At 41.6% G+C, this 72,089-nt stretch overlaps 1 protein-coding gene across 2 annotated transcripts; it reads right to left on the reverse strand.

The window, feature by feature from the left end:
• Window positions 1-12,154: 12,154 nt before the first annotated feature.
• Window positions 12,155-40,182, reverse strand: nfkbiz (nuclear factor of kappa light polypeptide gene enhancer in B-cells inhibitor, zeta). 2 transcript variants are annotated; one of them, XM_072585392.1, is made up of 13 exons: window positions 40,091-40,182; window positions 39,025-39,139; window positions 18,988-19,112; window positions 18,707-18,740; window positions 18,495-18,598; window positions 17,519-18,207; window positions 16,678-16,783; window positions 16,166-16,312; window positions 15,473-15,536; window positions 14,661-14,833; window positions 14,379-14,489; window positions 13,868-14,035; window positions 12,155-13,682 (listed from the first exon to the last, which is right to left on the reverse strand). In XM_072585392.1, the coding sequence occupies exons 2-13, from the start codon at window positions 39,068-39,070 to the stop codon at window positions 13,629-13,631; spliced, it is 1,821 nt and encodes a 606-aa protein (XP_072441493.1). In that variant the 5' UTR covers window positions 39,071-39,139; window positions 40,091-40,182; the 3' UTR covers window positions 12,155-13,628. The 2 variants fall into 2 exon arrangements, with proteins under 2 accessions (XP_072441493.1, XP_072441492.1); XM_072585391.1 differs by lacking the exons at window positions 39,025-39,139; window positions 40,091-40,182 and adding an exon at window positions 19,740-20,154.
• Between the last annotated feature and the right edge of the window lie 31,907 nt (window positions 40,183-72,089).

Consider the following 72,089-nt stretch of genomic DNA (forward strand, 5'->3'; position numbering starts at 1 on the left):
ACAAACCTGACTCACCTACTCATCCATTCCCTATTCTATCCGACCCCTCCCAAGGGACCAGAATCTCCCCCTAGACTTGATAGCTACCTCCCTAACAAACCTCATTTCTCCTGCCCTGGAATATCCTAAATACTGCAACATTTACCTGACTGCTTATCATCTTGCACACTTGGTATTCTGCCCACTTCCTACTTGACATCTTACCCATCTGGCATTCTACCCCCTACCCATCTAGCATTCTATCTGGCTGGCACCCTATTTATCTATCCACCCTAACCTCTTACCCATTTGGCAGCCTACCCTCAAAGCACCCTGGACATTGCACTTACTTTATGTCCTCACTATTTCACAGCAACTGTCCAAATGGCTGTCTGTGATTCAGAAGCTTTCAGTTTCAGAAAATGGCAGCTGATTGCTGTGAAAAGTAGGTCTTCATGCGACAGTTATATGCTATGAAAGAACTGTCAGAATGTAAGTGCAGCTCCAGACTTCTGAAGGAGCCCTGATTAGAATCTCCTCTCAGAAATGTCGGCCTCCTTTGTTTCGTGAAGGAAGGGCCAAACTGGCAATCTGAGTGAGATCTGATCTGTAGTGTAACAAACCTCCTGTGATCCATCTTGTGTGACAATGTAAATAAACCATTTGCATCACCCAACTAACTTGCCTGACGAGATTTTACTTCCTGGAGATACTTAATATTTTAGTGCTCTGTGCTGTCACTCTGTAATGTGAAGACTAGATTTTTAAATGTCAAACTGGCACATAATGAAAAGTCTTGGGAAGGTGGGGCTTTGTGATGATTTTATACTGGATGAGTGGTGCTGGAAGAGCACAGCAGTTCAGGCAGCATCCAACGCTGCTCGTTGGATGCTGCCTGAACTGCTGTGCTCTTCCAGCACCACTAATCCGGTATTTGCTTTCCAGCATCTGCAGTCATTGTTTTTACCACCTTTGTGATGATTTTGACATGTCTGGTGATCAATGGTGATGACTTGGGGAGGAGCAATTGACAGAGAGAGATCATAAGAGCACATTTCCAGGAAATAGTGAAAACTGGGACATTTGAACTATTTTGAAATATTTTTGGGACTGTTGGACATTGCATGAAAAACCAGGACTGTCCTGGCAAAGCTACCTCATGGGGACATATTCAATGGTCAATTTTCTTTTTGGTAACAATACACAGGATATATATTCATGAAAGCTTCGCATAGGCTGGATGTCCAAGTGAATAACCAATTTGAATACTTGTGCATAGGAAGGTAAATGGCATTGAAAGTATTTTTCTGGCCTTAATGCCATGGCAGCTTTGTTTGGTTTGCATATCATCTCCCCGTCTAAATGTTATTTCACAGTCTGGGGCATACAACAACATACACCTCATATAGTTTTCATGAGGATGACAAACACTTTTTTATTTCCCCACTCTTCCTACCTGGGCAAGCACAGTGCTGCTTTACCAAGGTCTGTGTTGTGTGGCATGTCAAGAATGAAGGAGTTTTCGTCCAGCAGGTTTTTAATCAGGTACGATATTTCGAAAGAAAGAAAGAGATCTGCAGCCTGTTTTGTTACCTGTGTTGAACAGACATCTTTGTTATGTGCTCCTGAGCAATAGGTTTGAGAGGCAATTTAACCCATGATTGACAATTGCAGACAGACATCATTATCATTCCAAAGATTTTTCCCCACCACTGAGGTTAAACTGATGGCACCTGTAGTTGCTGGCTTGTCTTTTAGGTGTGGACAAAGTTAAAAATCACATAACACAAGGTTATAGTCCAACAGGTTTATTTGGAAGTGTGATTTTAGGTGTGGACACAGAGGAATAGCTGAATGAGTACTTTGGTAGGGGCTGGCTCTTTTACCTTCTAGGTTCTGGTTCTACTTTGGGTGTACAATGGTGCGGAACAAATGTGTGGTGTAATCAGCTTAGTTTTAAAGACTATGTATATCTCTCACATACGTGCAGCTACTATAGGTATACTCACAAGACCCCAATATGGTAAGACTTTGTCCTCAAGTGGTCAATGGATGAGTATGACCTTCCATGACTCTTGCTAGTGATCAAACCACATCTCCCCGATTATTGCCAGGATGCCTACTGACACGTTTAATTTCTAGGCCTCTTTCCTTCATAAAAATATCTCCTTGAGATGGACCATGCTGTTTGAACATGGTACATAAAATCACATCCCCCTCCTCTAAGTAATTTTGGTGAATTTTAACTGGATGTTCCCCTCTCACACATGAGGCAACACCCATTATAAATCTTCTTTTAGTTTTCCTCTTCCCATGTCAGTCCATTGAATGTTATTTCTATTTTCCCTATGTTCTGAGGAGATCAACTGTTCCTCGGACTCGAAGCACTGATCTTCTCTCTGTAGATTATGTGTCCCCATGTACTGGCTCAGCACAAGTAAAGCTACTGACCACATGAAGAAATTCAGCTCTGAGAGCAAGACACAGTCACAGGCACCTTGAAAAAAAAGCATCACTATTCACAAACAATTACTGACTCAGTGTTACAGCCAAACATAATCAGGGCCACTTCTTCTACGGTGTGGAAACAGGCCATTCAGCCCAATGAGTCCCCACCAACCCTTCAAACAGCATCCCACCCAGACCCTTCCCCCTTCAACCCACCTAACCTCCACATCCCTGAACACTATGAACAATTTAACATGGCCAATTCACCTAATTGGACAGTGGGAGGAAACTGGAGCTCCTGGCAGAAAGCCACGTGGACACAGGGAGAATGTGCAAACTCCACATAGACAGTTCCCTGAAGTGGAATTGAACCTAGGTCCCCAACGCTGTGTGGCAGCAGTGTTAACCACTGAGACACCATGCCACCCTGTTTGCTTTTCTCTTCTTACATCTTTGGATGACATTATTAGTAGGAGTGACCATGGCACTGTTCTGTTGGAAATAAGAGTCCTGTCTTCACATTGAGGATAACCTGCATTAGGCTGCGTGACGCTACTGCCATGCTAAGTGGAACAGATGCCAAACAGATCTAGTAAAAGGGCGGCACAGTGGTTAGCACTGCTGCCTCACAGCGCCAGAGACCCGGGTTCAATTCTTGCCTCAGGCGACTGTCTGTGTGGAGTTTGCATGTTCTCCCCGTGTCTGCGTGATTTTCCTCCGGGTGCTCCGGTTTCCTCCCACAGTCCAAAGATGTGCAGGCCAGGTGAATTGCCCATGCTAAATTGCCCGTAGTGTTAGGTAAGGGGTAAATGTAGGAGTATGGGTGGGTTGCGCTTAGGCGGGTCAGTGTGGACTTGTTGGGCCGAAGGGCCTGTTTCCACACTGTAATGTAATGTAATCTAATCTAATCTAAAAAACCTGGTCATTCATGAGGCACTATGAGGTATCAGAAGCAGAGTTGCTTTAAACTACATATCTGTATATTATACATCCACCAGTCCACCATTGTAATCAATCCAGGAGATCAAGTCTGATTCAATGTCAGAAGAAATTTCAAGAGCAGCATGAGGCATACCGAAACATGAAGTGTCAGTGTGGTGATGCTACAACACAAAATGATTTATATGACAAACAGTTGAAGCAGCAGACAACAGGCAGGGCTAACCCAATCCCACAACTAATGGTTCTCCAGTCCTGCCACATCCAATTATGTATGGTAGCAAACACTTAAACATCGAACAGAAGGTAAAATCACCACAAATACCCTCATCCTCAACAATGGTGTAGCCCAGCACATCAGTGCAAAATTCACGGCAGAAGCATTTGCATCCATCTTCAGGCAGAAATCCCCAGAATCAGAGATGTCAGTCTTCAGCCATCTTGATTCATTCCACTTGGTATCAAGGAAGAGCTGAAAGTATTGGATAATGCAAAGGCTATGGGCACTGAGATCATTCTACCAATTAACACTGAAGACCAGTGTTTCTGAACGAGCTGTATCCCTGGCCAAGTGCTTTCAGAACAGCTAGAACAATGGCATCTACCTGATGGAAATTCCCAGGTATGTTTTGTCCACAAATATCAGGACAACTCTGACCAATAAGATCATAAGAAATAGGAGCAGGAGTAGGTCATTTACCCCTCAAGCCTGTCCCACAATTCAATGAGATTAAGGTTGACCTGTCCCAGGCCTTCACTCCTCTTTAGTGCCAGAGCAATATAGCCTCGACTTCTCAACATTTCAAAAATCTATTTACCTTCTCTTTGAATACTGTCAGTGATTTCACCAAAATTCCTGATAGAGATTTTCTGACAATCCTATGGGAGAAAATCCTTCACATCTCAATTTACAATGAGTGTCCCCTAATGATGTAACTGTGTCTCCTAATTCAAGGTTCTCCCACTAGTGGAAACATCTTGTTAACTTCTACGCTGTTCAGTCCCCTCAGAATCTTGTATGTTTCAGTTAGATTACCCTTCGTTCATTTAAGTTTGAATGAATAAAAGGCAAATCTGTTTAGCTATTGTTGCTATGTCCATCTCCAATGCCAATATATCATTTTGTCTTTATTTCAGGGACCAAAACTGTCCCCGGTTCCCCAGGTGTGGTCTCATCAATATCCTGCAAAGTTGTCACAAATTTCCCCATTTTAAACTCCAAATCCAAACCAAAAGAGGCCAAACTTCCATTTACCTTCTTAGTAACTTGCTCCACCTGTATGCTACTATTTTGTATATCAATCACAAGAACTCACAAATTCTTCCACTCTAGAGCCTCCATTTAAATAATAGTCTGCTTTTTGATGCTTTCTACCAAAGTGTATGACTTCACACTTTCCCACATTAAACTCTATCTGCTAAGTTTATGTGTACTCACTCAACCTAACTATAACCCCTTGCATGTCCTCATCACAACATGCGTTCCCTATTTTTGTATGATCAGTAAATTTGGATTCATTATACTCAGCCACATCTTCCATGTCATGTATGTACGGAGCAAATAATCGAGGCAATAAGACTAATCCTTTCTGCTATGACTTTACAATCTGAAAAAAAAAATCAATCCTGACTCTCTGTCTTCTATTAACTAATCTTCAATATGTGTTAATACATTCATCCCAATACTGTGAGCTCCTATTTGTGCAAAAACCTTAATGCCTACTGAAAATCCAAAGCCGCGACACCTACCAGTACTGTTTGTTATATCCTCTGAGAATTCTAGCAAATTTGTCAAATACAAATGCCTTTCCATAAAGCCATGTTAATTCTCTTTAATTGTGTTGTCTTTCTAAATGTCCTTTTTCTTCCTGAATGATGGATTCTAAAAGGTAGAACTGCCATAGTTCCAAAGGGCTGCTCTCTCAATACAGAGGGTCACCATACATTAGGTAAGGGACGAGGATGAGAACCTTAGTTGATACAGGAATTGAACCCACTTGTTGGCATCACTTTGATACCTCTGCAGTCACTCCCTTTAAAACACATGGATGCAGGCTATCAGATCCATATGACATTTCTGCCTTTAGTCCCATTATTTTGACAATACTATCTGCCCTGTGATAGAGACAGTTACAAGGTCTTTCCTCCCATTAGCACCTTGCGCATCTGTTTTCTTTGGGGTATTTATTGTGCCCTTCATTGAAGAGCAGTGCAAACTATTGGTTTAAAGTATCTGCCATTTCCCAATTATCAGTTCCCCAGTTGCATCCTCCAGGGATCCCACACTTATTTTAGCTACTCTTATTTAATATACCTGTAGAAACTCTTGCTTTTTTAAAAAAATATTTCTTGCTAATTTACTTTCATTATCAACTTTCTCTCTTTATTAGCTTTTGTGTCACCCACTGCAGGTTCATGAAAAATCACGATTGTCCACTGGTTTACCATTAGTTTTCGCCTATTTTTACGCCTTAGGCTTTGACTGGATACTCTCTTTGTCTGCCTTTGTTAACCTCAGCGCTTCATCCTTCTCATCCAGTCCTTTGTAACTGGAAACAAAGGACTTTCATGTGTTGCTAAGGTAAGGCGTTTCAATTGATATTTCTTGCGTATCATGTGATTGATTAAAAATTTACTATTAGTTGGTTTGTTGAATAAGACCATAGAGAAGTACTAGAAATTATTTAACTCATAAATTTGTATAAATTAATTAAATAAGTAGAGATGCCTCGACAAGTGATGTGCTGTAGCTGTATGATGTGGGAACCGGCTGATCCCATTGTGAACGGCAGTGACCACATCTGCAGCAAGTGTTGGTTGCTGGAAGAACTCTGGATCAGAGTTGATGATCTGGAATCTAAGCTTCAAACTCTGCAGCACTTCCAGGAGGGGGAAGAGTTACCTGGATCCTTTGTTTCAGGAGGCAGTCACACATGGTAGATTAAGTAATTCAAATTCAGTTAGTGATCAGTTAGTGATCAACATGGTGTGAGTGTAAGTGAGGCAGGTAGGGGGATTCTGAGTTCAGTAGTGGAGGAGCTTCAGCCCTTGACCTTGTCCAACAGGTATGAGATTTTTGCTCCCTGTACGGATGTGTGGAAGGGCTGTGGACAGGATGAGCCAGCTGGCCATGGCACCATGGTGCAAAAGGCCACTGAAGACGGGGGAAGCAAAAAGGTAAGTAGTTGTTATAAGGGATTCTATTATTAGGGGGACACAATATCCCTTACCAACCAGATCAGGAGTCCCGCCTGCCCGGTGCCAGTGTGCAGGACATCTCTGACCAGCTTGAAAGGATATTGGAGTGGGAGAAGATCCAGTTGTTGTGTTCCACATTGGCACGACCAACATAGGCAAGGCTAGGAAGGAGGATCAGTTTGGGGAGTATCAAGCACTAGGAAGGAAATTGAAGAACAAGCCCTCAAGGGTCATAAATCTCTGGATTACTGCCCAAGCCACGTGCTAAGTGGCATAGGGATAAGAAAATTAGGGAAGTAAACACATCGCTAGGAGATTGATGTGGGAAAGAGGAATTCCATTTCATGGGACATTGACATCAGTTTTGGAACTGGGGCGATGTGTACCAATGGGATGGTCTCCATGTGAACCGATCTGGAACCAGTGTTCTGGCGAAAAAGGATAAATGGGGTGGTCACTAGGACTTTAAACTTGTGAGTCGGGAGAAAGGGAAAGGGAAAGCAACAGGGAGTATGGAGTAAAGTAGAAAGATAAGCAGCAGGTTAACGTGTGCAGGGTTCAAGTTCAAGGCAGGCTAGGAATGAAGCAAAAAGGAAAGATAACTTAGGACATATTACTGGAAAATCATAAGGATAAGAAAATTAGCATTAAGGCGCTTTACCGAATGCTCATAGTATTCATAACAAAGTAGATGAATTAACGGCACAAATCATCGTAAATGATTATGATGTGGTAGGTATCACAGAGACGTGGTTGCAGGGGGTTCAGGACTGGCAGTTAAACATCCAAGGATTTACAACTTTTCAAAAAGACAGGAAGATGGGCAGAGGGGGCGGGGTTGCCTTTTTAGTTAAGAATGAAATTAAATCTATGGCACTGAATGACATAGGGTCAGATGATGTGGAGAGTGTGTGGGTGGAGTTAAGGAACCACAAAGGCAAACAAAAACCATAATGGGAGTTATGTACAGACCTCCCAGTAGTGGCCAGGACCAGAGGCGCAAGATGTACCAGGAAATAGATAGGGCATGTCAGAAAGGCAAGGTTATGGTGATCATGGAGGACTTCAATAAGCAAATGGACTGGGTGGATAATGTTGCTGGTGGATCCAAAGAAAGGGAATTCATGGAATATTTACAGGATGGCTTTTTGGAACAGCTTGTGATGGAAGCCCACAAGACAGCAGGCTATTCTGGACTTAGTGCTATGTAATGAGCCAGACTTTATAAAAGATCTTAAAGGAAGGGAACACTTCAGAGGCAGTAATCATAATACGGTAGAGCTCAGTCTGTAGTTTGAAAGAGAGAAGGCAAAAATCGGATGTAATGGTGTCACAGTTAAACAAAAGTAATTACCGGGGCATCAGAGAGGAACTGACGAAAATTGACTGGAAGCAGAGCCTGGTGGGGAAGACAGTAGAGCAACAATGGCAGGAGTTTCCGGGTGTAATTGAGAACAGAGTACAGAGGCTCATCCCAAAGAAAGATTATCCGGGGTGAGGGTATTAGATAGCCATGGCTGACAAAGGAAGTCAGGAAATGTATACAAGCAAAAGAGAGTCTATAAAGTGGCCAAGAGCCCTGGGAAATCAGAACATTGTTATCCTCTGTTTTTGTAGTCTTCCCAAAGAGAGAAATAAGGAAGGAGTGGATCAAATATGAAGGTAAGCTAGCCAGTAATATCAGAAGTAATAGTAAAAGTTTCTTACAATACATAAAAAACAAACAAGAGGCAAAAATAGAGATTCGGCCATTTCAAATTGATGCAGAAGGCTAGTAGTGGGAGATAAGGAAATAGCTTAAGAAGGTATTAAGTAGTTTGTGTCAGTCTTAATAGCCCAACTATTAAGGAGAGTCAGGGGCAGGGTTAAGTATGGTCATTACAAAAGAGAAAGTTCTAGAAAAGCTAAAAAGGTCTAAAAATCGATAGATCTTCTGGCCCCTATGGGCTACATCCTAGAGTTCTGAGGGAGGTGGCTGAGGAAATAGTGGAGGCATCGATTGTGATCTTTCAAAATTCACTGGGGTCAGGGAAAGTCCCAGATGATTGGAAAATTGATGTTGTAATCCCCTTGTTCAAGAAAGGATCAAGACAAAAGATGGAAAATTATAGGCAGATTAGCCTAACCTCAGTTCTCGGTAAAACTTGAGAATCCATTGTTAAGGATGAGATTTCTAAATGCTTAAAAATGCAGGGTCAGATTAGAACAAGTCAGCATGGATTTAGTAAGGGGAGGTTGTGCCTGAAAACCTATTACAATTCTTTGAAGAGGTAACAAGTGGGTTAAGTCAGGGAAACCCAGTGGATGTGGTCTATCTAAACTTCCAAAAGGCCTTTGATAAGGTGCCTCACAGAAGGATGCTGAGTAAGGTGAGGGCCCATAGTGTTTGAGGTGAGCTACTGGCATGGATTGAACATTGGCTATTTGACAGAAGACAGAGTTAGGATAAAAGGTTCTTTTTTGAAACAACAGCTAGTAACAAGTGGTGTCCCATAGGGTTCAGTGTTGGGGACACAGCTGTTCACTTTATACATTAACGATCTGGATGAAGGGACTGGGGACATTGTGGTGAAGTTCCCCGATGATACAAAGTTAGGTAGATAGGCAGGTAGTACTGAGGTGGTGGGGAGGCTGCAGAAAGGTTTAGACAGTTTAGGAGAGTGTCCAGGAAATGGCTGATGAAATTCAATGTAAGCAAATGTGAGGTCTCACGCTTTGGGAAAAAAAATGGTGAGAAAATTCATAAAGCCAAATTACAAAGGGATCTGGAAGTGCCAGTCCAGGATTCTCTAAAGGTTGACTTGCAGGTGGAGTCCATGGTTAAGAAAACAAATATAATGTTGTCATTTATCTCAAGAGGGTTGGAATGTAAAAGCAGCTATGTGTTACTGAGACTTCATAAAGCTCTGGTTAGGCCCATTTAGCATAGTGTACAGTTTTGGACCCCACACCTCAGAAGGGACATACTGACATTGCAGCATGTCCAGCAGAAATTCACACGGATGATCCCTGGAATGATAGGCCTAACAAATGATGAACGGCTGAGGATCCTGGGATTATTCATTAGAGTTTAGAAGGTTGAGGGGAGACCTAGCAGAAATTTACAAGATAGTGCATGCCTTAGAAAGGGTAGATGCTGGGAATTTATTTCCATTAGGCGGGGAGACTAGGACTCATGGGCACAGCCTTCGAATTAAGAGGAGGGGGGTCAATTTAGAATGGAAATGAGAAGAGTGGTGGGCCTGTGGAATTCATTGCCATGAAACACACGGGAGGCTGGGACGTTAAATGTCTTCAGGGCAGATATTGAAAATTCTTGATCTCGCAAGAAATTAAATGGCGACGGGGAGAGTGCGGGAAAGTGGAGTTGAAATGCCCATCAGCCATGACTAAATGGAAGAGTGGACTTGATGGGCCGAATGGCCTTACTTTCACTCCCATGTCTTACGGTCTTATAGGGAGAGGCTGAATAGACTGGACCTTCAAGAGGCTAAGGGATGAACTTAGAGGTTTCTAAAATCGTGAGGGGCATGGATGACAAAGTAGCAGTGGGGAAATCATCTTTTCGAGAACACCTCTCCACCTGCACAGGGCACCTCCTGAAGGGGTACCCCCATCCCAACCCTCCTGCCTTTCCACCCATTGGGTTACAAGAAACAGTCTTCCTACTCCCACTTGTCTACCTATGCCATCTCTATCACTATTCCACAACATAATATTCCAGTCAATTGGCTTAAAATAGTCAATTGAATTATTTATTTATTTAAAAATGGCAGGTGACCTGTCCATTTCAGCACATAGTGGAGGTCGGCAGGATTAGATATGAAAACAACTGCTCTTCTGCATCTATTTTGGTATCTTAAGTGTGCAATGCTTCTCAAATTTTGTGCATTCCTGGAATTTAGAAAGTGTGTGTGAACTATGAAGAACATAACCTTCAAGAGGACTTGGATGATAAAATCACAAAGTTGTGGTGAGCCTCAATAAAACTGGGTCAGCATCAATGGGAGTATAGTATCCAGTTGTGGGCAACCACATTTTTAAGAGATGAAGACATTAACAAGACTATAGAAAACTAAAACTGATGAAAATGGAGTTCAGTTTAATGGATAGATTGGAGAGGCTGCAACTGTTCTCCTGAATATTCATTCTTCATGCTCAAAGCTTCAAGACTTTCCTTCTGGCTCTCTAGTCTAAAAGGAAGCTTGGGAATTTGATACCTGTTGTGAACCCTATTTTGTGGCTCTTGATTCCTGCAATGTGCAGATGATCAGGAGCTGGAGTTGTTTACAAGTGAAACTGACTGGAACTGGTAACAGCTTACAGACATACAGTGAGGTTGTGCTGTTATTCCCCTCAGCAAAAAAAAACTGTTCTCTGCAGTTTAAAAAAAAACCTCCATTTCAACTTGACAGAAATCAATTACATTTCCTGTGGCAGTTGTTGTGAGCTATAACTTTTGAATTGATCAGAGATATTATTCCAAGTGTATTAGTTGCTAGAAACAGCTTCTAGAGAAAGAAAATTGCAAACCAGGTTCTTGCTATTCAATGTAGAACCATAGAATAAAAGAACCACAGATGAATTTCTAGTTGTTTTCCATCATTGCCAATAATAGATTTCCTCCTAATTGTCACTGCATATAAAGGGAGGGGTTTTAAAAGAAGATTAGAACAGAGGGTTTATATGCCAGTACTTCATACTATTTTTGTAACTATAGTCTAACAATAAATAAATTCTCATTCAGTATAAATACCCAATCTATGCTAACAATCTTGGTCTGAAAGTCAGGTAAATTAGAATACTGCACCTTTCAAAAACAAAACCATTTGGTGCAACCCTAGGAATAGCAGGGCTCAAATTGCAGAACACTTTCCCAAGGGACCATATCTTGAGAAATTAAGAATTGTGGAAACTCACATTTGGTGTTGGTGTGCACAAAACACTTCACCATTCGAGAACAAGAAGTGACCAAAATTCTTAAATGGCGATCGGTCCTCTATCAAGTTCATCTAATGACAAAAGCATTGGATAAAAGTGCACAAAAGAGAAATTTGATGCCAGGAAGTTAAAATAAAAAGAGCTTATTTGTAAATTTATAGACAGGTCTTTCTGGAGTGAAATTTGGTCACACTTACCCATATGGGACAGCAGACATCTAGAACGCTCTATCAAAAATCTGTGGACAGAGTCAATTTAAATTGTCATCACTCAGGGTGGTAAATTCTGATTAGGTATAAAATCAGGGGACATGGATAGCAGGAAACAAGGAGTTGAGGTGCTGATTAGCAATGATCCAGTAAGATGGAGGGCAAAAAAAGATGTCAAATATCCCAATGCTGTATTATAGTGAGTTATTTTAGTTTCAAATCTGATATACATAGTAATATGTTAGAGCTAATTTAACTGTTAAAAGTACTAATTGGTATGAAAATAGGATAATTCTTAGCCTCCTAGATATGTACCCTGGCAGAGAGAAGCTAAAGACGGACCTAAACAATTGCATTAGAAAATCCAATTACTATTGTTAGACCAAAGAAAAGAGATTTAAAATGTTGAAATTCCAATAAACATACTGGAAAACAGATAATTAAAGCATCAAATATTTAATGCAATGTTATCCTCATAACAGTGAAAATTTGTCTACAAGACATACTTTATTAAAAGACCATAATTGTACAAACTACCTTCTAAATAGTTGCACTCTTAGCTTTTTAAGGCTAAATAGTTCACAATTCAACATGTATTTTGACTAAAACACTACTACATAAGTGCAAAATTATAACTACTTTTCTAAGCTTAAATCAGTTATATAAATCAATTACATGCACACAATAATTATTTTGACAATTATAGTGAAGTATTAAGGACGTTCTTCCTTAAATTCAGCACAATTTACAAATATGATTGAGAACAGTTTCCTTTATTGGTGAGAACAACAATTATATACCTGCCGACAGAAACAGATATCAAATTAAAAACACTTACACATCCAGTTAACTCAGGAATCGGGCACTGGCACTCATACTAATTTCTCCTGTTCCAAACAACAATTAATTTATATTAATCTCCTGAAAAATAACTCTTCCTTGATTATAATTTCCTCAGTTGTGGCTGACTGCCTTCAACTTTCTGTATATTATGTTGTACTTTTACCTAACCACTTCGAATGTGCAGCTCTTTCTCTTGTGTTACTTTTAAAATATTTATTGGATCCATTTTTGCACCCAATCCTCAAAATGTGCTATGCAAATACCCTTGTTAATGGATTTGGTACAAATACAGGTAAAGCCCTCACATTAAAAGGGCTCACAAAAGCAAAGTATATTCACTTGGCAAGCAGAATGCCAAAATTATTTGCAAAGGTATTGCTCTTTTGATTGGAATTCATGCATCACAGAGTAGATGAGAAAGCTCTTGTCAGATACCAGAGTCTGCACTGAAAAAGAAGCTGAAAGGGATTCAATTAGATCAGATTTATAGTTTCTTCTGGACACTTCCTTCAAAAACATCTTTAAAAGATGCATTAATACTAAAGAGGTGTTCAATAAATCAATAAACAAAAGAAAAAAAAGTTTGGCCTAAAGATTGTTCTAAGCTTTCACATCCCTCTTACGGCAGCAAACCCAAAAGATAAAACTCAGAAGAACTTTGGTGTTGCACATTATACCTAAAATTATATATTTGGTTCAGGATAAGTAAATCATGTATTATATTTAAGATACTGAAGCTTTTCTTAAAATTTAAGTAGACGCATGTACTCGATCACATCTACATTGTTGCTGTGATCATCTGGACCATATACAAAGGAAAAAATACATTCTAAAAAGTAGCTGAAGCCCTTCAATGTTTCCACACAAAAAGTGAATAATGTGCACAGAACTGAAGGCACAGGCTAATACTACCATTATTTTTAACTAAATACTACACAGTAGTCAACAATGAAAGTTTCTATAAAAGAAACAACAGGTATTTGCCACAAGTTAGCAAATTTCTCTATACAAATCTATTAGGACTGCCTAACTGACAGTGGGTCACAGGTAAAATTTCCCAAAAACAAGAAGTCAGAAGAGAGGCATTCTTGACTGGACAGCTTTACCCTTCAAAATGCGTTTAACCTACAAATAAAAAAAAAACAGTAATAGTTAGTGATTGCGGACTTAAAGTACTGACTTTATTAAATCTTATAATGATGATTCTTTTACATCATTTCTCTTCTACAAAATAATTTTTAAGTTGCATCCACTGTCAACGTTCCAGATACCGCTTTTGACAGGTTTATCAATCACTTTGCTTCACCCACCTCTTCTCCTCTTGCACCATCGGGCACCAGATGCACTGGTTGTTCATTCTCCAGGTTTCTGGCACTAGGATCAGCTCCCTTTCTCATCAGAAGCCGAACAGCGTCTACCTGACTAACTCTGTCTTGCATGCCAGCTGCGACATGAAGAGCGGTGTTACCATTATATGCCTGCAGGATGAACAATATCCCTTTATCAACAAACGTATCAACACTGGAAATCTCCTCAAACCTTCTTCTGACTGCAAAAGTACACCACACAAATCTCTTCCTTTTAAATGCTGTTATCTTAAATTAACAAATTAGTTTTGTTTTCAAACCATGATAAGACTAATGTCAAATCATAATGAATCCTTCAAAAGTGATGCACACTTGTATTACTATATCTAAATGCCAGGAAACTTAGCAAAGTCAATGATGAATGACTCTCACAAAATGCATAAAATACTGTGCCCACAACAATAAACCCCTTTTAGTGAATGAATGGTTTACAAATATCTCTGTTGCATCTCACCTTAGTATTTACAACGTTAAGGCTGGTTGGTTGGTCAAGAAAGAAACGAAGGATGTCGACATTTGCTTCCTCAGCAGCCAAGTGCAGAGCTGTACGACCACTCTTCCGATCCTAGAGAAGATTGACTTGCTGAGTAGAATTTGTGACAGATCATCTCAGATTTGTTTACAATGAAAACTAATAATTTAGTCTTTCCCAATTACATTCAAGTATCTTCAACAACATAATAATCGCTGCTCTTGCAAGTGGTTTGACCACTGTTCACCTCAGAGCTGAACTTACCCGCGTTTCAATAGATGCCCCCATCTGCAAAAGCATTTTAATTGTTTCCAACAAGTTCTTGCTTTGGATGGACAGTTCCTGCACTTCAACAGATAGACGCTGATGAATTTTGTTCTGCAGCTCACGCAGTACACGGTTCTGGGTTTGGACAGCACAATGTAGAGCAGTCATACCTAAATCACAGAAGAAGTTCAGAATTAGTAAAACATAAATAAGTTCACCTGAAAAAGAATACAAATTATATCCAAAAGCCCCATTTCACTTCAATTCCTTTACCAACTAAAAGGCAAAAAAAAGTCCTGACTGTGTACAATAATTTTTAAAAAAATCAAAGAATATCCAGGTGCACAAGAACTGGGGCATTTCTGACTGCAAGCAGTTCTGCTCATGTGTAATTTGGAGATGGGACTAATGGAATAACCTTCATGCTATTCATAAAATTGAGATAATGGTTGGGTATCCTTTACCTGAATGTCCGAAAACCAAAAGGACCAAAAACAAAGATCTTTTCAAAAGTGGACCCAAACGGACTTGCAGACATATTGACTTCAGGGCCCTTTGGAAGTCTTCACTTGGCCCAAATGCACTTCACAATGACTTTTTTTTTATTCAAAGGCTTGAACTCAGCACGTCCATAGGGCTGTTCAGGTCCATTTCGGCTAAGCAAAGTTTCTCCCCCTGTACCCTCCCACCAGCCTAAATGGTGCCATAAGGATAAGTATACGCAAAACCAAGAATATTCTTTATCCAAAAGCCAATCTGTCTTGAGGTTTGTTGATACAGCATTCCTGACCTGTAGTAATTGAACTTACCATCAAAGTTTGTAACTTCAAGGTTGAGATGATGACAATTTCTTGCCATCCCCTTTTCAATGGCCTGCACAGAAACATTAAATAGGAATCTATTAGTTAAATAATAGGCAATTATTATAAGTAGCAGTTATGTAAATGAATTAATTTATTTCAATATTCCAGTTGAAATGAAGTAATCTTTAATGAATTTACAAAACATTAAAAAATGACTTACACTATAAAGCCACTAACATACAAGTTACCTGCAGGGCCCGCAAGATGTAACTTGAGATGTGACTAAAGGAGTAGGGACAAAACATTGCTGCTTTATAGTGCAAGTAGGCTCTAGCAAATGGAATATGGAACGAGGTCCATAACCAACTATATGTTGGTTAGTTGTAAATCAAAAGGGGTGTACAAGTTATGGGTCGATGTAAAATAGTTTTCCTAGATCACTAACTTCTGCAAGTTTCAATAGTCATAAGAAATCAGGGAAGAATCTTCGATTAGAGCAATCTATAATGGAACACATTGTAAAACTGCAACGATATTTTAAATTGAATCCAAATGATCCAACATCTACTGAAGGTGTGCTTGTGTCTTTACAATGACAAATGATAGATGTTTGGGAAATTCTTCTTTTGTGAAACTTCCAATTTTGCATGTCACAGCAATCTCCGGAGATTGGTACTTCTGTAGAATGACAAAACTTACCATAAGCACTTGAACAAAACCTTTCTCTGCAACCACGTGCAGTGGTGTTCTGCCCCAGCGGTCTGAAGTATTCAGTTGTGCCCCAAGGCTGACTAGATCTTCAACAATCAGGTGCTGGTTGGCAGCAACAGCTACCTGCAAAGCACTCTGTACAAGGAGAGAAAATTACTTTCTGTAATATTTCAAAGAACCACCCTGTACCAGGAAATGCATGACAATAAGATCAATGACTAACTGATAGTGCAATTTTTGCCAAGCAACCAGAGTAATAAACAAACAAATAAGCAGTTAACCTTTAAACTCAAGCTCAACTGGCACTGAAAAACAAGTCAATTTAAGTTAAATATTAATGTGTAGTATTTTACTGAAGTCATCATTGCCTGATCTGTGGAAAAGATCTATCCCTCAGTGCAAAAGATGGATTTGAAGTATTTGATTTAAAAATCATATCTTTTCAACTCAATCATCATCATCATCTTCACTTTGAAGGACACAATTATTTGACAACGTACCTGGCCATTGTGTTCTTTAATATCCATCATGTTAATTGCTGCCATCTTCTTCCCAAGAAGATATGCAAGAGCTCGTCTGCCCTGTGCTACAGCAATATGTAGTAGACTGAAAAGTACAACAATTTTAAGCTTACAAATAAGATATTGTACTATAGACAATAACACAGGCCCTTTACTGTAAGAGTCCTAACCCCTTTAAACTCAAAGCCTATTTTTCAGAAATGAAGCCATGCATTCTGAAGCATATTAGCCTAATCTACATTTCTAGAAGGTGCTACTACTTCTAGCACAAATGTTTAGCAATTTAATATGTCGCGCATTCCTAAGAAGATCTGCACATTAAGTAGCACCAGTCATGACACCTTTTCACAATAAGAATTTCAATTTTAAAAAAAATCAGAAAGTAAACTTGCGGGAACACAATCAGGTATGAGCCTTAAATTTGTCAAACCCTGAGAAGGAACAGGTATAAAATGTTCTATTTAATACTGAAATGACAGAATTTCTCTGAACTTTAGATCACAACAACAGATCCGGAACCCTAGAATAGTGCATCACAAGGCAAAGCAGTACCATATCTATAATAACCATAAGCAATAGCTCTGGGTCAACAGAGATACTATAGGAGGCTTTTTATAAAGGGTTTACACTCTCCATTCAGAGACAGGAAAAGAGTAGAAAAGAACAAAAGAGAAAGGGCAAAAACTGTAACCTAAAACTATTCTTGCACACAATCTAGGGATCAGCTAGAAATTAGCAGTAGCAAAGGCTCTAGAACAGCCCTCAAGTATACATTTATTGTTTTGACTGAACAGGAATACACCAAATCAAAGATACTTACGTGTCACCATCAGAGTCTTTGGAAAGGAGTTGTTCTTGAGTAAGGTGGGACAATTTCTTCTCCTCTTGCTCAATTTGCCATTGAAAGAAAGACTTGCCTTGAGATTGTGACGCATAGTACATGGATGCAGGATGAGAAATATCTTCTTGAATGGTTGGTTGCAGAGACCTGCAACCTGGAATATAAAATTCAGAGGATGGTTGACTACCCATAGGTTGGCCTTGAGGAATTGGGTAACCCTCAGATAGAGGAGGATTAGGATGCTCGGAATACCTAAACAACGATTGCGTAAATTCATTGGACACCTGCTGAGTGTCTGGGAGTGATCCATTTGGCAGCACTGGCTGGAAGTTTGAAGATTGGTCAACACCGTGAAATGGCTGAAACCCTTCATGTTGCCTGGTGACTTGAGGTGGGCTATGGACATGGAATTGTTGCATGTCTTGGCATTGTCCAGGAGAAAGTTCGTTCTGTTGCAGTTCCGGTATATAACTGTTTGCCTGAAAAACTTGATCATTCTTGGCAACATTGGCCCAATTGACCTGGACTGTATTCAGGGAGATCGGTTGGGTATCATTTTGCAACATTTTTATAATGTCTTGAAGAGCATCTGGATTTACATCATTACTTGTTTCGGTTTTGTGGCCGCCATCCAAAATGTCAACAGAGTTTGGTGTCTGGGGTGGAGTCTAATGAAATTGAAAGACAATAAGAGATGGACTTCAGTCAAGTGGAAAAAAAAGTTAGAAATTGGTTGCTATAATTAATGCTCAGACAGAGTCTGTTTATTGGTCTCAGTAAAACAAAAACAAGACCAAGATTCTGAGAAAACAGGTATCATTATCTTTTGTAAAATGATAATGTCATCATTTGTCTTCAGTTTTCAATCAATGTCATCTGCAATCCTGAATCTTGCACCACAAAAGTAATTCAACTGAAGTGACATTTAGAAAGAAAGAATAGCTGATATGTTTACCAGTAAATAAGGCGATGACTGCACAGGTGATTGTTTATAAGGAGGTGCATCAGACAGGTTCTCCACAGCTGACCTTTTCACCCCACTCAGGAGACTTCTTATTTCTGTTATGGTGTCAAAAAGAGACATTAATTCTATAGAGAGAAAAACAGGAGCATTTTGACTCAATAAAGTCAGTCACATCAGAATTACAAATTGTCGAAGTTACTTACGTGAAAACTGTTCTTCTGTTGAATTCAACTGGGGCTACATTGGAGGAGAAAAATAATGTGGCTCTAATTATTTTCTATAATATCCCTTCATCTAGTCTGTATAGTCTATTTGAAGATTTAGCCCAAGATTACCGCTTATCAAAATAACTGCCTAAACGCTGCACATGATTTGTCATAAGCAAATCCCCTGTATAAAAATTTTTTAAAAATATTTTAAAAATTGCTTAAACTACGTTAACTGGCTTTTTAGTTTTTTAAAAAAATAAACTGGAGGAAGGTACCTGATACTGTTCCACACTATTGCTTTTGCGGGAGCTCCTAAAGTGGTTAAGGAGCTCCTTAACCGGATTCTTCACTCGAACTCCCTGGAAGGGTCGCCTCTGAGACCTTCGTGTATCAGAGTAGACTGTTGGGAAGGAAGTGAAGTAGTTAAAAAAAAAAATCACAACACCAGGTTGTAGTGAACGCACAAAAAATACTGCAAAGAGCTTACACACCGGAAAATAAAAGTGAAAAAAAAACACATCGCAGATTACTCACTTTTTACATAAACATGAGATAAATTGAAAACGTACATCACGCCCACCCTACGCTACCGACCACACAATGATCATTTGACAGTCTCCCCTAGTCCCTAAAGCTCAAACTTCAGCTTAGAAAGTGAGATTTAAATCGGGCTCCCATTGGAACTTTTTTAAAACCAAAATTTAGTGTTTGAGAGCAGGAAATGGTTGGCTCATGTTAAATAGAACTAGCGTTAAGTACAATCGGGACAAAAACAGCGCCTCCTTTTCCCTTTTTAAACCAGCAAGACGTGACGATGCCGACCGAGAAGTGAAGATTTTAAAAGCTGCTAAAAGACGATCGAGAGGGGGAAAGCGAACGGGAGTAAAATCTTTTTAAACAAGGGAAAATGTTTTAAATTGAACGGGTTACCGTAGCTTTTTTTTTAAAAAAAGACAAAAACGCAAATGGTTAGGAAAGACAGCAATCGGATTGTTTGAAGAAAGCCAGGTAAGAGTCTTGGAGATACCTGTGGACTGAACGCTCCCAAAGCCTTTGTCTGAATGAGCTCCGCTTTGAGTGTCTGAGTCTGACTCCGGCGATGTGGGTGTAGGTGGAGAGCGCGGCTCGCTGGCCGCGGGAGAGCTCTGGTAAAAGTAACCCAGGTTCATGGGACTGGACATCACACAGCTCTCCGGGTCGCTGCTGTTCTCGCTGCCTCTGTCCAGAATCATCTTTCAGATGAGAAATAAAACCCGACACAGTCTGCCGTAAGGGTGGGATGGGCGGAGGGGGGAAAAAAAATCTGACCGACTCAAACTGCAGCGTGAACGCTCCGTATCCGAATCTGCTCACTAAAGCCCTGAGCTCTCTCCGTCCAATTACCGAGTCGTCAAACTCGCCCGACCCCTTTCTTCCCTAATAAGCCTCTTCCGGGAGGCAGGGTAATTTCACGCGACTCTCGCCTCCTCCTATTCGTCCCGAACCCCGTGAGGTGCCAAAAAAAGGGCTGGGTTTACCGTAACAATGCAAAAAAAGGAGGTTTTTACTGGCAATGAGGAGATGAAAGAGGTGTATTATTCCCGCCCCTAACGTGAAAGCTGAATTTTATTCCAAATTGAAATGTACTTTCACATTTCTTTTTAAAAAAAATTTCAAAAACAAAACCGAATTACAAATCACCTCTAACTAAACATTTCTTCAAATATTTATTTCTGGAAGCTCATTTCCTCGGCATTTTCTGTTTTTTTTTAGATTTTCAGCATGCGTAGTTTCGACCTTTGTCTTTATCTCATCAAAGGGTAAACGGAAATCGTCCATATTTTTCATGACGCAAGTTATTTCTAAATACTGATTACTTTCACCCGACTATGCTTCCCCCTCTCCAGCTCCTTGTCACTGTCAAAGAACGAACCAAACTGCAAGTGTCCTGCGTTTGTAACCCATCACAAGAACGGTCTACTTCGATCTGTATAACGGACCATCTCGCTACCTTGCCTTGATATTTCTGCTGTTGGAAACCCCATTCACTTCTACCTCCAGCTTTAACTAGCCCAGAGCTGTGCTGGCCAAATTGCCATCATGCACCCTCCATAAACTTTAAGGTAACCCAAAACTTTCTTGCCCATATTCAAACCTACGCAAAAAATCCTATTCACCCAGTACCCTTTAACTTCATGCCTATACAGGACGCTGGTACGTTAGTATCTCAGCTTTAATGTACACATCACTGGACACAAATCTCTCCTAGGCCTTGCCTGTCCACTCACTATAAACTCATCCAGCTCCAAACTTCAACATTTCTACATTGCTCCAGCTCTATTCACCATATCCCTGGCCTCCCATTGGCAGTTCAGCCTTCAAAATGTCTCAGCCCTGAAAGTTTCACCTTAAATTTCTCTCTCTCTCTAGTCCAGCAATATGCCTCAAAACAACTTCTGACTTTAGGAACAGAATATAAATGCAAGTTGTCATGTTTTCAAAACAATTTACGGATGGAACACAATGCTCCAAAAGTTCTAAGGTCTTTGGCACTGGAATTGAGAATATGCATTGTAAGTGCTGTTGTATTTGAGACAGAGATAGATGAAATTATGCTACAAATAGAAAAATTATTTTTACACTACACCTAAAGGCTACTTTTCCCTTATTCCCTTCAAACTACTACAAATTGCAGTCAAGGAAGTTAAAGTTTTGCAAGAATTCTTGGCCAGTTATAATGGAAGACTTTAATTCTCTTAAGGAGAGAAAAGAGCTGATGTTTCGAGTCTAACTTCGAGTCAAAACAGCTTTGATAAAGGGTCAGTTAGACTTGAAGTGTCAGCTCTTTTCTCTCCTTACAGATGCTGCCAGACCTGCTGAGATTTTTCAGCATTTTCTCTTTTGGTTTCAGATTCCAGCATCCGCAGTAATTTGCTTTTAATTCTCTTAATATAGGTTAGAAAAGTCCTAGTGAAAAGAACAGAGAAGAACGACAGTTCTTAGAGTGTATTCAGGATAACTTTCTAAAGCACATATTTCCAGTCTGGTGAAAAAGGAGGCACTGTTAGATCTCATTGGTAGAAATAAGGTGGGCCAAGTGGATCAAACATCAGTCGGTGACCATTTAAGGAACAATAATCAGTGTATCAAAAATGTGTAGATTTGTTGTGGGAAATGACATGAAGCAAACAAGGATTCTGGGTAATCCAAGATGGAGGATGGGAAAAATTTCTGGCTGTAACAGCTGCTCCTTTTTTGAAGTGTTTTAGGTGTTGGAGATAATTTCCTCGAATTCCAGGGGCAGCAATTACTGTTTTATATGCTTTTGCATTGTTTTGGAACTTTGGAGAAGTGTATGGAACGAGCTGCCAGAGGAAGTGATGGAGGCCAGTACAATTGCAACATTTAAAAGACACCTGGATGGGTATATGATTAGGAAGAGTTTGGAGGGATATAGGCCAGGTGCTGGCAGGTGGGACTAGATTCGGTTGGGATATCTGGTCAGCATGGATGAGTTGAACCAAAGGGTCTGTTTCTGTGCTGTACATCTCTATGACTCTAATCCAGAATAAGAATAATTAAACAGGGGGAAACCAACATCTATGGGGAAGAATAACTCCGATCCAGATAAATTAGTATCAAAGAATTACATGGAAGACTGCAACTAAACAATGGGCTATCACTAAAGAAGGTACAATTCAAGTACAGTTAAGATATATTCTGACAAACAGGAAGGTGTAGCAGAGCTCCCTGGCTCATAAAAGAGGAGATTAAGAAGAAGAAAAGGGGCTTATAGCAGTTCATGTGGATAATACCACTGAGAGCCAGGCTGAATATAGAAGATTCAAAGGGGAAATAAAAAGCAAATAAGAGGATCTAAGGGCAATTAGGAGAAGAAACTGGCATCTAACAGAACAGGGAATCCGAAAGTCTTCTAAAACTAGTAAAATAGTCAAAGGTGCTAAAAAGATGTGGGGTTTATTATAGCCAGATAAGGAAGGGGGGAGATAGGATCCCTTCCTTTTAACCCCTCTGGGTCAATCATATCATATCACATCACCTTTGTTGATTTCTGGCACACAGCTAAGATAATTCAATTAGATTAGATTACTTACAGAATGGAAACAGGCCCTTCGGCCCAACAAGTCCACACCGCCCCGCCGAAGCGCAACCCACCCATACCCCTACATCTACCCCTTACCTAACATTACGGGCAATTTAGCATGGCCAATTCACCTGACCTGCACATCTTTGGAGTGTGGGAGGAAACCGGAGCACCCAGAGGAAACCCACGCAGACACAGGGAGAACGTGCAAACTCCACACAGTTAGTCACCTGAGGCGGGAATTGAACCCGGATCTCTGGCGCTGTGAGGCAGCAGTGCTAACCACTGTGCCACCATGCTGCCCATATACTTGTTTAAATACTTGTTTGTTAGAAAATTAAGAAACCAATTGCCAAGTCTGTTTTGCAGGGAAAGAGAAAGGAATTTTATTACAGGCTAAGCCAGAGAAAACAAAAAATACAACATGAAACAAACACAAAAACACAGGCAATAAGTTTAACAGGGAGTGTGTCCAGTATAGATGGAGAATGTAACAATATGCAGTTTAAAATTCCTGAGGTGTTAGATTCTCAACCTGAAACCACAATTGTTTAATCCTGGATATTTGAAGAATAAGATGTGACTTCATTGAAGCATACAGGATACTGAGGGGTGTTGATAGAGTGGAAGTATCTCGAAGAAGAATCTAGAACTAGGGGTCACTGTATAAAAATAATATGTTATCCATTTAAGACAGAAGAGAATTGTTTTTCTCATAGGGTCATGAGTCATTGGAACTTTTCCTCAAATGTTATTGTAAGCAGTCTTCAAATATTTTTAAGGCTTAAGTAGATAGATACCTGATATGCAGGGGGTGAAAGGCTATAAAGGCTATACAGGAATGTGGAGTCATCATAACAGCCCATTAATTTTTTTTTTACTGGTTGAGCAGGTATAAGGTGCTAAGCAGCCTACCCCTGCTCCTGGTTTGTATCCTTAGCAGTAGTGGAATCTATAGATTATAGAGTCAGAGATTTTACAGCACAGAATGATACCTTTGGCCCATTGTGCCAGTCATCAAACACCTATCTATTCTGATCCCATTTTTCAGCACTTGGATAGGAACCTTGAATGCTATGAAATTTCATGTGTTCATCTAACCAATTCTAGAATGTCTGGAGGCTTCATGTCTCCCTCACCCTATGAGGCAGTGAGTTATTTTCTTTTTTTCCATAAAACCCTCACAATCTCCTGCCCCTTACTTTAATACTGGGCCTCTTGGTTATTGACTCCTCTAATAAGGGAAAACATTTCTCCCCATCTACTCTTTGCCCCTCAAATTTTGTGGACCTCGATCAGATGCCCCCTCAGCCTTCTCGATTCTAAACTAACAGCTTCAGCCATCTAACCTCTAGCTCCAGCAACATTCTGCTGAATATCTTGTGCACCTTCTCGAATGCAATCATATCCTTCTGATGTGGTTGACTATTTTATGAAAAAATCTCAGGAGCCTCAAGATACAGCTTAATGATTGTTTATTGAGGCAATGTTGGGATAGTCTACCCCAGAAAATATTGAGCTAGCAGTCTAACTCAACAAGGATTATCCTATATTATACATTGTACTATTTTATGATTTACATCACTCAAATTCCAAGATGATTTATTCAATACGACTAACTTGTTTTCTTATACATTCCAAAAGTGAGTATCTTACCACTACCTATCTTCGCAGCTGTCACCTTATCCCCTCTCAGAAGCCTGTACTTTGTTCCCATCCTTGACCAAACTCCATTGCTTTAAGAATGTTTCTTTCAGTGTGGTAAAGAGTCACCCTCAAGTTCCATCACCAAAGAAAGCCTCAGAGTCAGTGCTGTAAACTTCTGTCAGTCAGCATCCTGAATGAGCCTGCTTGTATGTGAGATTATTTTTCCTTTTTAACCTGACTACTCTCCTTAAATAAGTGAAAAAAACTTAAATTATTTAAATTATTGTTCACAACGTTAACTAAAACTCATTACTTTATTCAATCCCAGTTTGAAATTGATGTGGGATTAATCTAAGCTGATCCACCTCATATCCAATATTCCATTAATACTTTCTACAGCATGGCAACCAGAACTACACATTGGAGTCCAGCTGTGGCCTAATAAGGTTCCATCACAACATCCCGACCTCTTGTCTCAATGCCTTGCCTCATAAAGTGTTCCTTATACCTTCATAACCATCTTTTCCACCCATCTTGCTGCCTTCAAGGATCTTTTGGACATGCACACCAAGGTCATCCAGATGTTTGTACTCCCAAGTGTCCTACCATTCAATATGTACTCCTTTGTCTCGCCTCACATTCTTAAGGATTAAATTCTATTTGCCACTGTTCAGTCCATTGATATTATCCTGTAGTCTAAGCTTTTTCTCCTTGTTATTTACCACATCACCAAGTTTTGTGTCATCTGCAAACTTACTGAAAATACCTTACATTCATGTCTAGATTATTAATGGTACTTAACAAACAAAGACACTCCGCACCAACCCCTGAGTGATGACACTGGGACATAGGCTTCCAATTACAAAATACCCTTCAACCCGCTGCTTCCTGCCACAAAGTCAATCTTGGATCCAATTTACCAGTTGGATCTCATGGGTTCTTAGCTTTTTAACTAGTTTGACATGTGAGATCTTATCAAAAGCCTTACTGACTAGAAGAAATGAAATGTCAATGAAATCTTACATCTAGGGAATTCTAAATTTGTACATATTTTGTTGACTAATAAACTTAATATGATTTTAAAAGATTGTATCTGGTAATTTTCCTTCACTCTTCAGTTGTTATCTATGAAGTAAATTATGGAAGCCATGAATTATAGAATACCATGTTGCGTACAGTTGCATGTAGCTAGCAGCTGCAGACTGCATGCTTACCTCTGGGAATTTGGTAAGTGCAGGAATTTATTATAATGAGGAAAGAAGTACTGATTGCTTATGAAAAACAAGGAATCAGTAGGCCAACATATGGAGCCAGAGACAGAGTCTGGAAGCATTAATTAGCTGAGCAGGTATGCAATTTGTTGGAAAGATTTAAGTTCTTTTGCCCACTCGCTGAACAGCATAGTCATTTAAACCAGTACTAGCGAGATACAAATGTTGTATTAAAGTCACAGTCTAACAAGGTAAAAGCAAGGATCTAACCATGGATATCATGGAGTGATATTTCTACACTTAAAACTTCATTATCATATAATCATAGAGTCCCTACATTGTGGAAACAGACCCTTCGGCCCAACAAGTCCACACCAACCCACCCAAACCCATTCCCCATTAGTCTACATTTACCCCTCAATAATGCACCTAATTTACACATCCCTGGACACTGTGGGTAATTTAGCACAGCCAATCCACCCTAACCTGCAATCTCTGAAACTAGTTAAATAAAACACAATGATAATGGCAGTTTACGTGATGTATTTGCAGCTGTGGTATGTGAAAGCAAGTGTGATCCACAGAAATGATATCTACAGTAAATGGTTGTAACTGGAGGAACTTTGGTTCAGAATGGATAAGTTGGAGTTTGGTCTTCAGAGACCAAGTACATCATGCAGGGCGAAAGTTACTTGCATACTGTCCAAGGAAGTAGTCACAACCCTAGTTAGATTCTTTCAATTTTTTCTGTGATCAGGGAGAAGATAGTGTGACAGGAGGACAAGTAACACTGGAGACAAGATCTGGCAATGGTCAAAAGAGGGCCAGGTCTGCAGAGGGGATGATCAAACTAACCACAGCATCGAGGCAAGATGTCCGTTTAGGTAGGGAAGAGTGAAAAGGAGTGTGGATGTGGCAGAGTATGCTACAGTTAGAGAAACTGTTCTTTGCAGTCAAAAGCCAGAGTCCTGAAAGCTGTATCATTTGCTTAATACCAGGGTTAAAGGCATCCCCTTAGAGCTAGAGAAGGAATTGGAGTGTGTGATGAAGAATGGTTTTGGTCCACCCAAGTACCAATTATATGGGTAGAATGAAGAAAAACGTTCTGCTGAGTGAGTATAAGCAGCTGGGGATTAACTTAAAAAGCTAAACCACAAAGGTCGCAAGCATCTAGGGATTACTATTGGACCATGAGAGGACATGTAAATGTCTTACGAGTCATTACCATGAAACATTACTCTCACGAGGCAATTCTTACAATTGTAAATTAAACTTAGATAAATCACTCCAACAGATGTAGCCATATTCCTTACTGTCCTGTTTTCATTATCAGAGTAAAATCTCTAATCCATCTGATTTAAAAGTAATCAAAACAATAAGATCCTAAGCCTTTGAAATGTTGTTACCAGAGGGTATCAAAGTGCATAGAAAACAGAAGATAGACACTGGAAGCTGCAAAATTGTTCATAATATTTTACAACATTTAAATTAATAACCAGTATCAATACAAAGACAGGGAAGATAAATACATCACAATACCCAATGCTCTTGGCTTCTGGACACTTGGTCAAAGAAATGAGCTTTAAGGTGAGTGGACAAGCGACCAGAATTGTTTGAATGTAGAGGATTTTGTGTTAGAAATGTTATGAGATAGGCACACTGGGCTTGATAAGGATTGTTTATGCACGGCAGAGAACCAGAGAGTGTACTGAAAACAACAAATGACGGATATCACAGTGAGTCACAAAGCATCCATGGAGAGGTAACAGGTTAACGTTTCGAGTCTGGATGATTCTTCATCAGAGCTATAGAACACCCCAGTTGGTGAAGCTGACAAACACAGGTCTGAAGGATTGAGAAGCAGATAGGCTGAAGGAAAAGTGAAGGCAAGTAATATTACAAAGACAGACGTCGGTGATTCATCTAATGGGATATTATGAGGCAATAAATACATTACCGTATTGGAAATCAGCTTAACACCTATAGAATACCAAGGTTGTAAACAATCTAATTAATTCTAGCAAAATTGTTTATGTGGGGGAAGAAGTTGATGGGGAGGGTATAGATTTCATGGAACAGGCCAAGACAATAGTTTTAGTCTCCCCAGTGTTGAATTAGGTGAAGTTATACTCATCCAAGACTGTGTAAACAATCCAACAGCATAGAAGGAGTGATGGTAGGGCTGGATTTTGTCAGCACATGTATTGAAGCTAACATCAGGGATGGAAATTTAACTGCCAAAATGAGGTCGTTTAGGGTATGGGTGGGAGTGGATGGAAGGGAGCTAAGGAGCCAAAATCTGGGGGTAATTCCGGTCACTTCAGAAACCAAGCAGACTTGAAGGTAACTGGAGAACATCCTTGGGTGCTATTTGCTAAGTTAGACACAAAGAGGTAATTAACTGAGGACCCAGCATTTTAGCTTCAACAGCCACAGAATTCCTGAGCTGTGAAGAACTTTACAAGTCAATTAAACAAATAGAGAACGGGGAATATTACTTCAGTGAAACTGACAGGCTATGAAATGTACAAACTGTGGAAATAACCAGACTCAGTCCTGCTTAGATGAGTGCCCACTTCCCTCAATAGTCCTTCTGAGACTGTGTCCTTACTGCTGCTCAGGTGATTGCTAACTTCTTGGATGTTAGGCTATGTGTCTGATATTTCACCAATTTCTTTGCTGTTAGTCTGCCTTGAAAGCTGTTTATGCAGGAACAACAGAAGCAGCATCAGCTACCTTCCCAGCCACATGCTGTTCCTCAGACAGAATAACGGACAGAGATGCACCACAAAAGAACGCAAGATTCTCAGACCAGGTCCACAGACAGATCTCCAGCTCTTCTTATATGTGGGCACCTATATTTCCAAAGGCTTATTTTTCATGATAGGGCACATGCAGCTTCCTGAACAAGGCCTCATACACTGTACATCAGTTGAGCATGCAATACTAATAGTTAGAGGTGGATATCACTTGTCTGTTTCCCTCCACATTAATGTCTCTGCATCTCCCAGGGCTAATGATCTCTTCTTCCATAAGGAAATAGTTATGCATAATGGAGAGAGGAGGGAAGGATAATATTTGTGTAAAGTAACTGAGAGAAATTGGGAGGGATAGTATAAAGATGACTAATGATGATTGAGTATTCACTGTTCAGGTGGTAATGCAAAATGGGGAGAAGAATAAACAGACCTGCAAGGTAAGTTTATGCAAGGTTTAGCATTTCAATGGCTTGTGTCCACTTGCGAGGTATAAGTCAGGAAAGTGATGAAATACTTTCTACTTGCCAGAATGAGTGCAGCTCTTGCAATACATCAACTCAGAACCAACCCGATCAAAGCAGCTCACTTAATCCACCCTCTCAAACATCTTTGAGTATTCACTCACTACCAATACATGGTATACATTGCTGGCATTATATACAAGATGCACTGTTGCAACTCACTGAGGATCCTTCAACAATGCCTTCCAACTCCATGACCTTTGCTGCTGTGAAGGACAAAGGCAGCAGAGACATGGGAACACACAACTTGCATGTTCACATTCTAAGTTGCACAGCACCTTGAGTTGGAACTATAATCGGTGTTCATTCACTGTCATGGGGTCAAAGTCCTGAACGCCCTCCCCAACAGAACTGTGAGGTATACCCACACCCAAGGATTGCAGCAGCTCATCAGCACTTTCTCCAGGGCAATTAGGGATCAGCAATAAATGCTGGCCCAGTCAACAATGCACGTTTCTGATGAATGTGAGAAAAAATTAAAAAAAGCTTTTCTGCACTCCAGAGATCCTTGCACCTTTTGGGGCACTGCTTTAAAGAGGCAGTGGTTTGAGGGGCTGGTCACTTCCTTGTGTCCTTAGCAAATTTCACCTCACTTCAGTCCCTCAAATCATACCGGAGAATCTCCTGGAAACAACGAGAGTCCAAGGAGCAGCTTTCCACTCGGTAATTACTAAAGCCCCAGGAATCAATGTAGAAATTTGCTACTTTGACAACTGTGGGGACTTTAAATTCATACAGTTAGAACTTTAACAGAGCTGAATAGGGACCTTCAACTCAGCATATCCACACTGGTCATTAGGCATCTATTTGAATCATATTTTCATCTCAGCCATAGCTTTGTGTGCTATGGTGTTTCACACGCTCATTTAGATGTATTGAGGGTTCCTGCCTCGGACAACCTTCTAGGCAAGTGAATTCCATATACCCACCACCCCTGGGTGAAAAAAAATCCTCAGATCTCAATTAAACCTCATGGTTCTTAATTTAAAAACTGTTATTGACTTTCCAAATGGATAAAAGGCTCTCCCTATTTATGCTCCTGGGAACTTTGTACATCTCAATCAGGATCTTAGCCTTCTCTGCTCTAAGGAATACGATCCCAGTGTATCTAATCATTTATCATAGCTGCAATACTCCACTCAGACAATATCCTGGTGAAACCTCTTTGCACCCTTTCTTGAGCAATCATATAATTCCTATAGGGTGGCAACCAAAACTGAACATAATACGTCAGCTCTGACCTAATTATTATTAGATACTGCTCCATTATACTTGCTTGCTCTTAAATGCAATGTTTTGATTATTAGGGCCGGATATTCCATATACTACATTAATCACCTTATCTACCAGCCATGCTACTTTCAAGGATCTATGGACAAGCACACCAAGATTCCTCTGATCTTCTCCACTTCTTAGGGTCCTACCATTCCTTGTGAACTCCTATATCTTGTACGTCTCTAAAACCGGGGATCATAGCTTAAAAATACACCATTATTTGATTGCCATTTAAGACAGAGGAAGATTAACAAAAGTTTTTCTCAGAGGGTTGAGTGCCTATGGAATTCCCTTCTTCAAAAGCCAGTGGATGAACAAGGAAAAACAATACAGCACAGGAACAGGCCCTTCAGCCCTCCAAGCCTGCGACGACACATTTTGCCCTTCCATACTAAAACTGTCTTCACTTACAAGATCTGTATCCCTCTATTCCCTTCCTATTTATGTATTCATCCAAGTCCTTCTTGAATGTTGCTATTGTCTCTGCTTCCACCACCTCCTCTGGCAGCACATTCCAGGCACTCACTACCCTTTGGATCCATACCATTCACAATCGTATAAACTTCTTTCAGGTCCTCAACTTCCTGCATTCCAGTGAAAACAAACCCAGTCTATCCAACCTTTCTTCGTGGCTAAAATGTCCCATGCCAGACAACCTCCTGGTAAACCTTCAAAGTTTGAGAGAAGATTTGTAGCTCGGGTGCTCATTGTTGTGGTTCTGTTCACTAAGCTGGGAATTTGTGTTGCAGACGTTTCGCCCCCTGTCCAGGTGACATCCTCAGTGCTTGGGAGCCTCCTGTGAAGCGCTTCTGTGATGTTTCCTCTGGCATTTGTAGCGGTTCGTCTCTGCCGCTTCCGGTTGTCAGTTCCTGCTGTCCGTTGCAGTGGTCGGTATATTGGGTCCAGGTCGATGTGCTTATTGATTGAATAGTCCTATAATAGTAGTGTTGTCCCAGTCGAATTCATGTTGCTTGTCATCTGCATGTGTGGCTACTAAGGATAGCTGGTCGTGTCGTTTCGTGGCTAGTTGGTGTTCATGGATGCGGATCGTTAGCTGTCTTCCTGTTTGTCCTATGTAGTGGTTTGTGCAGTCCTTGCATGGGATTTTGTACACTACACTGGTTTTGCTCATGTCCCAGTTCGACTGGGACAACATTACTATTATAGGACAAGCCAAACAGAGAACAGCCAGGGAATTTCTAGCAGCATGACACTCACCCACAGATTCAATCAATAAGCACATCGACCTGGACCCAATATACCGACCACTGCAGCGGACAGCTGGAACCAACAACTAGAAGCGACAGGTACAATTCACTATAAATGCCGGAGGGAACATTACAGAAGTGCTTCACAGGAGGCTCCCAAGCACTGAGGATGCCATCTAGACAGGGGACGAAACGTCTGCAACACAAATTCCCAGCTCGATGAACAGAACCACAACATCCTGGTAAACCTTTTCTGTTCTCTCTCCAAATCATCCACATCCTTTTGATGAGTGTAGTGACCAGAACTGGATACAATATTCCAAGTGTGGCCTAACTAAAATTCTATAAAGCTGCAGCATAACCTGCCTATCCGCATATGGGTGGCACAGTGGCACAGTGGTTAGCACTGCTGCCTCACAGCGCTAGAGACCTGGGTTCAATTCCTGCCTCAGGCGACTGACTGTGTGGAGTTTGCACATTCTCCCCGTGTCTGCGTGGGTTTCCTCCGGGTGCTCCGGTTTCCTCCCACAGTCCAAAGATGTGCAGGGCAGGTGAATTGGCCATGCTAAATTGCCCATAGTGTTAGGTAAGGGGTGGATGTAGATGTAGATGTAGGGGTATAGGTGGGTTGCGCTTCGGCGGGGCGGTGTGGACTTGTTGGGCCGAAAGGGCCTGTTTCCACGCTGTAAGTAATCTAATCTAATACTCAATGCCACAATGAAGGCAAACATGCCATAGGCCTTTCTTTTTTAACTGCCTGTACTGCCACTTTCAGTGATCTATAGATGTGCTCACCCAGATCCCTCTGCATATCAATACTCTGAAGGGTTCTGCTATTCACTGAAAATCTTCACCTGTACTTGACCTTCTAAAATGCATCACCTCACATTTGTCCAGATTAAACTCCATCTGCCATTTTATCTGTCCATGCCTGCTATTGATCTATATCCTGCCATATTCCCGGACAGTCCTCCTCATTATCTGCAACTCCATCAATCTTGGTATCATCTGCCAACTTACTAATTAGACCAGCTACATTTTCCTCCAAATCATTTATGCTGACCACAGTGGAACACCACTAGTCACAACCCTCTTTTCCGATAAGCAAGCTTCCACCACTACCCTCTGTCTCCTACGACAAAGCCAATTTCAAATTCATCTTAGCACCTCATCCCAAACATGTATATAGAATCTTCAAATATTTTTAAGACGGAAGTAATGATTCTTAGTGACAAAGGAAAAGAAAGATTATCAGGGGTCATGCAAGAATGTAAAGTTAATGTGAAAATCAAGCTAACCATTACCTTACTGAGTAGTGGAGCATGCTCAAAAGGCCAAGTTGCTTACTCTTGTTTAGTCGTTCATACGCTTGTCCCCTAAAATGGATCACTTCATCCCTTTCAGGATTAAGTTTTATTTCCAATATTGAACCTTTCCAACCAGCCCATTTCAGAAAACTTTCTTTGACAGATTCAACACATCAGTCTCATTCACCCATTAAAACTGGTCTTAGGCTGAAGGATGCTAAAACTGTAGTTGTATACTCACATCTGTAACATTTGGACTTGTGGGAACGAGAATGGGGGTAACACCTGGAGGAACTGACCAGCATGGGAGAAAGTACACATTTTATTGGCAAAGACATTACAGTAATGGGATTGTTTAGAACAAATAGACTTCGGCAAGAATGATCATGGTGAATAGTCATGGAGATGTACAGCACGGAAGCAGACCCTTCGGTCAAACTTGTCCATGCTGATCAGATATCCCAACCCAATTTAATCCCACTTGCCAGCACCCGGCCCATATCCCTCAAAACGCTTCCTATTCATATACCCATCCAAATGCCTTTTAAATGTTGCAACTGCACTAGCCTCCACCACTTCCTCTGGCAGCTCAGTCCATACACGCAACACGCTCTGCCCCTTAGGTCTCTTTTATATCTTTCCCTTCTCACCCTAAACGTATGCCCTCTAGTTCTGGACTCACCCACCCCAGGGAAAAGACTTTGTCTATTTATCCTATCCATGCCCCTCATGATTTTATAAACCTCTATAAGGTCACCCCTCAGCCTCCGACACTCCAGAGAAAACAGCCCCAGTCTATTCAGCCTCTCTCTATGGCTCAAGTCCTTCAACCCTGGCAACATCCTTTTAAATCTTTTCTGAACCCTTTCAAGTTTCAAACATCTTTCTGATAGGAAGGAGACCGGAACTGCATGCGATATTTTAACAGGAGCCTAACTAATGCCCTGTACAGCTGCAATATGACCTCCCAACTCCTATACTCAATACTCTTACCAATAAAGGAAAGCATACCAAATGCCTTCTTCACTATCCTATCTACCTGCGACTCTACTTTCAAGGAGCTATGAACCTGCACTCCAAGGTCTCTTTGTTCAGCAACATTCTCCAGGACCTTACCATTAAGTGTGTAAGTCCTGCTGAGATTTGCTTTTCCAAAATGCAGCACCTCGCATTTTTCTCAATTAAACTCCATCTGCCACTTCTCAGCCCATTGGCCCATCTGATCAAGATCCCTTTGTCATCTGAGGTAACCCTCTTCGCTGTCCACACCACCTCCAATTTTGGTGTCATCTGCAAACTTACTAACTGTACCTCTTATGTTCACATCCAAATCATTTATATAAATGATGAAAGGTAGTGGACCCAGCACCAATCTTTGTGACACTCCACTGGTCACAGGCCTCCAGTCTGAAAAACAACCCTCCCCCACCACCTTTGAGTCTTCTACCTTTGAGCCAGTTCTGTATCCAACTGGCTAGTTCTCCCCATATTCCTTGAGATCAAAACCTTGCTAACCAGTCTCCCATGGGAAATCTTATCAAACATCTTACTGAAGTCCATATGGATCACATCTATCACTTTGCCCTAATCAATGCTCTTTGATAATTCTTCAAAAAACACAATCAAGTTTGTGAGACATGATCTCCCACACAAAGCCATGTTGATTATCCCTAATCAGTCTTTGCCTTTTCAAATACATGTACATCCTGTCCCTCAGGACTCCCCCTCAACAACTTGCCCACCACCGACGTCAGGCTCACTACTCTATAGTTCCCTGACTTGTCCCTACCACTTTTCTTAAATAGTGGCACCATGCTAGCCAATTTCTAGTCTTCTGGCATGTCACCTGTGACTATCGATGATACAAATAAAGTAAGAGACCCATCAATCACTCCCCTAGCTTGCTACAGAGTTCTAGGGTACACCTGATCAGGTCCTGGGGATTTATCCACTTTTATGCGTTTCAAGACATCCAGCACTTCTTCCTCTGTAATCTGGACATTTTGCAAGATGTCACCATCCATTTCCCTACAGTCTATATCTTCCATATCCTTTTCCACAGTAAATATTGATGCAAAATACTCATTTACTATCTCCCCCATCGCCTGCGGGTCCACACAAAGGCCGCCTTGCTGATCTTTGAGGGGCCCTATTCTCTCCCAAGTTACCCTTTTATCCTTAATGTATTTGTAAAAACCCTTTGGATTCTCCTTAATTCTATTTGCCAAAGCTATCTCATGTCCCCTTTTTGCCCTCCTGATTCCCCTCTTAAAGTATACTCCTACTTCCTTTATACGCTTCTAAGGATTCACTCAATCTATCCTATCTATACCTTACATATGCTTCCTTCATTTTCTTTGGTCATTCAGCACTCTCTATATCTACCAACCTTTCCTTTCACTGTAACAGGAATGTACCTTCTCTGAACTCTAATTATCTCATTTCCCAGCCTTCCCTTTACCTGCAAACATCTGCCCCCAATCAGCTTTTGAAAGTTCTTGCCTAATACTGTTCTAAATTGGAGAAAGGCCAATTTTGACTTTACCTTTTAGATCTGGTCTGTCCTTTTCCATCACTATTTTAAAACTAATAGTATTATGGTCACTGACCCCAAAGTGCTCCCCCACTGACACCTTACTCATCTGCCCTGCCTCATTTCCCAAGAGTAGGTCAAGTTTTGCACCTTCTGTCATAGGTACATCCACGTACTGAATCAGAAAATTGTCTTGTGTACACTGAACAAATCATCTCCATCTAAACCCTTAACACTATTGCAGTCCCAGTCTAAGTTAAAATCCCCAACCATAAACACCCATGAAGTGCCAAAGGTTGGATTTGACTCAGAATAACTTGTGCTGCAAAGAAGCAAAAGGAGTTCAAAAGAGATAATGGGATGAGAGTATTTAGAGAGAAAAATGATGTAGTCAGAAATGGACTTGTCTGATTTGACCAAGATAATGGAAATTTGAGAAAGTGACTTTAATCATGGGCAGGAAAGGTTAAAGGAAAATTTAAAAAAAAAGCTTAGACCTTGTTCCTGGTTACTCCTTTCCTGTTTAGAATGAATTTTGCTGCAACAGACACAATCATTTTTTTCCATAGTCAGCCAGGTACAACTCTCTCACTTTTTGCACTTAAGGACTACAACATTCCACCTAACAATGGTGTTGTCCATTAACATCATCTTAAATTTAAAGGCAGTTTAGAAGGAAATATAAACTGTGAAAGACATCAACCAACCCATTATAATTCAAAGTATAAATTCAGGAATTATCCACTATAAATAGGCTCGATATTGAACTGGGTAAAACATCAACCATTAGTTACTAGTCAAATCATTTATGAAGTGATTGATTTATAGATTACTACTTGTGAAAAGCTTATGGTATGCAAATTTGACTGTTTTAGCATTAGTTCTCAAAATGTCAAAAATACCCAATATTATTGCAGACATTTTGATTATATAGTTGGTTGGCACATGTAGAATTTTCTGCCAAGTGTTCAAAAATAACAATCATAAAAGATAATTTGTGGTAAAAATATCAAATGACTCAATTAGTATTTTTTTCCTAAGTCAAATAACAGCAAATAAAGTCCCTTGGTTTATCGGAGAAGTTATAGGAAAATGCTGTCAAACTGATCCATGAGAAGGCAGTAATTAACAACTGTAAAAAAAAAAATGCCATCCACTCTCATTCTTTTTATTCTAACAAGTCAACAGGTGCTGCAGTTGGGATTGCACATTATGTGAATATGCAAAAAACCCTGAATCCTCCTATCTGATTTTACCCAATAATTATTGTGGATACTGGACACTCAGTGTGAAAAGGATGGAGTTTGACTTTGCTAGCCTCTGCAATTGAATAAGCTGCATCTTTTACATTTACAATGCATACAATGAATTGCCAGTTGGAGGAAGTACCAATGCCTATCACAACATATCCCCAGGAAGAAATCATTCCTTCACAGGAGAAAGTGGGGAGGTGCATATTTTTAAAGACACAACAGTTAATACAACATGCATCTTAAGAATGAGGTTTTCATTTCTCTAAAAATGTGAATACATTCAGACATCCTCTTTTGAGTCATGTTCTAACTTAGTTCATATACATCTATGACTTTTTTTTAAATGTGAAGAACATTTCGATATACACAAATGCTAAAGCAGAAGTATAATTCAGATTAGTACTGGGTGTGTATTAAACAAAAGTGATGCAGGTTCATTTCCAGGAATTAGTGTCTGAATGCTGGGGATTCATCATGGATGCCCCAAAGCAGTAATCTAGAGCAAAATCAACTTTCAAACCCATACAAATACACTTTCAGGACATTTCAACCTTGCAGATAATTCACTCACTCTCCTAATATTTGAAGTGAATGTTAAAACTCAAATCTGAATTATAATTATCAAATACAGATCTAAGACCTGTACCATAACAGATCCTTAATCTGTTTTAAATTATCTAATGTGAAGAATGAGAAACAAATGTTTGTTGGGTCCGCTATTTTTCATCATTTTTATTGATGATTTGGATGTGAACATGGGAGTTATAGTTAGTAAGTTTGCAGATGACACCAAAATTGCAAGTGCAGTGGACAGCGAAGAAGGTTACCTCAGATTACAATGGGATCTTGATGAGATGGGCCAATGGGCTGAGGAATGGCAAATGGCGTTTAATTTAGATGAATGTGTGGTATTGCATTTTGGGAAAGCAATCTTAGCAGGACTTATACACTTAATGGTAAGGTCCAAGGGAGTGTTGCTGAGCAAAGAGACCTTGGAGTGCAGGTTCATAATTCCTTGAAAGTAGAGTTGGGTAGATAAGATAGTGAAGAAGGCATTTGGTATGCTTTCCTTTATTGGTCAGAGTATTGAGTATAGGAGTTGGGAGGTCATGTTGTGGCTGTACAGGACTTTGGTAAGACCGCTTTTGGAATATTGTGTGCAATTCTGGTCTCCTTCCTATAGGAAAGATATTGTAAAACTTGAAAGGGTTCAGAAAAGATTTACAAGGATGTTGCCAGAATTGGAGGATTTGAGGGAGAAGTTGAATAGGCTAGGGCTGTTTTCCCTGGAGTGTCGTAGGCTGAGGGGTGAACTTATGAGGTTTATAAAATCATGAGGGGCATGGATAGGGTAAATAGACAAGGTCTTTTCCCTGGGTTGGAAAAGTCCAGAACCAGAGGGCATAGGTTTAGAGTGAGAGGAGATAGATATTAAAGAAATCTAAGGGGTAACGTTTTCATGCAGAGGGTGGTGCGTGTATGGAATGAGCTACCAGAGGAAGTATAGGTTTATGAATAGGAAAGGTTTGGAGGGATATGGGCCAGGTGCTGTTAGGTGGGACTAGATTGGGTTGGGATATCTGGTCGGCATGGATGAGTTGGACCGAAGGGTCAGTTTCCATGCTGTACATATCTATGGCTCTATAATAGTATTAACTATGATAGTAATAGTTAGCTAACCTGCTACAAGACAACAATTCAACTTGAATAAAGAGGTCGTACAGCTTACATATGACATTCCCTGCTTTCACCTTTCCCAAGTTGTCTCTGCATATTCCCGTCACATCTAATCTAATCTAATCTAATCTCCTGGAAAGTACAATGTATCCAACTCCCTATGACCTCATGTCATCTGGTGATGTTACATATGACCAGATGATCTAGTAACACAGGTATAAGTACAAAGGGTGATTGCGTACAATCCAAATGTGCTTGTAATATCCATATACTATCAGGATATTGCGATTCTGACAGAATACTGACTCTGAAATGCTAAACTTCATCTAACTACTTGAGGAAATGATTTGTTTGCCTTATGTAACATGTCTCCTTATACGTGGATGCAGATATTGCCACTAATCATTTGATTAAAAGTGTATTTAAAAAAAAAGACAATTCTGAATAACATTGCTATAGTGAGCAACAGGAGAAGTGTCGTTTCTGGAGTCTTTGTATTTTACTTAATTTCCTTACACAAAAAGGGGATTAAGCTGTTCTCAGCATCACTATTCAATAGGGTTACTTTCAACATACTTTTCAACATTAGACAATGTGAAGATGAGAAATGTGCGTCTCATATCAAGGATACAAAGCCTCATTCACCTTAATGCAAGGCAAGTTGGTAAATATCACTACAACACAACTCTTACTTCTGTTACCACAACCCTGGGCAGAAAAGATACAAGCCAATCACCATCCAGAAAAGACACCTCATACACCAAATCAGATTGTTTTATATGAGTATACTGTTACTATACTTGCTGAAAGCAACTTCCTGGTTGAAATCTGAGATACCTCGTGGTACTTGATTCAGAATCTTCACTTTGTTATGCTCTTGCATGAAGATAAACTACTTGGATAGACTGGATTGAACCGATACCAGTGAAACCATATCCCAAAAATCAAAATCCTTCAAGAGACAAGGAAAGGAAACGTAAGTATAAAATCAGACAAAGATTTTTTTTAAAAAAGATACAACAGTTACATAACAATATGAGAAATAGGAACCATAGTAAATCATACTGTCCCTCTGCCCCACTCTGCCATTCAATGTGATTTTGAATGACTTTTGGCTTCAACTTCAAATCCCTACCAAGTGCTCCTATTATTTGATTCACAGAGAGAAGCATTCTTAAATATAATGTTCTTGCCCTTAAAATATATTCAAAGAAGTAACATCCACAAGCACAAACTCAAAAATGAAAAGACATTTTCATCAAAAGGTCATCAACCTGAAAGGTTAACTCTGGTTTCTTTCTCTCCACAGATGCCGTCAAATCTGCTGAGTAGTGTTTTTTTCCAGTATTTCTGTTTTTATTTCAAGGAGATCATCTATACCCGAGCTGATTCATTTGAGCTGACCTTTTTAAAACATGCTGTGATGGTGTTTCTATGAAAACCACAAACAATAGTCCTGGTGCACTCAATATGTTTGGCCGTTTGCTTCTCTCTCATCTTTAATTTCATATACTTAGGGTCAAACGGAACTTCCTAACAAGTGAAGCATATGTCCAAACTCCTGGAGTTTCAACTTGCTGTCAGATTTGTTGATTTACTGGCAAATTCTAAGTAGAATCATACACTATCATTACACAGCAACCACACCATTTTGTTTGCTAGGGAAGTTATAATGAGCGCCAACTTGACTTTTTTGGCGGACGGGTCAGACGGGTATGTCATTTGTCAGATACTTTACCCGTGTAGATTTTTAAAATATTTTTAACCGACCTGTTTTAAGATGTTATTACACGACTCTGGGACTTGACCAGGTGCCCCCTGACTCATAGGTAGGGACACTATCCCTGCCCCACAACATCCCATAAAGTTATTCGTGTATATAAACACACACACATAATCTTACCCATTCAACGAGGACTAAGGACTGGAAAGCTAAACAGCGACACCCCGGCTCTGTTACATAATCACAATTATTTCACAATCATTGTCCAGGATCGATTCAATTTTAAAGTGGCTGTAACTCTGTAGGAAACAGGAGCTTTTGATGTGACTTGTGTGACCGCCTTCCTGCCAATAAGAAGCGCACATTCACATTTTCTGCTCATATTACGTCGGAGAAAGAGAGTGTAAAAAAAACCTCTGTTCTAAACTCGCGGTGTGACGTTTTGGAAATTCCCAGTCATTGAAAAGGAGTCTCACACCCACTTTACTGTTTCGGACTGGAGTCCATGGCAGTTCAACAATTCAAAGTTTTGAGAGCTGTGACTTTTTTTTATATAAAACAACAGCCACCTTTCTCCATTTCAACATTTAAGTGTTCATGGTTATTCAAAAGGTTCGACCTTCTGCTCAAGCCACGGGCAGTAAAACTTGCCCGACGTTCTGTCCATAATGACCTGGAAGATGGGACAAGCTGGGTAATGGCCAACAGCATTCACATTTTAAGCCTCCTGGAAAATCCTTTGGTTTAGAAACAAAGTTAGTCTAGTTAGTTTCATGTTCAGCAGTTTCCCTACTTCAGCCTTGAAGTTATGATAAACAAGACTGACCCATTGACAAAGCGACAAAATGTGAAATGACTCTGTGGTAATGCCCGAAAAGGGTTCCAAGTTCAATTCCCTACTTTGTGCTCAGTCTACTGCTCTCACCTGGCGTCGAACTGTGTGGTTGGGGATTTACAGCCTGCCTCAGTACAGGTCAGGAATTTCCTGGAAACTTGCACCGAGACAACAGTGGAAGTGTTATGTAATACCCATTCTCAGTGCAGTCGATGGGACATATATATCACATTCGTTCTGATGTTTTATCCAAGTTTCCTCCCTCTTTCCTGCAGCCGACTGTAAAATTTTAAAACTCATCCATAGCTCCACCTCTTCGCGAAAGAGAAACGTGTGTCTAGCAAGTCCTATAATCGTTATTTTTTAATGGAGTTTTGTAAACATACTTACCCTCATTGAATATTTTCTATGTCTTCGAATGTGGTTTGTTATTGGATCACAATGAATTAAGTTGCTAATTTTTCACAATTGTATATGCTTAACTATGCGGTGCCTAATTGGAGTAAATACCGTTTACTGGATTCAATCTTCATTTCATGAATAAGAAGTAATTAGAGGAAAAGAGCTGCGTTCCCCATGAGGCCGTCTTCCACAGTAGCAATGATATCGGAGGTGTTGATGGTGCAGTATTTCCCAAACCTTTCCATGCGTGACTATTTTAATGTCTGAAACGTACCGTGAACATACAATGAAAATGGAGGGTCGGGGTGGTTTTAATACTTGAAGTGGAGAGGGGCGTCAGAGAGCGGGAATTTAGTGTAGGTGGTATTGATGAAAAAACATGATCCTGAGTGATGAAGTTATAAGTTAATGATAGAAGTTTCATTATGAATGCAGTAGGAATTCCTCATTAGGGAACGAGGATTATGTTATTACCAGAGCATTCCTACAGTAGGAAATCAGGCCATTCAGCCCAAAAAGTCCTCCCCCACCTACAAAGAGCATCCCACCTAAAGCCACTCTCCTACCTATCTTAAGCCTGTAGTCTCATATTTACTATGTCTAGATTTGAGTAGTGCTGGAAAAGCACAGCAGGTCAGGCAGCATTTGAGGAGCAGAAAAATTGATGTTTCGGTCAAAAGTCCTTCATCAGCCCATATTTACTATGGCTAATCCAACTAGTCTGCACAACCCTGGACACTATCAAAGCAATTTAGTATGGCCAATTCTCCTCACCTCGACATCTTTGGGCTGTGCACCCAGAGGAAACCCAAACAGACACGGGGAGAATGTGCAAACTCAATTCAAAGAGTCAGCTGAGGCTGGAATCAAACCTGGATCCCTGGCACTGTGAAGCAACACTGAGCCACCATGCTACCCAATTACTGTGATGCATTTAAGTGATGCAATAGGATCAATATTATTGATGTAATAGGCAACTGATTATTGAAATGATTATAGATGATTATACTGATTATTAATGTTACAAAATTCTGCTTATTAGTCTTAAAGGATCTATTGACATATTGGGAATTTCCACATGAGAAGATGGGTCTCTACCATTCTTGGAACTGCTGTACACTTCTGTGAAGTTTTGATGTAGTACAGTTATCCCTGACCCACATCCTGTGGTAATCATACTTGGTCTTGCTTCTTGACTCGAATACGATCAATGCCTTCCTCTTTCTTGATGGATAGCAGATAGATAATATATTATGTGAGTATGGGTAGAGAATTGGCTTAACCAATAGAAGATAGAAATTGGGATAAGGTGAGGGGTTAGGGAATTTTCAATATGAGTATGCAGTTTCAGTGAAGTGCCCCAGAGATCAGTGATGGGGCTACAACAATTCACAATATATATTTATGACTTGGATGAGGAAAATGAATATTCTATAGCCAAGTTTATTACAACATAACAATAGATGGGAAAGCAAGTGGTCAGGATGACACAAAGAGTGGACGTAGGGATCTCGACAGGTCAAGGGAGTAGGAACATCTGGCAGATGGAATATAATATGGGAAAATGTTGGCAGGAAGAAAACAGGAGCTGAACATTATTTAAATGGGGAAAGATTGCAGAAAGCTGTAGAACAGGGCTTTGAGGGACCTCATCTATCAATCACAAAGAGCCATGCCAGTTATTCAAGTTCACTGGGTAATAAGGAAGGCAAATGCAATGTTGGCCTTTATTTCCAAGTGAATGGATTATAAAACTATGGAGATTTTGCTGAAAATATACAAGGCAGTAGTCAGACCACAGCTGGAATATTGTGAAATATTTTGGGCCTCTGATCTAAGGAAATAAATATTGGCATTAAAGGCAGTCCAGAGAAGGTTAACTAGGCTGATAGTAGGTATAGAGGTACTGTCTTAGGAAGAGAAGTTGAGTAGATCAGACCTATATTCATTAAAATATCAAAGAATGCAAGCTGACCTTTTATTGATACAAGATTCTTAAGGGAGTTTACAAGGTAGACACAAGGGTTGTTTCACTTTGTGGGAGAGCCAAAGACCAAAGGACACAATGTCAGAATAACGGATTACACATTTAAGACAGAGATGAGGAGGAAAGTCTTCTTGAGGGCTAGTGAATCGTGACATTTTTTAATCTCAGAGGGCTGTTGAAGCTGGGTCATTAAATGTATTCATGGCTGAGACAGACAGATTTTTAATCAGTAAAAGAATTAAGGATTATGAACAAAAAACAGGAAAGTAGAGTTAACTATTATCAGCCATGATCTCATTGAATAGTAGAGCAGACTTGATAGGGAAAATGGCCTTCTGCTCTTACATCCAATGGTCTTGTGGTCTGACTGTTGATTGGTTGATATCCCCACATCAATCTTTTTAGGGCACCATTTTGATATTGACATCCTGTCAATTAGATTATTTGCCATTTATCCCGACTCAATCCCTCTTTCTTTTCAGCCAATTTTTAAACTAGATGAGTACTTGCATATTATTGCATCACATTTGTAATTCTTATTTGCACCCTCTTCACTGCCTCTTTATAATGTGGTGCTAGGACTGCATGCAGTACAATGTCACCAACACCCAGTACTGGTGCAGCATAACATCCTAATAATTAAATACTATCCCCTCTAGAAACAAACCTGATGCCCTGCTCACATTTTTTGTGTGGCTTTGTAAACTGGTGTCACAACTTTTAATGATTGTTGTATTTGTTCCTCTGCCACACCCAGACCTGTGCCTTCCAGGAAGTAAGTGACCTCTCTGTTTTTACTGCCAAAATATACTAGCTCACATTTATATTTGTTGAACTTTGTTTGCTAATCATTTGTCCATTCTGCAAATTTATTAACAAACTACAATACTTTGTTGCAGTATCTCTTAGTGTTGGATATCTGTGCAATTGGATATCATCTGAAAATGTATGAACTGCTTTGAATTCCAAAGTTCAGATCAAATTAAAGCTCCCAGAATAAAAGGCAACTTATTTATCTGGTTTGAGAATTGGCTGAATTAAAGAGGGATAAGTGGCAAGTAATCCAACTGGCAGGATGTCAATATCAAATTAATGTCCTCATAGGATTCGTGTTGGGGTCTCAATCAAACAATAGCACAATCATGGGATAGAAGGATACATATCCGAATTTGCCAAAGCCACAAAGACAAGATGCATTGTATACAGTGTTGACGATAGCATTACATTACAAAGAACTACTGATTGGTTAAGCAAATCGACAAAACTGTGAGGAATCAATTTCATAACATAAACAAATGTGTGGTCATCTATTTTGGACCTAAAAAGAGCATGACGAGATTCATTCTAAGTGATGTAAAGCTAGAAACAGTGGAGGCCCAAAGAGACTTTGGAACTCAGAAACACAGACCATTGAAATGTCATGAATTGGTCCAGAAAATAACCAAAAAAATCTGGCTATTACAGGAAGAAGAATTTATTGCAAAGGCTTAGGTGTCATATTTCAGTTGCACAAAGGCCTGTGCAGTCCACAACTGAGATATTGTGAATACTGTTGAATAACAGAACTTTGGAAAAGTTCAAATAAACTGTTTAAATGACATGGATGCAACTATCCAGAGGAAAATAAAGAGTAATGCTTGAATATGAATGTATTAGTTGTACTGGAGCACTGTTGTGACACAAGCAAGTCAGACCAGTATACATCCTTTCCTTTTATTATTGGTTTCTCCTTCTGGGTACTAGACTGAGCTAACTGTGTGCTGTGGTTCTGAAGCTTGCGTATAAGCCTGTGGTGAACAATATCACATTGGCATGAATCCTGATTACGAAAATTACTGTGAGGTGTGTGATGATGGTGAATTGAGCAATGACTGATGCTAGTGATGAGTTGGTAGGATATAGCATTTGACAAAGCATTGATTGACCTTTGCCATGTTTTCTTATGTTATCAGTAAAACACAGATTGAATAATGGGGATTCAGTTTACGTGAAAAGATTTATTGATGATTGAGCTACAATTTGCAATAACAAATAATTACACATGCAAGCATTTGCTAGCATGCCTCATACTGGACTGCACATACAGTTGGTGATATGGTTTACATTCTGGTCCTTGATTTATTAGGATGTCTCACTCTTAAAGCATTAATGCATAGACCTGACCTTTCCTCTGTGGTCATTAAACTTGTAGCACAGATCCTCAAAGCTAAATCCTGGCATCAATCTCTGTGGCTAACTGTTTCCTGTGCCTTCTCTTCATGCGCACCTTCTGCACCCATGTGGAAAAAAGGACATCTCTCATTCTGTCCACCTTCTCCTGCAAAACCTCCAGTGCAGCACCTGAAAAGCAGGGAGCTCACACCTTTTCATTGTCAGCCATTCTTTGACATTGCTGAATGATCCCCAATATCTTCTCCAGCTACACAGTTCTGGCTGCATTAAGGATGCAAGAAACATTGTGACTGGGTGAGAACTCCACAGTTATAGATGTTACATAGGATTCTGTCATAACCATCTTTCAGGGATTATGTAGAATAGGGAAATTTAAGGAAGCACCAGGTAGATTAGTGCACCGAATGGAATCATTTCAAAGTGTGAGTTCTCAATAAAACTCCACCCTGTTTTGGGATAGCTGAAAGGTTGAGATTGGGGCAGTCAGCAAATCGCAGTGCTAGAATTTTAACTGGTGCTTTGGGGTTTAATGTCCTCTTTAAAATTTGCAATCCTTAACCATCATATTTGGATGTCAGAGTCAGATCGCAAATTTAAAACTGTGCACATCAGAGAACTACTTGAAAAAGAATGCACTTTATCAGTATTTATGAATAAATCATTTTATTATGCATGTGAAAAAAACATCTTTGAATTATTCATTGCTACAGATAGTCCTATTCTTTGACGCAGGAAGCTATTTGCCAGGTCACTGGCGGTTATATTCCAGGCACTGAGACAGCTAGTGCAGTTGGTGCGCCCCTGCAGCTGTGGTGGCACAATCACAGGGTAAAAATCAATGTTTAAATATGCAGATTAATTTAACGTCCTATCCAAACCTAAAAGTTGTGATTGCCTTATTTATATTTTGAATCACACAATAAACAAAATCTGGTTAAAACAGATCTAATATATTAATCTCGTCAAGAGAACAGACAGACTAAGTAAGCACATCGACTTCAGTCTTCACAATAGTTTTCTGAGAATGTAAGTTATGTGACAGGTAATGTGCTATCGTGAGCTTGTTGGAGTAGAAGGTTGTAAAAGTAAGTGAGCTGGGGGTGGGGGTCTCCCAGAGTCGCAGTGTGGCTTTTAGCATTGGAGAGGCACAATAGACATGATTTTTCACAATGTGACAGCTCCAGGAAAAATGCAGAGAAAAGAACCTCTCCTTATACATGGCCTTCTTCAACCTTACAAAGGTCTTTGACACCATCAATCAGAAGCATTATAGAGCATCCTTTTCTGCTTTGGATACTTCACAAAGTTTGTCGTCATCCTTTGCCCGCTCTATGATGACATGGAAGTCATGGTAATGACAAATGGCTCCACCACCAACCCATTCGCCATTCAGACCAGTGTCAAGCAGGGCTGCATCATTACCCCAACACCGTTCTCGATCTACCTCATTGCAATGCTTCACCTCACAACAGACAAGCTCCCCACTGGAGTGCAGCTAACTTACAGAATCAACAGGAAGTTATTCAACCTCTTCAACTATCAAGGCAAAAGGTGCCATCAAGAGGGTGGTACGGTGACTCAGTGGTTAGCATCACTGCCTCACAGCGCTAGGTTCCCGGGTTAGATCCTGCCTCGAGTGACTGTCTGTGTAGAGTTTGCACATTCTCTCTGTGTCTGCATGAATTTCCTCTGGATACTCTGGTTTCCTCCCACAATCCAAAGATGTGCAGGTCAGATGAATTGGCCATGCTAAATTGCCAAGTCAGGGGTAAATATTGGGTAGGGGAATGGGTCTGGGTGGGTTACTCTTCTGAGGTTTGGTATGGTCTTGTTGGGCCGAAGGGCATGTTTCCATACTGTAGGGAATCTAACCTAATCAAAACCAAAGTTACCCCAGCCAGTGTCATTGAGCTGCAGTATGTAGATGATGAATGTGTACAGGTCGTTCTGCTTTAATATGTGTTTTATTAACATGAATTCACTGTAACACGATTGACGAATTCGGGGCACTGCTTCTGAGGCGCAAACTTTTAAAACATGTGTTGGCTGTAATGTGGTTACTTTGGGAACACTTTAAGCGCTGTTTCTAAAGTGCAATTTTTCCATAACACTGGGTTGCACAAGAACGCAACCACCACATTCCAGAAGAACTGACAGCATCTGCAATCTCAGAGGATGTACTCCAGACCATCGTTAGTATCTTTACAGAGCATAGGCCTCACCCTAAACATCCGCAAGACAAAGGTCCTCAACCAACCTGGCCTGTCATTGTGAAGCAAATCCCCGAAAATCAAGGTCCATGGGGAGTCCTTGGAGAATATTGACTGCTTCCAATACCTCGGGAGTTTCATAAGAACATAATAAGAACATAAGAACTCAGAGCAGGAGGAGGCCATCTGGCCTTTAGAGCCTGCTCCACCATTCAATTAAATCATGGCTGATCTTTTAGTGGCCTCAGCTCCACTTACCCGCCCTCTCACTATAACCCTTAATTCCTTTACTGTTCAAAACGTATCTACCTTAGCTTTAAACACCTTTGTTGTAGACCAGGTCAGACCCTCTCAAAACATTCCAAGAAGGTTGCTCAGATCCTAGCTTCTTTAATTGTTTTAAGCAGATGTAAGATTGCACCACAAAGTTTGTCATCATCCTTTGCCCACTCCACGATGACATGGAGGTTGTGGAGTGATGCAGCTAATCACACGATTCAGCTGTAAACAAATCAGAATTTATTTACAGACTACTGAATGAAACACAAACAAAAGAAAACAGAATTTTGAATAACAACTATTTGAAAACGCGACCGACACAGTATGCCCCAAACATAACAAAGAGCTGTTCTGATTTCTGGCAACATCCCATTAACACACCCCTTGGCAAAAAGGCAAATTCAAACACTGGATCTTGCAGGAGAGAGAGATTGCAGAGAGTATCAGCCAGGGATAATAGGCTGAAAACATGGAACCTTTTCTTTCCCAGCAGCTTCTCAGGGTCCCCACCTGAAACTAAATCAAACGAGAAAAATCCCTGATCTGGGAGAACTGGCCACGCCCCTTTCATTGCCCAAATGTTTCTAAAAAAACCTGATTGTTCTTTTTTATTTCAAAAATATACTTTATTCATAAAATATTTTGATGATCTGTACAATTGGTCATGCCATACATCCATAAGTATTCCACTTCTTGGTATACAGAGACAGAGTAATCATTTATATATACAGGTCTGTACGATTACATATTTAGCTGAGGCATCAGCAGAGCCCAAATGACTGCGTGGGCCCCCTGTTCTTCTTTGGCAGGCGGATGTTACACAGTAGTCTTTCTCCACCGCGCCTTGGCAGCAGCTGCCCCAAGCTTCAGCGCATCGCTCAACACGTAGTCCTGGACCTTGGAATGTGCCAGTCTGCAACACTCAGTCGAGGACAACTCCTTCAGCTGGAAGATCAACAAGTTTCGGACCGCCCAGAGAGCATCCTTCACCGAGTTGATGATCCTCCAGGCACAGTTGATGTTCGTCTCGGTGTGCGTCCCGGGGAACAGGCCGTAAAGCACGGAGTCCCGCGTCACGGCGCTGCTCGGGCGAACCTCGACAAACACCACTGCATTCCTCTCCAGACTTCCTCTGCATAGGCACATTCCAGAAGGAGGTGTGTGACAGTCTCTGTCCCCCCCCGCAGCTGCTTCGAGGGCAGCGTGCGGTGCAGCTGAGAGTCCGGGTGTGCATAAAGGATCTCGCAGGCAGAGCCCTTCTCACCACCAGCCAAGCCACGTCTTGGTGCTTGTTGGAAAGTTCTGGCGATGAGGCATTCTGCCAAATGGCTTTGACAGTCTGCTCAGGGAACTGCTCGATAGGATCCGCCCTCTCCTTTTCCCGAAGGGTCTCAAGGACACTACGTGCTGACCACTTCCTGATGGACTTGTGGTCAAAGGTGTTTTTCTTCATAAACTTCTCCATGAAGGACAGGTGATACGGAACGGTAAAAACAATGACTGCAGATGCTGAAAACCAAATACTGGATTAGTGGTGCTGGAAGAGCACAGCAGTTCAGGCAGCATCCAACGAGCAGCAAAATCGACGTTTCGGGCAAAAGCCCTTCATCAGGAATAAAGGCAGTGAGCCTGAAGCGTGGAGAGATAAGCTAGAGGAGGGTGGGGGTGGGGAGAGAGTAGCATAGAGTAAAATGGGTAAGTGGGGGAGGAGATGAAGGTGATAGGTCAAGGAGGAGAGGGTGGAGTGGATAGGTGGAAAAGAAGATAGGCAGGTCGGACAAGTCCGGACAAGTCAAGGAGACAGTTACTGAGCTGGAAGTTTGAAACTAGGATGAGGTGGGGGTAAGGGGAAATGAGGAAGCTGTTGAAGCCCACATTGATGCCCTGGGGTTGAAGTGTTCCGAGGCGGAAGATGAGGCGTTCTTCCTCCAGGCGTCTGGTGGTGAGGGAGCGGCGGTGAAGGAGGCCCAGGACCTCCATGTCCTCGGCAGAGTGGGAGGGGGAGTTGAAATGTTGGGCCACGGGGCGGTTGGGTTGATTGGTGCGGGTGTCTCGGAGATGTTCCCTAAAGCGCTCTGCTAGGAGGCGCCCAGTCTCCCCAATGTAGAGCAGACCACATCGGGAGCAACGGATACAATAAATGATATTGGTGGATGTGCAGGTGAAATTTTGGATGTGGAAGGCTCCTTTAGGGCCTTGGATAGAGGTGAGGGAGGAGGTGTGGGCACAGGTTTTACAGTTCCTGCGGTGGCAGGGGAAAGTGCCAGAATGGGAGGGTGGGTCGTAGGGGGGTGTGGACCTGACCAGGTAGTCACGGAGGGAACGGTCTTTGCGGAAGGCGGAAAGGGGTGGGGAGGGAAATATATCCCTGGTGGTGGAGTCTTTTTGGAGGTGGCGGAAATGTCGGCGGATGATTTGGTTGATTCGAAGGTTTGTAGGGTGGAAGGTGAGCACCAGGGGCGTTCTGTCCTTGTTACGGTTGGAGGGGTGGGGTCTGAGGGCGGAGGTGCGGGATGTGGACGAGATGCGTTGGAGGGCATCTTTAACCACGTGGGAAGGGAAATTGCGGTCTCTAAAGAAGGAGGCCATCTGGTGTGTCCTATGGTGGAACTGGTCCTCCTGGGAGCAGATAAGGTGGACGCAGAGATATTGGGAATACAGGATGGCATTTTTGCAAGAGATAGGGTGGGAAGAGGTGTAATCCAGGTAGCTATGGGAGTCGGTGGGTTTGTAAAAAATGTCAGTGTTAAGTCGGTCATCATTAATGGAGATGGAGAGGTCCAGGAAGGGGAGCGAGGTGTCAGAGATAGTCCAGGTAAATTTAAGGTCAGGGTGGAATGTGTTGGTGAAGTTGATGAATTGCTCAACCTCCTCGCGGGAGCACGAGGTGGCGCCAATGCAGTCATCAATGTAGCGGACGAAGACGTGGGGAGTGGTGCCGGTGTAATTACGGAAGATCAACTGTTCTACATAGCCAACAAAGAGACAGGCATAGCTGGGGCCCATACGTGTGCCCATGGCTACCCCTTTGGTCTGGAGGAGGTGGGAGGATTCAAAGGAGAAATTGTTAAGGGTGAGGACCAGTTCGGCCAAACGAATGAGAGTGTCAGTGGAAGGGTACTGTTGGGGATGTCTGGAGAGGGAAAAACGGAGGGCTTGGAGGCCCTGGTCATGGCGAATGGAGGTGTAGAGGGATTGGATATCCATGTTGAAGATAAGGCATTGGGGGCCGGGGAAATGGAAGTCTTGGAGGAGGTGGAGGGTGTGGGTGGTGTCTCGAACATATGTGGGGGGTTCCTGGACTAGGGGGGATAGGACAGTGTCAAGGTAGGTAGAGATGAGTTCAGTGGGGCAGGAGCATGCTGAGACAATGGGTCGGCCAGGGTGGTCAGGCTTGTGGATCTTGGGAAGGAGGTAGAACCGGGCAGTGCGGGGTTCCCGGACTATGAGGTTGGAAGCTGTGGGTGGGAGATCTCCTGAGGTGATGAGGTTCTGTATGGTCTGGGAGATGATGGTTTGGTGATGGGGGGTGGGGTCATGGTCGAGGGAGCAGTAGGAAGAGGTGTCCTCGAGTTGGCGTTTGGCTTCAGCGGTGTAGAGGTCAGTGTGCCAGACTACCACTGCGCCCCCTTTATCAACTGGATTAATGGTGAGGTGGGGATTGGAGCAGAGGGATTGGAGGGCTGCGCGTTGTGAGAGTGAGAGGTTGGAGTGGGGGGGGGGGACGACAGGTTGAGACGGTTAATGTCCCGGCGGCAGTTGGAAATGAAGAGGTCGAGGGCAGGTAATAGGCCAGCGCGGGGTGTCCAGGTGGATGCAGTGTGTTGGAGGTGGGCGAAGGGGTCCTCGGAAGGTGGGCGGGAGTCCTGATTGTGAAAGTAAGCTCAGAGGCGGAGGCGACGGAAGAATTGTTCGATATCACGGCGTGTATTAAATTCATTGATGCTTGGGCGGAGGGGGATGAAGGTGAGTCCTTTGCCGAGGACTGATCGTTCATCCTCAGTGAGGGGGAGGTCTGGAGGGATGGTGAAAACTCGGCAGGGCCGGGAGCTGGGATCTGGTGTGGGTGTGGAGCTGGGAGTGGGGTCGGAGCCAGTACCTGGAGTGGGTGTGATGGTGGGGGGAATGGGGGTGGAGGCATGAGCTGGGGTAATGTTGCCCTCGGGGTTCTGGGGGGTGGGGATAGTGACAGTGGGGTCTGTGGGGGGTGTGTCAGCAGAATGCAGGTGAGTGGCGCTGGTGGAGGCGGAAGTGGTGGTGGTCATGGCAGTAGGGGTGGCGGAAGTCACTGAGCATGTGGCATCAGCGATGATGTGAGGGCCGGTCCAACTACTTGGAGCATTCCGCGGCAGCGAGGCCAGGCCCATCCTTCGCAACACTGGGGACAGGTAGAACCTCAGTACGTAGTGACACTTGGTGTTTGCGTACTGGAGATCCATGCACAGCTTGATGCAGCCACACACAAAGGTGGCCATCAGGGTGAGGGTGGCATTGGGTGTATTTTTTCCCCTGTTGCCCAGGTCTTTGTACAGCGAGTCCCTTCGGACCCGGTCCATCTTTGACCTCCTTATAAACTGGAAGATTGCCTGGGTGACTGCAGTGGCACAGGTCCTGGGAATAGGCCAGACCTGTGCCACGTATAACAGCAATGACAGTGCCTCACACCTGATGATCAAATTTTTTCCCGTGATGGAGAGCGACCGTAGCTTCCATCTGCCCAGTTTCTGCCTCACTTTGCTGATACGCTCCTCCCAAGACTTCGCGCACGCCCCAGCCCCCCCAAACCAAATACCCAGCACCTTCAGGTGGTCAGTCCTGACGGTGAAGGGGATTGAGGATTGGTCGGCCCAGTTCCTGAAGAGCATGACCTCGCTCTTGCCTCGGTTTACCTTGGTCCCCAAGGCCCGTTCGAACTGGTCACATATGCACATGAGTCTGTGCATGGACAACGGATCCAAGCAGAAAACGGTGACGTCATCCATGTACAGGGAGGCCTTAACCTGCAGGCGCCCACTGCCAGGAATAGTCACCCCTCTCAGGCTCGCATCCTTCCTGATGGACTCGGCAAATGGCTCTATGCAGCACACAAACAAGGCAGGAGAGAGAGGGCAGCCCTGCCTGACTCCAGATCTGACTGGGAAGCTATCTGATTCCCACCCATTGATTGAGACTGCACTGACAATGTTGGTGTAGAGCAGTCTGATCCAATTGCAGATTCCCTCCCCAAAGCCCATTTTGGAGAGAACATCTCTCATATACCTGTGTGATATCCTGTCAAAGGCTTTCTCCTGGTCCAGGCTGATCAGGCAGACATCCAACCCTCTGTCCTGCATGTAGGCGATCGTATCCCTGAGGAGTGCGAGACTCTCAGCGATCTCCTCAGACTGCCTTTTACAACCCCTTTTGAAAAAAAACCAAGGACAACATAACATTGTTAAAGGAGCAGCATCGTCACACCTTCCCCCCTTTACAGAAAAAAATGAACCATCAATATCTAAAGGTGGCCTCACTTTAAAACCCCTTAATCTTACACTGTTAGTACACTACAACACATATGCATTACATTGACAATAACCATGCAAATGTGCACTACTACATTCTATTTCAGTCGGTTTACTTCTGCCGCCAAATGCCTCCATAACTCATCCAAGTCTTGACAATATATTGGCAATCACATTTTCCCATTCTTCCACATGGACAATTTTCAAATTGAATGGCTGTAACAACAAGCTCCATGCAACATGGTGGCTAAGTGGTTAGCACTGCTGCTTCACAGCCCCAGAGACCCGAGTTCAATTCCCGCTTTGGGCAACTGCCTGTGTGGAGTTTGCCCATTCTCCCCGTGTCAGCGTGGGTTTTCTCCGGATGCTCTGGTTTCCTCCCACAGTCCAAGGATGTGCAGGTTAGGTGAATTGGCCATACTAAATTTCCCGTAGTTTTAGTTAGGGGAATGGGTCTGGGTAGGTTGCTCTTTGGAGGATCAGTGTGGACTTGTTGGGCTGAAGGGCCTGTTTCCACACTGTAGGGAATCTAATCTAAACTGCCTGGAACCTTTGTCCTTAAAATTGTCCACAAACTTCAGTGGGTTATGATTAATATATATGATTGTCTCAGATATATTACTGGTAACATAAATGTTGAAATGTAAGGCTAACACCAAGCTTAAAGTCCTCTTCTCAACTGTCAAATATTTCTGTTGATAAATATTCAATTTCCTGGAGAAATACCCAATAGGTTGTTCTATCTTCTTGACGTCTTCCTGTCAGAACACAGCACTGACACCCACATCACTTGCATCGATAGCCACCTTGAATGGCTTTGCATAATTCGGTGTGACTAATACCAGGGCAGTGGTTAATACAGCTTTCAAGCTGTCCAACGCCTTCTGACAGTCCGCTGTCCACTGAAACGTCTTGCTTTTCTTTGGTAACTCAGTGAGTGAAGCAGCCAAACTGCTAAAATTTGGAACTACTTTTTGATAAAATCCACTCAATCCGAGGAATCATAGTACTGCTCTTTTTGTCAATCGTACAGGAAATTCCCCAGGTACCTTTGTTTTTGTATTCCATGGGCTATTTGTACATGTTCAATAGCATGGCCCAGGAAGGTGACTTCAGCTCTGGCAAATTCACTTATAGCCAGGTCATTATTTTTACCTGGTTGATTTTAACCCTACTGCGAATCCTCTTGCAAGGATGCCTGCCTTGAAGAAGTTTTCCTCCTCTCTCTACAAGAATCTCAGGGAGTCCCTCTCCCACTGCAACTCCCAGGTCATTTCCTACTCTATGCTACTTTCTCCCCACCCCCACCCTCCTCTAGCTTATCTCTCCACCCTTCAGGCTCTCTGCCTTTATTCCTGATGAAGGGCTTGTGCCCGAAACGTCGATTTCGCTGCTCCTTGGATGCTGCCTGAACTGCTGTGCTCTTCCAGCACCACTAATCCAGAATCTGGTTTCCAGCATCTGCAGTCATTGTTTTTACCTTATTACCAAGCCTGCCTCCCATTTCATTGTATGCTGTGATACTTTTAAATGCTGTCTCGCCAACACCCATCACTGACATATAGTCCAAATATGTCGTCTCTGAATTCTGACTCACCAATTTCTCCCGAATTAATTTTAGTGGTCCCCTTCACTTCATGTTCACAACTAATTCAAATGGACTGAATTTTGGCCATTTCATTTGGTGCACCTCTGATGGCAAAAAGTACAAACGGGATTCCTTTATCCCAGTCAATTGGATAGTCTTGACTATAAATCTTCAACATGGTCCTAATGCCTGATGCTATCTTTCTAACACTCCCTGCAATTCTGGATGGTATGCAGTAGATTTAAATTGTTTTTATTCTTAAGTTGACCATAACTTTCTTGAATAATATTGAAATAAAATTTTACCCTTGATCTGATTGTATCTGTCTGGGTGGTCCATATCTTGTAAAAAAATTACAGTAACTCTTCTACAATCCTTTTAGCTGTGATACTGCATAATGTAGTTGCCTGTGGAAATCTGGTGGATACATCCCATATTGTTACCAAATACTGATTCCCACATTTTGTTTTGGGTAAAGGTCCTACACAATCAATCAAGAGTCTTGTAAAAGGTTCCTCAAATGCAGGAATGGTTATTAAAGGTGTGGATTTTATTACTGATTGCGGTTTTCCAATTACCTGACATGCATGGCATATCTGGCACAATTCAATTAGATCCTTATGCAGTCCAGACCAATAAAAATGTTTTTGTATTTTAGTTTGAGCTTTACTTACCACTAAATGACCTCCTACTGGTAGATCATGCACCACCTGCAATAGCTCTTTTCTATAACCCACTAGGAATATGATTCTACTTGGATGCTGCCTGAACTGCTGTGCTCTTCCAGCACCACTAATCCAGAAACTGGTTTCCAGCATCTGCAGTCATTGTTTTTACCACTTTGATGAACTTCTGAACATTTCTCATCTGCCTGAATATATAGTGGTCTCTATTTTCTCATTAAGACAGCATTTTTAAGATAACACTCAGGGTTACATCTAGATTCTTCTTCTGCATATCCTTCATGATACAATTGCTTCAAATTTTCTGCCGTAGCTCAGTTAACTTCTCTGAGCTAAAGATATCTGCTTTGTCATCTATTTGCTCCTATTTTGTCTCATCCATCTGATTAAGCAGAGTCTCAGCTAATTCCACGTCAACTTGCTTATCTGTACTCTTTGATCTCTCCTGTATCAACTGGTGACTTTGTGATCTCGTTACCACACAGTCTGGAAAACTCCCAGGATATGCTTCCTGAGTTTCCATTGGCTTTTCAACCACAGTAGGCAGAACTCCTACCTGTGAACCAGCTATATCATTAGCAAGGACAAATTGTATTCCTGGGGTTTTTCCAGTTTTCCGACCATGACTTCTCCAATCTTCTCTGGACATTCTAACCTCACTCTCTGTCATTTACCACTTCTGTCTCACTATGAATTCCTGTTACTAGCACTTTTTCCGGCAATAGTCCTTCAGAGGTAGATATCTCCTCATCTTTCAACATCAAAGATTGAGAGGATCCTGTATCTCTTAATATTGTAACCTCTTTACCTGCTTCTCCTGGTCTATGTGAGTAAACTTTACCTTTGCAGGTAGATGGTTTAAGAAGATCTGGCACTTCCTCCTTAACCAACCTCTGACCAGCTTGTACATTTTGGTGCAGCTTTCCACTGTGCTTTCCATTATCACTTCAACAAAATGCACTGGCTTATCCTGTTTTCCTACATCTGGCTTCCCAGTGCTTTTTGTAACCCACCAACACTGTGGTTTCATGTGGCCTAATTTATTGCAGTGAAAACACCAGAGCAACTTCTCTTTCCCCTTTAAGGTTTAATTTTTACCCTGTGGTAAGTTATCCTTATGATCTTCACTGACATCTACTATTCCCTTACAGCATGAAGATTTCTCTTTTCCCCAATTTTTATCCCTCATGCATTGAAGTTGATGTCGGAAGCCAAACTTTGATTTCTGGAGCAACTCATAAACATCAGCCATTGCAGCTGCCAATCTTGCTGTTTTAACTCTCTGCTCTTCCACATGAGTGCTCACTATCTTGGGAAGTGCATTTTTGAGCTCCTTCAAAATAATCATCTTTCTAACAGCATCACTCAAGCTGCTTCATTCTCAGTTGAATTTTAGCCATCTCCAAAGATTCTGATGTCATTTCCTGCAAATGTAAATGCTGAGCTGCTGCTGTAATTATCTGTCCTGTCCTTTGTTTTATCCTTTCAAACTCAGTATAGGTTTGACCAGGATCCCCCTCCTTTGATTCCTGAAATGTCCTTTCCTCATGGAAGGAGGCAGCTCCAACTCCAGCTTGTCTGCCAATTCCAGCAACTTGTCCTTGTTCACCTTTTATAACACCCTCAAAGTCACTTCTTCCACCCCCAGAGAAGGAACTTCTTCACCTAGAAGTAACTCTATGGCATTCCCTGCCCAGTGAAGTAGTTGACACTACTTCAGTAAATTGTTTTAATGCTAAGGTAGATTTTTTCTTTGGAACAATGAAGGAATCAAGGGATATGGTGAGAGGGCAGGTAAGTGGAGCTGAGGCCATGAAAAGATCAGCCATGATCTTATTGAATGGTGAAGCAGGCTTGAAGGACCGGACAATCTATTCCTGCTCCTAGTTCATAATATTCTTATGTCATATGTTTGCTCTATTTTTAATGCACTTGTCCATCTTTCAAAATTACTTTGTTTTATCCTTTCAAACTCAGTATAGGTTTGACCAGGATCCCTCCTTTGATTCCTGAAATGTCTGTAGGCTTCTGGCACAGGCTCATATGCACTTAAGATGGCTTTCTTCACCTCCTCATATGCCCCAGATACCTCCTTTGATAGTGATATGAATATCTCACTAGTTCTATCTACAAGTTTTGTTTGGATCAACAAAACCTACTGGCCACTGCATTTGTTTAGCCACCTTCTCAAATGAGATGAAAAATGCTTCTACGTCCTTCTCACCAAGTTTAGGCAATGCTTGAATATATTTAAACAGATCCCCACCAGGCCTTTGGCTACCATGGGTTTGTTCATCCTCACTCTCTTCCTCACTAAGCTTACCTTCAGCCTTCACCTCCATCCGTTCATGCTGACTTTCCTGTCTAAGTGCCAAGTCATGATGTTTAAACTCTCTCTCTTTCTTCCTCTCTTTTTGTTTTTTTGTTCTCTCTCTCTTTCTCTCTTTTTCTCCTTCTTCTCTGTCTCTATCCCTTTGTATTTCCTCTACTTTTAATAATAATTCAAACAGTTTCATTTCTTTCCTCTTCCTTTTTCTTTTGCCTCTAACTCAAACTGCTTCATTCTCAACTAAATTTGAATCCAAAGAGTCTGATGGCACTTCCAGTAAATTTAATGCTGAGCTTGTAATTATCTCTCCTTTCCTCACAGAAGGGGCAGCTCCAATTCCAGCTTCACTGCCAATTTAGATTAGATTACTTACAGTGTGGAAACAGGCCCTTCAGCCCAACAAGTCCACACCGACCCGCCAAAGCACAACCCACCCAGACCCATTCCCCTACATTTACCCCTTCACCTAACACTATGGGCAATTTAGCATGGCCAATTTACCTAACCTGTACATTTTTGGATTGTGGGAGGAAACCAGAGCACCCGGAGGAAACCCACACAGACACAGGGAAAATGTGCAAACTCCACACAGAAAGTTGCCTGAGGTGGGAATTGAACACAGGTCTCTGGCACTGTGAGGCAGCAGCGCTAACCATTATGCCACTGTGCTGCCCACAAGCAGCTTTTCCTTTTATACCTTTTATAACCCCCTCAAACTCACTTCTTCCACCTTCAGAAAACTCTTGGTGACTGAAAAAGCCATTACTACAGTAGCACTATTTAAACCAACCAAATTCACCACCTGAAAGGAAAGAGCCTAACACCTATCACTTACTGTCTTTGAGTCTGACAACTGAATTCCAAGTTGAGACTACAGAATAAATAATGCAAAGAGCCCCCAATCTATTATGGACCAGGCCAGCCTCTATCAAAACATTTCAAGAAGGTAGCCCAGGCCCTAACCTCTCTAGTTGTTTTAGGCAGATGTAAAGCAGATATTCCACGAATGATGCAGCTGGTCAAACATTCAGGTTTAAACAAAACAGAATTTACTTACAGACGACTGAATGAAACACAAGCAAAAGATAACAGAACTTAGAATAATACCTATTTGAAAACCTGACCGACACGATATCCCTTGCACCTTAACAAAGAAGTATTCTGATTTCCAACAACATCCCCATAAACACACCCCTTGACAAAAAGGTAGATTCAAACGTTGGTTCTTACAGGAGAGATAGATTGCAGAGGGTCAGCCAGGGATCACTGGCTGAAAGATGGAACCTTTTTTCTCCCCAGCAGCTTCTTAGGGTCCCCAGTAAAACTAAACCAAACGAGAAAAATCCCTGAACTGGGAGAACGGAAAAAGCCATTACTACACCAGCACTGTTTAAACCAACCCTTTCATTGTACGAGTGTATTTAAAAACAAACCTGAAAGCCCATTTCCCTGATTGTAGCCTTGGGCAGTATCTGTTAGCCTTAATCAAAGAGGCCTTATGGCAGACATATCGGAACCTCTGCCTTTTAAAACCCCTTTTGAAAAAAAAACAAGAACAACATAACTTTGTTAAAGGAGCTGGAGCTGAGCTGGAAGGTTTCTTTTCAGACATTTCGTCACCATACTAGATAACATCATCAGTGAGCCTCCGGTGAAGCGCTAGTATTATGTCCCACTTTCTATTCATATGTTTAGGTTTCCTTGGGTTGGAGATGTCATTTTCTGTGTTGGTGACATCATTTCCTGCATTGGTGATGTCATTTCCTATTCTTTGTCTCAGAGAGTGGTAGATGCCATCCAAATCGATATGTTTGTTGATAGAGTTCAGGTTGGAATGCCATGCTTCTAGGAATTCTCATGCATGTCTCTGTTTGGCTTGTCCTAGGATGGATCTGTTGTCCCAATCAAAATGGTGTCCTTTCTCATCTGTAGGTAAGGATACTAGTGATATTGGGTCATGTCTTTTTTGTGGCTAGTTAGTGTTCATGTATCGTGGTGGCTAGTTTTCTGCCTGTTTGTCCAATGTAGTGCTTGTTACAGTTCTTGCAAGGTACTTTGTAAATGACATTAGTTTTGCTTGTTGTCTGTATAGGGTCTTTCAAGTTCATTAGCTGCTGTTTTAGTGTGTTGATGGGTTTGTGGGCTACCATTATGCCAAGAGGTCTGAGTAGTCTGGCAGTCATTTTCAAGATGTCTTTGATGTACAGGAGAGTGGCTAGGGTTTCTGGCCGCGTTTTGCCTGCTTGTTTGGGTTTGTTGCTCAGAAATCGGTGGACTGTGCTCATTAGGTACCCGTTCCTTTTCAATATACTGTATGGGGATTTTCCTCTGCTCCTCGTAGTTCATCTGTGCTGCAGTGTGTGGTAGCTCATTGAAATAATGTTCTAATGCAGCTTCGTTTGTGGGTATTGGGATATTGCTTCTGTAGTTCAGTATTTGGTCAGTATAGATTAGATTTTTTTTAGATTACTTACAGTGTGGAAACAGGCCCTTCGGCCCAACAAGTCCACACCGCCCCGCCGAAGCGCAACCCACCCATACCCCTACATCTACCCCTTACCCACACTATGGGCAATTTAGGATGGTCAATTCACCTGACCTGCACGTCTTTGGACTGTGGGAGGAAACCAGAGCACCCGGAGGAAACCCACGCAGACACAGGGAGAACGTGCAAACTCCACACAGTCAGTCGCCTGAGACGGGTATGTTTTGTTTTCCTATAGATGTTGGTTTGAAGTTCCCCATTGGCTGTTCGCTCTACTGTGACATCTAGGAATGGCATTTTCTTGTTGTTTTCCTCCTCTTTTATGAACGATATTCCAGTGAGGGTATTATTGATGGTCTTGAAAGTTTCCTCTAATTTGTTTTGTTTAGTGATGACAAAGGGATCATCCATGTAGCGGACCCAAAGTTTGGGTTGGATGGTTGGCAGAGCTGTTCAAGTCTCGGCATTACTGCCTCTGCTAAGAACCCTGACTTCGGAGATCCCATGGGTGTTCCATTGGTTTGTCCGTAGGTTTTGTCACTGAAAGTGAAGAAGGTGGTAAGGCCTAGAACCAATGGCTTGACGATGTTGTCCTTGCTGATGAAGTTGGTAGTGTTTGGTGTGTGTGTCTTTGGTTCTTCTAATAGTGTAGTCAGTGTTTCCTTGGCCAGGTTGATGTTGATGGATGTGAACAGGGCTGTTACATCAAAGGAGATAATTATTTCATCCTCTACTATCTTGGTGTCTTTAATGGTCTTCAGGAATTCTTGGGTGGAATGAATGCAGTGGCATTATTCTTCTACTAAGTGTTTTAGTCTTTGGTGTAGTTCCTTGGCCAATCTGTAAGTTGGTGTTCCAGGTAGCGAGACTATGGGTCTGAGGGGGGCTCTTGGTTTGTGAACTTTGGGTAGTCCATAGAAGCGTGGTGTGTTGGATCAATCTGGTTTAATTTTTTGGAAGTCTGTCTTGTTTAATTCTCCAGATTTCTGAGGTTTTTGAATGGGGCTGTGATTTGGTTCTCTACTTGCAGGGTCGGGTTTATCACCACCTGTTGGTAAGTGTTGGTATCTGCAAGCAGTGTGTTCACTTTCTCAATGTAGTCTGTTCGGTTTAAAATGACTGTTGAGTATCCTTTGTCTGCAGGTAGAATAGTGATGTTTTTATCTTTTTTGAGACCTGGTGCTTTCCTTTCTTGTGTATTGAGTGTGTTTCCTTCCTTTGTCCTGCTTAATGTTGGTGCAACTGTCTGTTTGATGGTTTGCCGGGCTTCTTCTGTGAGTTTTTTGTTTTTCAATGTCATTTCTAATGCTGCTAAGAAATCTTTCTTGTTCGCATCCTGGCAGTTGTAATTTAATCCTATTACTAAAACGGCTTTTTCAGTGTCTGTTAAGGGTCGGTCAGATAAGTCATTTATCCATCCTTCTGTGTTGTCTGTGTTGTTACCTTTTGTGAGTTTGTCTAGTTTTTTCTGCAGGTCTAGTTTTTTTGTTTTTTGCGTTTTCCGCTGTCAAATATCTGTGGCTCATTCTACTGTGTCTATCCATTTATGGTTTTTCGCGTTAGTGAGGAAATTTTTTTGGTGCGAAATTTCCTGGTTGTATTTACGGAGTCTGTTGTGGGCATTGTTAATCATTCCTCTAACCTTCTGCGGCCATTTTGTTCTGCTATTCTTTTGGCTAATGGGGTGTTAAGTGGAGGTTCGTATTTCAGACATTTTGGTAGTACCTCTTTCCTTAGGCATTCATGCAGAGAGTTCGCTGTTCACGGGTGGCACTGTCAGATGGCATTGGTTTCCCATCTTCAGTCCAGTTTTTGCGTATTGCGCACATTGTCAACATTGTCAAGGTAGTGTACCTATACCTTACTATCTAGTTCATTTTCAACAACAAAACATACAGAAAACCCATTGGATCTCTGATATCAGGGTTCTTAGCAGAGGTAGTAATGCAGAGACTCAAACAAACAGCTCCAACCCAAGGAAATCTAATCACATAAATAGAAAGCGAGACATAACACCAGTGCTTCACCGAAGGCTCACTGATGATGTTAGCTAGTATGGTGATGAAACGTCTGAAAAAGAACCTTCCAGTTCAGCAAGCAAACTTACATCCAGAACCTCAACCTGAGCTACAAATCTCGCTTGTTAAAGGAGCAGCATCATCACACATTCAATGTGGAAACCTCAAGTAGTTCACTGGGCAGGGAATTCCACAGATTCACAACCCTCTGGGTGAAGAAGTTCCTTCTCAATTCAGTCCTAAATCTGCTCCCCCTAATTCTGAGGCTATGCTATCCGCTCTACTTCCATCTTATCCATTCCCTTCATAATTTTATGTTTCTATAAGATCCCCCCCATTCTTCTAAATTCCAACGAGTATAGCCTCACTCAGTCTCTCCTCATAAACCAACCCCCTCAACTCTGGAATCAACCTAGTGAACCTTCTCTGCATCTCCTCTAGTGCCAGTGCATCCTTTTTCAAATAAGGAGACCAAAACTCTATACAGTACTCCAGGAGTGGCCTCACCAGCGCCCTATACAGCTGCAGCACAACCTCCCTGCTTTTACACTCTATGCATTTCACAATGAAGGACAAAATTCCATGTGCATTCTTAATTACCTGCTGCACCTGCAGACAAATCTTCTGTGGTTCACGCACAAGGATACCCAGGTCCCTCTGCACAGCAGTATGCTGCAATTCTTTTACCATTCAAGTAATAATCCTTTTTATTGTTATTCCTCTCAAAAGGGATGAGTTCACATTTATTAACATTGTACTCCATCTGCCAGACCTTTGCCCACTCACATAAACTATCGAGGTCCATTTGCAAAGTTTCATAGTCCTCTGCATACTTTGCTCTACCACTCATCTTAGTGTCATCCACAAAATTTGACATGATACACCTGGTCTCCAACTCCAAGTCTTCTATGTAAATTGTGAATAATTGCAGTCCCAACATCGATCCCTGAAGCACCACACTCGTCACTGATTGCCAACCAAAAAAACACACATTTATCCCCACTCTTTGCTTCTTGTTGGTTAACCAATCCTCTATCGATGCCAATACATTGCCTGTAATACCATTCATCTGTGTCCTGTGTTGCAGCCTTTTGTGTGGCACCTTATTGAATGCCTTTTGGAAATCTAGGTACACCACCTTGACTGGATCCCTGTTGTCCACTGTGCTCGTAAGGCCTTCATAGAATTTCAGTGTCCAGTTGGCCAAAGCAGCTATTAATGAAGAGATCCGGAACGCTAGTGCAGCCTTTGGCCAACTGAGGGACAGGTGTTCGAGGACAACAACATCATATCTGACATCAAGATCATGGTTTACACAGCTATGGTAGTTCCCACCCTTTTGTATGGCTCTGAGACGAGGACTGTCTACCGCGGACACCTCAAGGCACAGGAGTAGTACCACCAATGGCAGCACGGTGGCTCAGTGGTTAGCACTGCTGCCTCACAGGGACTCGGGTTCGATTTCACCCTCCGATGACTGCCTGTGTGGAGTTTGTATATTCTCCCCGTGTCTGCATGGGTTTTCGCTGGGTGCTCCGGTTTCCTTCCACAATCCAAAATCGCAAGTTAGGTGAATTGGCCATGCTAAATTGTCCATAGTGTTCAGGGATGTGTAGGTTTGGTGTATTAGTCAGGGGTAAATATAGAGGAATGGGTTTGAGTAGGATACTCTTCAGAGGGTCAGTGTGGATTTGTTGGGCTGAAGGACCTGTTTCCACACTGTACGGAATCTATTCTATAATGCTGCTTGTGCAAGACTCTGCGAATCCACTGGAAAGAAAGGCATACCGACATGAGCATCCTTGACCAGGCCAACATTCCCACCATTGAGGCGCTGACCTCTTTTGATCAGCTACGACGGGCTGGGCACATTGTCCACACAACCGGCTCGGGACTCTCCAAACAGGTGTTGTACTCCCAGCTCTGAAACGTAGGAGAGCGTGGACAGAGGAAGCGCTTCAGTGATACCCTCAAGGCTTCACTTGTAAAATGCGGCATTCCCACAGACACCTGGAAATCACTGGCCCAAACCATCCAAAGTGAAGTAGGAGCATTTGGGAAGGTGTCGAGACTTTGCCATCGGTAAACAATGCGGGCCAGGCGAAAACAGCAAAAGGAGTGTCCTGCCACACTAATGCCCTTATCCACCTCTTCCCATGACCCCCACCTGCCCCAAGTGTAACAGAGCCTGCGGTAACTGCATTAGTCTGTACAGTCGCCTACGGACTCACCCTGAGAGTGAAAGACAGTCATTCTCATTTGTGAGGGGCCACCAATGAATGTGCTATTGTTAATTCCCAGCCATCCATAAATGCCACGTTGTTGAACATCTGGGAAAAATTTCTTCACCTCTAAATCAAACTGATATGAATAACAGTCACAGTTGTAGATTCTGACTTCCTGTGAAGAGGCCTCATTATCTTTATTACTACCATTATATCTAGACTCCTGCAGAGCAACTGTAGAATTGACCTCCTGATATTCATTTGCCTCTGCATATAATTTTCCATAGACCCGTTATTGAATGAGGTAATGTGGTGAGGGCTATAAGTTTGTCCTTTCCTCTTCATTTAATTTAATTTGTTTGAAATGTATTGTTATTAGGCTCAAAATTGGATTGAATTAGAGTACTAGGCCATGAAGATGAAAACCTCTCATGATGTAATTTTCCATACCCACAGCAAGGCGAGAACCAATATTATTAGAATTTCCAAGATCGATTTTTGAGATATAAAACAGAAAATAGGTCTGTGTTTGATAGACTTACTGATAATTTTGCTAATATATGAAAGTGAATGGAGGAACACTTCATTTCAAACAGAACTACATCAGAATATTGGCAAAAAAAAGTTATCTGTGTCCTGTGACTGGGAGGGAGGTCAGAACCAGGGGCTGGAAGCTAGAACTGAGGTTTCAAAGACTGAGATGCCCAGTGGTAAAGACCACAATTCAACCTCTGGAGACTGCTCTGCCACTTGATATGATCATGGCTAATCTCATCTCGGCCTCAATGCCACTTTCCTGCCTGCAGTCCATAACCCTTCAATACATTATACTCATTACCATCTAGCTCCTTCATAAATTTACTCGATGTCTTGCGTCCACCTTACTTTGGGGCAATGAATTCCACACATTCATTACCCTTTGTGAGAAATAGTTTCTCTGCATCTCTGCCACTCCTTATCCAGAAACAATGACCTCTCATTCCAGATTGCCCCACATAAGGAAACATCCTTTCAGTATCAACCTTGTCAGTCCCAGTTAACTTCTGATATACCTCAATTAGTTCTACTCTCATTCTTCTAACCTCCAGAGAGGATAGGCCTAAACTGCTAAGTCTCTCTTCATAAAACAAACCCCTCATCTGGAATTAATCTGAACAGCCCCCATACAACTGCAGCCCTCCTCTCGCAAGGGGATTAAATTGTATGCAATGTTCTAGGTGCAATCTCACGAATACCTTGTGCAGACCAACCTCCTTTTTTTGATACCCAATTCCTTCAGCAGTAAATGCCCAAAGTCCACTTGCCTTCCTTATTGCCTGCTGTACCCTTCATACTAGTTTTCTATGATTCATGCACAAGGACACCCAGATCCCTCTGTACAGAAGCACTCTGAAGTTTCTAATCATTAATGTGATAGGTTTTCTTTCCATTCCTCTGTCCAAAATGGATAACCTTACAACTTGTCCACATCAAACTTCACCTGCCAAACTTTGGCCCATTCACCCAGCCTATCCATATGCATTTGTACATTTCTTATTTCTTCATCACAACTTACTTTCACACCTATTATAGTCATTTGCAAATTTGGCTATGATACTTTCTATCCCCACATCCAAGTAATTAATATAAATTATAAATAGTTGGGATCTGAGGACTGAATCTCCTTGGCATCTCAATGCTGCTGAGGCAAATGGAAGCAGACAAAAACACTTTTATTCAGATAATTAGATGTGATTGCAATTAATTTTATAACATTTCAAATATTCATTCCTTTTTTTAACCTCAAATGCTTTGTAACTGCTCCCCACCAATGTTTCTGTGAGATATGGCACCACCTGGTGGAGTGCTGCATGGTTACAATCCGGAGGGTTTTCAGTTCCTGTTGAGTGAGTTAATCTTAGATGGAGAGTGAAAAAGGGCACTATATTTAACCTTTAAGCCTTGGGCTACACTGGGGAGGAAAGTATAAAATAACCATGTCCAACTGCTGTTCAGTAATCACTCTACTGGAAAGCCCATGTGCATTGAATGAATAAAAGCAGAAAATTTTGGCAGTGCATTCTTGGCCTCCACCTATTTCCTAAATACATGCTGCCTTTGACAACATGATCCAAAAGAATGGCATTAGTTTTCACCTATACGCAAGTAAATACTGCATCTACTGAGCACATACAGTTGCCAGAAGTTGTCCCAGAAGGAAATATCAGTTGGAAACCTGTTGCAAACTGCAATGCCCTGGTGCTGAATATCAATTAATTTTGCCAGAACAACTGTCTGACAGCCACAGTCCTAGCTAAAATGGAACATTTTTGTAAAAGAAAAGCAAAATCCTTCTTATGTTACAATGTGAATACTCTCATACATGAGTAATTCAAAGGCTATCATTTATTTTGAAATACAGTTCAAATCAGTATTTTAAAATGTGCATAATTCTGAGTAATTTTATGAACCTAACAATATTAATGGTATTATACAGTTCCGAATCACATAATACCCAAAATCCGATCGGAACAGATCTAAAACGGCATTTCTTTCTTTTTGAAAAGCAAACATATGTAAACAATTAATTCTTTACAATGATAGACATGGCTTGCATGAATTATGGTCGGAAACATGAGTTGTGATGTGGCTCAGTTGGTAGCTCTCTTGCCTCTTGAGTTAAACTGCGGCTCTATGTGCTGTCTCAAGTGAAAGAGTTATAAATCATTTACAGCCCACAGGGACTGTCATTGGCTCATTAAGGATCCAGTCAATCCGGCTCCTAATACCCTTGAAGGTTTACTTTCTTTCAGTGACCATCTGATTATTTTTTCAAAAGCATTGACTGTTTCCACTTCCATGGCTCACAGAATGAAGGAGAAGAGGTATAGTTATAACCATCATTGTACAGTATCATTGAGTCATGGAGTCATAGAGATTACAGCAGGGGAACAGGTCCTTCAGTCCAATTTGCCCATGCTGATCAGATATCCTAACCTAATCTAGTCCCATTTGCCAGCACTTGGCCAATATCCCTGTAAACCCTTCCTATTCATATACTTATCCAGATGCCTTTTAAATGTTGTAATTGTACCAGCCTCCACCACTTCCTCTGGCAGCTTATTCCATACACGCACGACTCTTTATGTGAAAAAGTTGCTCCTTAGATTCCTTTGAAATCTTTCCCCTCTCACCCTAAACCTACACTCTCTTGATTTGGACTTCGCTACCCTGAGGAAAAGACATTGGCCATTCACCCTGTCTACGCTCCTCATGATTTTATAAACTTCTTTAAGATCACCACCCTCAGTCTCCAACGCTCCAAGGAAAAAAAGCCCCAGCCTATTCAGCCTCTCCCAATGGCTCCAACCCTGGCAACATCCTTGTTAATCCTTACTGAACCTTTTCAAGTTTCACAACATCCTTCCTAAAGCAGGGAGACCAGAATTGAACACAGTATTTCAAAAGTCATTTCCTAACTCTGCCTAGTTAAAGGTAATTGTTTTGCTTTATGCTCAACAAGTTAGCTTAATAGATTGTGTGGCTCCTTCCCCAGATCATTTTAGTCAAAAGAAACCTCATGTTGCCACTTAAGCAATTAATACGTTTTCACCAAATCTGTCTGAGTGTATGTAATTTTTGAGCAATTAATGATATTTTTAACATCTAGTCAAATCTGAGCAAATTGTTGGGGTGGAACAAGTACTCGGTGAGGGCGGCACAGCGGCTCAGTGGTTAGCACTGCTGCCTCGCAGCACCAGGTGACTGTGTGGAGTTTGCACATTCTCCCCGTGTCTGCGTGGGTTTCCTCCAGGTGCTCGGGTTTCCTCCCACAAACCAAAAATATGCAGGTTAGGTGAATTCACCATGCTAACTTGCCTGTATGTAGGTTATTAGTTAGGGGTAAATATAGGGTAGGGGAATGGGTGTGGGTGGATTACTCTTCGAAGGGTCGATATGGACTTGTTGAGCCAAAAGGCCAGTTTCCACACTGTAGGGATTCGAATTCTCATTCTAAAAAGTGCTGTTTAGACTAATTGTAGGCATCTGGAGAGAGAGAAGTGCAAACCTTCAATGAGATGTATGGCTTCTACATTATGAACAAAGCACATGAGGGTGAAGCTGTAATAACTAGTGAACACAGATCACCGATCTTCTGCAGTTCATGGCCTTAATTTCTTTCACTGTCATGATAACACAAAGAACAACCAAGGATCGATGATGTGCTGTTGTTGTGCTGAAGTTAAGCCAGCTAAGTAAGTGTTTCCTGTTTGAAGTTGTACACCTGATAGCATATGACAAATGTCAGCTTACCAAAGCAGAAAACACCTGGATTGGTATTGCTGTGTCATACTGGCAATTCTACATTAAAGAAAAAATCAATGATCTGGTATTCTACCTTGTCATTCACTTGAATTTCAACTATGTTCAGAGAGTCCAGGAAACTGTGCTCTGGCACTAGTGTTTAAACCAACCTTTGTTGGTTTCATGTATTTGCTTTTATTTATTTTAACAATAAATTTCCATGGTCTCTGAGGAATATTTGTTTGTATTTCTTGAACTGGGGACAGAACTGGAAAAGGTTAGGCAAAAGTGAGCACTGCAGATGCTGTAAGCCAGAATTTAGATCAGAGTGGTGCTGGAAAAGCACAGCAGGTCAGGCAGCATCTGAGGAGCAGGAAAATCGACATTTCGGGCAAAAGCCCTTCCTCAGGAATAGAGCTCTATTCCTGATGAAGAGCTTTTGCCTGAAATGTCGATCCTCCTGCTCCTCAGATGCTGCCTGACCTGCTGTGCTTTTCCAGCACCACTCTGATCTAAACCCCACAAAACTGGAAAAGTTTGTCCCAAATTTCATTTTCCAGGTTCGCTGTTTCCAAGTGTCTGCAAGTTTGGCAAGTAAATCTCAAGTAATACAATCTTTTTTAAAAATTAAACTTGGCAATCCAGCATTTCAGAATACAGAGGCTTATTCTGTCCCATGCTTGAGGTAACTACGTAAGATGCTGTGGAATTAGCTTTGAACCATTTTCAGCTTCTCAGTTGAGGTCATTTAAGCACATCTTCAGTAGTTTACACCTGGAAACTGCAAAATCTCTACAGGTCAATTCGACAGTGACTAGGCAGGAGTCTGGATACTGTGGTTGAAAATTAAAACTGACAATGTTCAGGTCATTCTGGGAGATGTCACTCTGTGCAGCAGTTTGATGAGTGATGAGAAAACTTGTATCGATATAGTATGCCTGGGAGATGACTCATGCATATTTCCTACCACGATGTCGCATTATAAAGAATTAATTCTTTTTGTATGTTTGCCTGTTGAAAAAGAAAGAAATGCTAGATTAGATTCTGTTCCAATCAGAGTTTTGGTATGATGTGATTCAAAGGTCACAAAATACCATTAAAATTGTTAGGTTAGCAAAACTACTCATAATTAATGTGCTTTTTCAACATTGAGTCATAGAGTCATAAAGTCATAGATATGTACAGCATGGAAACAGACCCTTCAGTTCAACCTGTCTATGGCGACCAGATATCCCAACACAATCTAGTCCCACCTGCCAGCACCCGGTCCATATCCCTCCAAACCCTTCCTATTTATATACTCAACCAGATGCCTTTTAAATGTTGCAATTGTACCAGCCTCCACCACTTCCTCTGGCAGCTCATTCCATACATGTACCACCCTCTGTGTGAAAAAGGTGCCCCTTAGGTCTCTTTTATATCTTTCCCCTCTCACCCTAAACCATTGAGTTAAATTTTTTTTGAAAATAAATTATAGCTTTTGAATTATTCAAGTTTGAGAGCGTTCATGGTCATTGTGACCAAAGAAGGATTTTGTATTTGTTTTATAGAAGTATTCTATTTGAAATGCAGCCTGTGTGATGGAGTTTCTCTATGGAAAGGAACTGATGCACATGTTTGTTTACTGTGCTGCGAAGGCTCTTTCCCCAAAGCAAAGCAGAGTCGGTGCAATAAACTGTACCTGCCTTGTGCTGGGAGTTTATCTCAGTTAAGTCAAGGTCGAAGAGAGTGAAAGCTCAGCAGAAAGAGAGTGAAGAATCAAAGTGCTGATTGCACTGATTGCAAATGTTTCTGTGCTTAAAACTATAGTTTCACAGAGTCAGAAGGCAGAGGAAGAGCTGGGGAAAAGAATGAGAAGGAATGTGGGTTTGCATTTCATATCAGAATATTGAATAAAGGGCAGTCAGTTTAGCTCAGTTGACAGGAAAGTTGGTTTGTGAAGCAGTATAATGCCACAGCCTGGTTTCAATCCCCACACCAGCTGAGGTTACCATGAAGGGCTCCCTTCCTCAATCACTCCGCTCACTCTCAGATTAAGTTACCACCAGTCATCGCTGTCTCATGAGAGAGGAGCTCTATAGTCTGGTAAAACAAGAAATAAGGATGGAGAAGTTTAAATATGAGGGTAAGCTAGCTAGTAATATAAAGGAAGACTGTAAGAGTTTCATTAGATATATAGAGGGCAAAAGTGGACATTGGGCTGCTGGAAAATGATACTGGAGAGATAGTAGTGAGGAACAAGGAATTGGCCGAGGAACTGAATAATTACTTTGCATCAGTCTTCATGGTGGGAGATACGAGTAATATCTCAAAAATTCAAGAGAGTGAGGGGCAGAGCTGAGTATAGTGGCAATCACCAAAGAGAATCTTCTAGTAAAACTGAATGCCCTGAAAGTAGATAAATAACCTGGACCAGATGGACTACACCCCTGAATCCTAAGTGAGATAGCTGAAGAGATAGTGGAGGAGTTAGTAGTGATCTTTCAGAAATCGCGAGGATCCCAGAGGACTGGAAAATCACTAATGTGACAACCCTGTTTAGAAAGGGAGTAAGGCAGAAAAGGCAAAATTACAGACCAATTAGCCAAACCTCGGTCATGTATAAGATCCTGGAATCCATTGTGAAGAATAAGATTTCTGAATACTTGGAAGTTTATGGTAAAATAGAGCAAAATCAGCATGGTTTCATCAAGGGAAGGTCATGTCTGACAAATCTGCTAGAATTCTTTGAGAAAGTAACAAGCAGGTTAGACTAAGGAGAGCCAAAGGATGTTATCTACCTGGACTTCAAGAAAACCTTTGACAAGGTGCCAGGCAGGAGGCTACTGAGTAAGATAAGGGCCCACAGTGTTAACGGCAAGGTGATAGCATAGATAGAGGTTTGGCTGTTTGGCAGCAAACAGAGAGTGGGGATGAAATATTTGGAGTATTGTGTGCAGCTTTGGGCCCCATATCTCTGGAAAGATGTCTTGGCCCTGGACCATGTTCAGCAGAGGCTCATGAGAATGGTCCCAGAAATGAAAAGTTTAACATATGAGGAAGTTTGAGGATTCTAGGTTCATACTCGATGGGGTTGAGAAGGATGAGAGGGAATCTAATTGAAATTTACAGACTACTGAATGGCCTGGACAGAGTGGATGTTGTGAAGATGCTTCCATTGGTAGGAGAGACTAGGACCCGA

The sequence above is a fragment of the Chiloscyllium punctatum genome, chromosome 15 (genome assembly GCF_047496795.1).
Source record: "Chiloscyllium punctatum isolate Juve2018m chromosome 15, sChiPun1.3, whole genome shotgun sequence".
Taxonomy (NCBI): Eukaryota; Metazoa; Chordata; class Chondrichthyes; order Orectolobiformes; family Hemiscylliidae; genus Chiloscyllium; species Chiloscyllium punctatum.

Coding starts and splice junctions, on each gene's coding strand:
- nfkbiz (XM_072585391.1), bottom strand. CDS start 19,944: ATGATTCTGGACAGAGGCAGCGAGAACAGCAGCGACCCGGAGAGCTGT. Junction 16,784..17,518: donor AAAGACTCTGATGGTGACAC/GTAAGTATCTTT, acceptor TGTACTTTTCAG/TCTACTACATATTGCTGTAG. Junction 13,683..13,867: donor ATGGTGCAAGAGGAGAAGAG/GTGGGTGAAGCA, acceptor TTTTATTTGTAG/GTTAAACGCATTTTGAAGGG.